This window comes from Oculina patagonica, chromosome 1 (genome assembly GCF_052425735.1).
Source record: "Oculina patagonica isolate OP01 chromosome 1, crgOcupat, whole genome shotgun sequence".
NCBI classification, from domain to species: Eukaryota; Metazoa; Cnidaria; class Anthozoa; order Scleractinia; family Oculinidae; genus Oculina; species Oculina patagonica.
In genome coordinates, this window is record NC_135758.1 from 34,371,114 (window position 1) to 34,443,202 (window position 72,089).

Genomic DNA, 72,089 nt, shown 5'->3' on the forward strand with positions numbered 1-72,089 from the left:
GTGCAAGCTACGCATAAATGACGTACACCAACTGAATGAGCCAGAAAATACGTAAATCAAATCGCTAAGTTCAACTGTTTCCCTACACGAGAAATAATCTGACCCGTTTCTCATTCCTTATTCCTTAATGAAGTTGTACTTGCACGTTCTGTCAGTGATCCCATTCGCTTGGTGCCAATAGTTTTACTGCAAAAAAACTTCTGCTACGCGAAAAATTACGTTCGCGCTGGCGGTTTGTCGCACTATCAGTTTCTTAGTTAAAAAAAATAAAAACAAATATGAAGCAAATTCCTGAAGTCTCATTTGGTTTTATGTTGTGGAAAGCATGTTCTCCCGTTCAACTTCCGACAACTCACGCACATACACGCATTGCTCTCTCTCTCTCTCTCAGAAAACGATGACTGTGCTGTTAGCCGCTTTGTTATCAATGATAACTTGCCGTAAAAGCACTTAACTAGTCCCCTTGAGCTGCAATTGTCAACAGGCTTGATGCACAAGAGAAAAAATTGAAAACGATTTTTTTTTAGTTAACATTACGTTAACAACATACGGCGTTTTATAGGGATATAAAAGGAGATGAGACTTTTATCTACACGATATTCTGATACAAAAATGTTTCAATCTTGATTTGTGATGATTCTTGGAGACATTTAGAGTTAATTATTTTTAGGATTGCATTATTCCAAAAGTTTATTTCTGTTGAACCTTTTTAAGCACATGTGCGGCCGCAAGACATCTTAGCGTCTGTTTTAATTCTGTTAGCTCAAGGGGAACACCTTAAAACTTGATTTAGATTCTCCACGTTTGCATACTGAAATTGTCCAATATAATTTTCTATTTTTATACTGGTGTTCGAGAAAAGACTTGAAAATAAAAAAGCATATCACCTTCAAGTTCAACGAGATCTTCTTTGATGGCAAAACTGCTTCCATGATGTGAACCACTAACGTTAGATGACTTGTAACACTAATAGATGGCTCGGAAGTCAAAATAATTTCTCTTCCCATCACCCTTCAGCATGGTAGTACAGGCAAACGTACACCAAAAGAATAAAGCACTGAAACTAGCTGGGGGAACAAGTGCCAGTTGATGGCGACATCACTTCTCCAAGAAGTGACTGAGCACGCAGTTTTCGTCCCAGAAGTTGCTACGCAACATGACGTGTTTGCACGCGCAATTGCTTTCGGAGTACTCGTGAGGGCTCGCGCAAGTTTTTGATTGAATGGAATAATTCGGAAATTTTAGTGCTTCGACGAAGATTTGCCAAAACTGGCACTTATTCCCCCGACTAAAAACGATGACAACGGACAGAAAGCGTTACCGGTGTCTACCCCGAGGAGGTCAGCACAATAGACACCAAAAACGAAAGAATGATGATGAACACTCCTTCACGGAAAAAGGAGCATACAAAATACGTGACCTTGCGTTCCCGCAATGTTCCGATACAGTAAAAACCCGCGTATAAGAACAAGTGGATTAAGAACACCCAGGCCTGATTTTAGGAAATAAAGTACCATTTATATAAGAACACATTCAACCTGAAAAATGAAAGTTGTTCTTATATGGAAAAATATCAAAGATCAACACTACTTTTCAACACATAAAGTTCCACCCCAATACAGTACAGTATTTCTTATTTTCAATTTTATTAAATTAAAATACATTTGTGATATATATTGATTTCATCTATTGGTAGCCTAGTATGTTCCTTTTTTAAAACTTTTTAAGAACACTTAAGAACCTACAGGCTGATTTTGAGATTATAACCCTTTATATAAGAACTAAATCAGCCTGAACCGCCAAAATAGGTGTTCTTATACGCGGGTTTTTACTGTATCCCAAATCCCTACTTCGAAGAATGGTAACGCTTTGTTTTTCCGATATTGAACGAGGAGATTTTCCAGATAGCGCCGAATTGTGAACAATTAGACCTGTTGAGAAAACTCTCCACGCTGAGGACATGCATTCACAACATAAAACCAACCCGAGACTCCTGACCAGCTGCCATCTTTTCTGTCAAATTAAATTAATTTTACTTTCCACTAAGCCGCATTATCACGTTTACTAACGTAAACATTAAAAAGCTGGATTGATCAACTTAGATTGCTTCCTCTCTGACAAGGAGAGATAATTGCTCTTCTTAACTTGTACACATATGAGGGATTTTACAAGTTTTCAGATTTTAGATTTTGGTGATTTTTTCTTCATTTTTTAGTGACCCAAATTAGTGCCGATTTGGACACTAGAATGAGTTTTGACACTTAAATTAAGGTTCTTACTTATTTACTAAATTGCTATGTACAACTAACATTGCTCGTTTTTAAGAAAAACATTGTATGGTGTCTATCACATAGCAATAACAATTTACAAATAACACTATACACACACACACAAAAAAAAACTCTTTACACTTAAATCAGCGGCATATGAATTTACAATAGCTCTGGACATGGTTATTTATTTAGCAATAAGCTATCTTTTTATCTCGTTTACGTCTGCTAAACTACACAGAAAAGAAGAATTTAAAGGAGAATGTCTACAGACATCATTTAAAGGCTTATTAGACAATTTGTCGAAACTGCCTCTTTCTTATCTCAAAACTAAACATAGTCTTACTTCACAGATCAGATGTATCCACAATTATCTTCAGGAACATCGTGTCGTCTCGCACATAAGCGTGATTGTTCAGTTCGGTTAATGAGCAAAACATCGGGCAACCACTGGCGATGTTGGTTTCTCTTCTTGGTCTCTGGAAGGAGGAGCTGCTCGGATCAGGCCTGAAGGCATCGATCACGTGTTCGACGTTATCTTGATCCAGCAGCATAAAGGTGACCTTCTGTCTGAATGGCCAGCGGAGTAACGCGTCATACTGACCGCGCATGATCACAAAGAAGATCGAGATGTGTGTGCCTCGACCCATGCCATCGCCGTTCAAATAGAGGCGTGCACACATCTTGTATCCATAGCGACTGGTGTAGAAACACGGGCTGTAGAAGGACACTTGTTGCCCGGTAACCGCATCGTTTCTCCTGCGTGCATAATCAGAAATCTTCCACAGCAGCTGACCGTCGTAGCTTGAGAATTCCTGTTGTCTGACGTACTCCTCCAAATCAGCCAGCGTTACATTTCTAAGCGCCAGTGTGTGCTCAATGGACTCAATCCTTCGTTCCTGCCTCCTGACGCTCTCCTGGTTGGTATCAAGTTGTCTTTTTACGTTGCCCATATCACGCCTCGCGTCCTCTACTGTGCGATTATTCTCCACCAATAGAACCTCGTGGTCAGCGGTCCTGTTTTCAAGGTTGGTAACCCTTCGTGTAAGCTCTGGGTTTTGTGCTCCACCACTAGAATCCCCAGAAACTTGGGAACGAGCACCTGACAAATTCCCTGAAGCAGCTTTTCTCTCCAGAGCTGTGATTCTTTCGCTGTGCTCTCGGCATTTTTCTCGTAGATCCCTGGTTTCACCTGCATGGGTTTGAACTTGAGCGAGCAGATCTGCTATCACACCGTCGTAGTTTGTAAAGATCTGCGGGTTTCTGGACACGATTCTAGGATCGCGCATCAACAGTGCTTCCACTTCTTTGCTCACTCGCAGAGCGTGGTGTAGAATTAGAGTGGTGTGGTAAGTGTTTTCTTGCTCCAGATGCTCTTTCTTTTGGCTGTGGCTGAGGACCTGTCACAGAAAAGCGTACAATGAAACGAACTCCAAAGATTCCTGTCATGGCATTAAAATTAAGGCATTCTCCAAAACAAACAGACGATTGCAACAATGCAAGAGCAATGACAGACGGTTCTGAAAAAGGCCTATTTAACGATTATTGTGATTGTGGGCATGTACTTAGCTCTATCAAAAAGAGCAATCGTGAGGTCAAATCAATACCAGGCATACATGCAGGAAATGCAGCTTACAAGGCAGGTAAAACAGGCGGCTCAAGAAAAGGAGCTAATCGACGGTCTCACATGTAAAAACAAATTCTCAAGCTGAATGATAAAAGGTGTATGAAAAACAGTGAGGAGAATTTTGTTGTTGACCAAGGGATTGCTTACCATGTGACTACGATAAGCTTACAGATACTATAGAACTGATTATATCTGGAGCTTGTTTGACCTGTACTTATGGTACTGGGAAAACGCTGGTCTTGAGTGGAGTATTATTTATTATTATTTTAACGGAGCCTGCGTGGCACGCTCTCTTTCTCTTCCCAACTCCCCTTCCCTCCCCTTTCGACACCTGCTACACAGTCCATGAGAGTATTAAATTTATTTATGACTGGCTTATCAAACCAGTCCATAAAGCAGTATTCACAATGCAGGTTGGTTAATGAGAAGTTTCACCTGTATTGTGTGTGGCATTTGGTTTTGCGTTTACTTGGCTTTCACGTGTTTTCACACACTTAACATCTGTTATAGACATGCTTTGTTACCTGTACATTTACATGCTTTGGGTTGTTTGCGCTTGTTATTTATCATAATGACTACTGTACATGTATTAGTTACAGTTCACATTTATTGAAAAAAGCCTATACCTCAGTTTTAGAGCAGCCAATCTGTGAGAATGGGCATGGTCCCTGTACACCATCACAGTCTCCCATGATTGGATCTTGATGCTGCAACAGCTGAAACATAAAATGAAAATCAGCACAGTTATGAAGAATGAATAATTTAGTTTGGCTGTAAACTGTCAGAACTAACTTTACCAGAAATGTCTTGCAATTTTATCACTAAGAAGAATCGCTATTTTGATACTGGAACCTAGATTGGGTGACAACGGTTTGATAATCAATACTGAAAAATCAACCTTCTTCACTATCAAATCTGCACAAAGATAACATTGTGCACTTTCATACTCATACATGTAGCCATACCTGTCTATAAAAAGGCAATTTCAATTTAGAGTTTTATCCTGATAACTCAAACCCCAATAACTTGATCCGCCCACTTAAACCTTTTTCGATTCCCCTCCAGGTCATTTTCTTACTAATTTTGCCTTCGATAACTCAAACCCCCAAAACTGGAACCTTTTTTGATTTCCCTTGAAGGTTTGAGTTATCAAGATTCAACTGTATCTCAATTTTAACTTGGTTCTAAAGGTTAAGGGTCAGAATAATTGTACTGTACAGCGTAAACAAAAGAAACAATAAATTTATTCATCCCTCAACCTCGGTTCTTTGTTTTATTCTCCTATGCCTTGGGTCATGCATAATTTTTACCTTTGCCCTAGGAATGCTATCTTTGCTGCATTTTTCACACACAACTGGGTATGCTGGGCATTCCTTCTCATGGTGCAGCTGAAAACAAACAACATGTAGAAAGATAATTTGTTTTTTTAACATTAGTTAACAGAAATTGTGTTAATAGTTGCAGTAAACCTCTCACCAACGAAATTAAGGTTATTCACAGCAACAATCTTCAACAAAATAAGGGGTAAGCTTTATGCACAAAAGCTTAAGGGCACACTTTTCTTGCCCTACACAAACTTTAACATGATTGCAATTTGCAACAATGTTGCCTTTTCAATTTTTTTTTAACAGTTGCCTACTTGCCACACACAAACTTTAACATGATTGCAATGTGCAACAATGTTGTTTTTCTTTTTCTTTTTTTCACCGTTGCTTAAATCCTTCCCAAACCCTAGGAGCTTAATTCTGTAAGACTTTATCCTGTGGCTCTTTGATGTTGTTACAGCTTTCCTGTGCTATGACAAAATTGCTGAATCCAAAAAGCATGGGCATTGCATGTTTAAAATAAGGAATACGTCTGACAAAAATAAAATGGCCTTAGAAAATGATACATGTATGAATCTGAGAAATTCAAGAACACTGAATAAAAGCTGTTGTTTGTTTTCTTTTCATCCTACATGTACCTTCATCCTGTTTAAATTGATTTGTCGTTTGCAGAATCCACAGCTTTCCAGCCTGCACTTGCATTCCTTTTCCAAGTGTTCAGTGAGATCTGCTTTCTTCACTTGCATGCCACACTCAGGATGTACACATGGAATTTTCAGGAACTCACAGCTGTTCATGTGGTTCTATAATGAGACAATAAATCAATTAAAATTCATTAAGTAGCACAATATTAGCTGTTGCTGCTGACTTTTTGTTTATTGATAAGTCAGCTGTAGCAATTGATACAACAGCAGTGGTACTGACCAAAATGCTACATGCATATACTGGACAAAGTTCCCCTTGTATTCCTTGCTCAGATGAATGTTTCCTATTACAACCCTCCAAGTTTATTTTTTTCCTTAGTGGCCATTTGGCCACCAACTGCTCAAGTTTGGTCGCCAGTGAAACATTTTAGTTGCTTAATTAAGCTCACGCTTTTAATTCTTCTCGATTTTAGTCGCCAGGCTGGCGAGGGTTCCCCGGTTTCAATGTACATGTAGTCGCCAGCTCCAAAATTTGGGTTGAATTATAACATAATTATTTGTTTGAAACAATACAATATGGCTGAACCTGATTTAATAACAAACCTCTCTTGTAGAAAATAACAGACTGAGAGTGTACTGTAGTCTGTATCTTGAAAATGTGACTTGATGTACAGTAAAATCACAACTTAGTTAATGTAACTTGTTTAGCCATTTACCTCCAAGTGTCTCACTTCTCCTTTCCATTTGCACCCATCATCCACAAATGTACAGTGAACAACAAGGGCTTGAACTTCACGCCGCATGAAGTTATCAGGAAAAACCTAAACATTGACAAACAAGAAATGTTTGAACATGACAGAACTTAACAGCCAGGTCTACCAACTCTCCAGGAGTCTCCTAGATGCAGAACAGATCTCTCAGTCTCCTATATCAATTGGTTGATAAATCTCCCAGATATGGAGAAAAACATTTCAAGTACATCATGTACATGCATATTCCACACCTATTTCGGTGGATTTTCAAACCCGAACCACCAACAGGAGGGACAGGAGGACAGCAATTTTTGAGGAGAAGGCAACTGTTAATGACGAGTTGTTCTTGTAAGAATGATAAACTTAAACAGTCTAGTAGTTGTTCCCATTGTCACGGTTTGTCCAGCGTGACATCACGTACGGACATGCGCGCCCAGTAATCATGTAACCTCTCGTTGTGCTGAGCACATGTTCTTAGGAAATAAAATACTGAACTTCAAGCAAACCTATTCGTATTTACGCTACATTTTACCGCATGGTGTCAGAAGTGGCGGCCGGAGAAGATACTGGATCCTCCAGGTGAAGCATTTCAAGCATTCGAGCACAAATTCATTCAAGCACAAGTCGTAAAGCACATCAATTACTTCGATCACTTCGAGCATTCAAAACAACATGGCCGATCGCTTCAAACCACCAGAAATGGACTGGACCACTCCAGGAGACGTTCACAAGCGCTTCAAACTATTCCAACAGAAATGCAAACTCATCTTCGAGGGGCCGCTTGACAAAGTCGAAGAACCGAAAAAGGTGAGACTGCTGCTTTTATGGATTGGCGACAAAGGTCTCGAAATTTACAACACGACCACATGGGCCAGCGAAGGCGACGAACTCAAGTTAAAACCAGTTATGGCGGCGCTGGAAACTTACACAAAGCCCCAAAGCAATGAAATCCTCGCTAGATACCAACTTCGATGCCTAAAGCAGGGTGATAGACCACTCGAGGAATTCGTAACCGAAGCGTGACTATTAATAGAAGATGGTGGATACGCTCCCGCCGTTAGAGAAAACACTCTCAGAGATACGCTAGTATTTGGCGTGGCGTCCGATAAGGTACGCAAAGATGCGATAGCACTTGGTAACGGGCTAACTTTCAAGCAAGTCTACGACCTGGCGAAAGTAGAGGAAAGCACTAAAGCTCAAATGAAGATAATTTCCAAAGGTGACGAGAAATCTGACCTTCACACAGTTCAACGAGAATCTGCATATTCGACCAAAAAACATCCACTAAGACAAAGCTACACACACCAAGCTTCCTTTGGCGACCAAAGCCAAAGAGACCACACCGGAAGAAAACCTCGCCGTCTCCAATTCAAGTCAAAGGGCTGCTTCAGATGCGGAAACACCCATGATAGATCAGCGAATTGCCCTGCCAAGAATGCAAAATGCAAGCACTGTGGCAAGACTGGCCATTACGCGAGAGTGTGCATGCAAAATCGCCTTCAAAAAGTTCACCAGATTGTGAGTAGCCCAGAGTACCAGGGTCAGGACATCCACCTAGAGGATGAATATCCCTTTGAGGATGATTATGGCTATGAGTACACCCTTGAAGAAGAATCAGAAGAAGAAACAAGCGACACAGAACCCATTAATGTATTTCTCGGAACTCTCACTTCAACAAAGCGCAAGCAAACCCAAGAAATTTCACTAAACACCCTCGACAGCCACCCAGACAAAATCTTTGCCAAGGTCAAGATTAATGAAGTTCATGACATGAACCTGAAGGTAGATACGGGAGCAGACGCCTGCGTCATCACCTCCACAGACCTACAGCACTTTCCATTCCCGATTACTATTCTCCCATGCAGAAACGTTCTCAGAGGATATGGAGGCTCTGAAATAGAAAACCTTGGTGTCGCCACCTTAAAGGTCTCCTTTAAGGACAAGTCAGCTAATGTCAAATTCAATGTCGTGGAAGCCCCAGGAAGCCCATCCATGTTAGGGTGTCGACAATGCCAGGACCTGGGCATAATATCATCAAATGTAAACGAAGTTACCACCATACCCCTAACAAAGACAGAAGCAGAGGCAGAACATGGGAAGCTGTCCAAGCCCACTGTTATGGAAGAATATCAAGATTGTTTCGACAAGTTAGGCTGTTTTCTGGGAGAGAAGTACCACATTCAGCTAATTGACCATCCCGTCCCAGTCATCCACCCGCCACGCACCATTCCAGTACACATACTTCCCTTGTACAAGGAGGAACTTGATAAAATGATCGCAGACGATGTCATCACAGCCGTGATCGAGCCAACCGACTGGGTAAACTCAATTGTATGCAACATCAGAGAAACTCCCGATGGCAAAAAGAAGATCAGACTCTGCCTTGACCCTAAGGACCTCAACAAGAGCATACGTCGGGAGCACTATTACACCCGTACCATTGATGAGCTCTTACCACAGCTACATGGAAAAAAATTCTTCTCTGTTGTCGACACTAAGAAAGGTTATTGGCATGTAGCCTTGGACCACGAGTCAAGCCTGCTGTGCACCTTTAATACCCCCTTTGGACGGTACCGTTTTAAGAGACTACCCTTCGGGATTAAACTATCCCAAGACATCTTTCAACGCAAACTCGATGAGGTCTACAGGGGCATCCCCAATGTAATGGGGATTGCTGACGACATCGTAGTATGCGGCTCAACCCAATCAGAGCACGACCAAGCCTTCTGTGAAATGCTCAAGGCCACTCGCAAGCACAATGTCAGTCTAAACTCTGAAAAGCTGCAATTCAAGCAGGCACAAGTCGACTTCTATGGGCACGTCCTGACAGAGAACGGAATGCAACCAGCGACTGAGAAACTGGAAGCAATTCAAAACATACAGAGCCCATCAAACGTGGGGGAACTCCAGACTATCCTGGGCATGGTAACATACCTGAACCGCTTCTCAACCAAGCTAGCGGACCTAACATCGCCGCTAAGAGAGCTTACCAAAAAGCACGTCCACTTCAGCTGGGAGCCTCACCACCAGCAGACACTTGACAAGATCAAGCAAGAACTCAGCATGTGCAAGCTCATTTCCTATTACGACCCGGATCCAAGTACACCCACAATCCTTCAGTGCGACGCAAGCAAAACAGGCATTGGGGCCTGGCTAAGACAGTCAGACTCTCAAGGAAATGAGCACATCGTCGCCATGGCGTCGCGGTCACTCACCGAAACAGAGTCCAGATACTCCAATATTGAACGCGAGTGTCTAGCAGTCACCTATGGCTTGGAGAAGTTCGAGTACTACCTGCTTGGTCGAAACGTGACAGTTGAAACTGATCACTCCCCCTTGGAACAAATTTTCAAGAAAAACATCAATGAGGCCCCCGGCCGGCTACAGAGGCTACTTCTTAGATGTCTGCGATTTGAGGTAAATGTCCGGTACAAGCCAGGGAGATCCATCCCAGTTGCCGACGCCCTGTCACGAGTGTGTCACACAGGAGCAACACATGGTACCAGGACTACAACTAAGGACAAGTCATCACAGCATAACATCCACTTCATATCCACCCCCATTGACCTAACAACAGTAAAGTCCTCTACAGCGCAAGATCCTACCATGAATCTACTGAGGAATACCATCTACAATGGCTGGCCTCCCTACAGAAAACAATGCCCTCAGGAGCTATGGGAGTTTTGGAACTTCCGCTGCGACCTCACATTAGAGGATGGTCTAGTACTAAAGGGCAGCAGGATCGTTGTGCCAACTTCCATGAGAAACCAAGTACTACAAGCAATCCACCTGGGTCATCAAGGGGAAAACAAATGTATCCTACGAGCAAGAGAATCCGTATTCTGGCCCGGCATCTCCGCCGACATCAGGCAGATGGTGAAGGACTGCGACCCGTGTAACAAACACAAGTCAGCCCAGCCCAGACTACCCATTTTGCAGCCAGACCTTCCAACCCGACCGTGGGAGAAGCTCGGTGCGGACATCTTTGAATTTAACAAGGAGAAGTACCTCATGGTCGTCGATTACTACTCAAGATTCCCCGTGATACGACTCCTAAACAACATGACCAGCCACACCGTGTGCAACCACTTCACAAGCATCCTCGCAGAATATGGCCTACCAGCCACTATTGTTGCAGACTTCGGATCCCAGTTCATCAGCGAAAGATTCAAAACCAAATGCGAACAAAGTGGCATCTCACTGAACTGTAGTTCCCCATACCACCATCAAGCCAACAGCCTGGCAGAGAGGGCAATTGGAACCTGTAAATCACTGTTGACAAAAGCACTAGAGGAGAAGGAATGCCCTTACACTGCCTTATGGATGTATCGCACAACTCCCCTCAGGGACCAAATGCCATCACCCCATGAGTTGCTGTTTGGACGTAAACCCCAGACAACACTCCCAAGCAGCCGAAGTGCACTGAAGTCCAAACACCCGGATGATGACCTCCACCAAGAAGCGAACAAGGCACGCCAAGAGAGGCAAGCAGTATTCTATGACAGGAAGGCTGGTAGTGACAAGAAGGCCCTAAACACCCGAGAACCAGTGTTTGTCTGGAACAGTTTGAAGAATACCTGGCAGCCAGGAACTGTGCTAAACAGGCCACAGCCAATAGAGCACCCCAGAACCTACACGGTTGACATTCAAGGAAAGATCTACCAGAGAACTAGGGAACACCTGAGACCAAGGTGCCAGAGTGAAAAACCCTCCTCAACCGGCAGTAACACTCCATCTATCGGTACAGTGACCCCAGTGGACAACTCCAAAGACGCAAACGTATCCAATGACAAGACGACCGGACCTCCCCAGCTGCCAAACAGTACACCGACTGCTGACCACTCACTGTGTTTCAAGCCACCATGCAAAGAGAAGCAGATCGACCCCCAACCAACAGGTGTTGTTTCAACCAGTGCACCCTGTTACCAACCAAAGAGTCAGGTTACGAGAACCGGACGTGTCACACAAGTCCCAACTAGATTTAAAGACTAAACAAGGACAAAGAAAACTCTTTTTATTAACATTTTATTGACATTGGGTACTTATTTCCCCATGAAACTGTTCCTGTTGCCGTTCGATAAACACTTGATTAATTTGTTATGGATTAGCATTGACTTAACATGTCTGATCAGCATTGCTTACAGAAAGAGGGGGATGTCACGGTTTGTCCAGCGTGACATCACGTACGGACATGCGCGCCCAGTAATCATGTAACCTCTCGTTGTGCTGAGCACATGTTCTTAGGAAATAAAATACTGAACTTCAAGCAAACCTATTCGTATTTACGCTACATTTTACCGCACCCATGAAGGACAACCAAATTTTAGGAAAAAGAAAAGAACTACTTCAGTTCAAAGACAGACATCACAAAACACACTACTAGGTAACCTATATTACTTAACGTTTATAATCCGTCAAATATTTTCCATGCGTGCGACTGGTCTTCTGAGATGTACTGATATTTGTCCTTGGACGTTATCTGTTCCTCAAAGATCACAGTTTTCCTCGAGCTTCGCTCTTGGAAAACTGTTTGCTTCTTGGAACAGATAACGTCCATGGACAAATACCAGTGCATATTTTCATGCCAAATGGAGGTTATTGTTTATATGTTCATTTTCATCTACATGTATAGATTTTTAAGTGAAGGTTGTCAATGTACAGGAATAAAAAATATATTGTATACTAAATGCAGCAGAACCCCGGTAACTCAAACTGGGATAACTCAAACAACCCCGCTAACTCAAACAAACTTCTATTTCCATTGGACCCACTTTTCAGTCAGTTTTACTCGGTTAACTCGAAAACCCCGCTAACTCAAACTGTTTTTTGTTTCCCTTCAGAGTTTGAGTTACCGGGGTTCAACTGTATTGTAGTGGCAGGGATATTTTAGTGACTTTTTAGTGACTGGAATATTGTGTAGCTGGTTCATGTTTAAGTTGTGATCCATTTCATAAGAACAGAAGCAATGTAATGTGAGACAGTCAATGAATATTTAAACAACATCTGCTTTTTAAAAGAAAAGTATGCATATACCACATCTCTGTAACTGTACCAGAATAGTTTTTTACTGCAAATCTTCCCATTTGTTTGTTTGTTTGTTGTTGTTTTTTTAAATGCCCCCCAAAAAATCCCTGGTAAAACAACCCACCCCAAAAAATACTAACCAAAATTTTCTTACCAAAAAAATAAACCTGAAAGAGGGGGTGAATTGGTTCACGGATTGACGGATTGGTCCTTAAAAGACGCACGGATTGCGGATTTTTGCGATTCATCGAGCAGATTCATGGTTTTCGAAAATACAATGGATCGTGGATTATCAGAGAATTTTTGCCCAGATTCTGGTTTTCATGTCATGGATCATGAATACTAAATGAATTTCGCATCACTTTGGTCGATCTTCGTCTGTATGCTGGTGGAATTGTTGCAGAAACAAGCAATGAAAGGAAACTTCTTAAACAATTTTTATAAAAAAACAACATCTACAAAGTTTTCAAGTAATGCAGATGTGGATTTGAACGAAAATAGTGGTAGATTGACCGTTTTGGCCAAAAAAAGGACGGATCAGCAGATTTACGTACCCCTATTCACCGCCCTCCTGAAATGGTGAATATCAAACACAAAAAATCCCTTTGTGTTTCCCATGACCATAAACAGAGTACACCTCTGAAGTTACAATATCATTCAATAGTTTTTTCAATACATATCCAAGCCAAAACAAATTGGTCTCACCTCATTTGGAAGAAATTCGGTTTTGTCCTGTAGACAGGTCATTTTAGGAGATCCATTTCTGACAAAAAAAAAAAACAGTTTTGTCAATACATTCGACTCCAGAGTTGCAGAATCAAAAAGTAATTCTCATTTTTGAGATTTATAGGTAAGTCTTTTACAATCATTAGGGCAGACTAAATTCAACATTGGGCAAAAACAAAAGTAGAGTCTAACTACATGTACACGATCTTACACACTTACAGAAATAGATTTCCGAGACACGAATTACAATAAAAATGTCCACATCCAGTCTGCATAGCATCTCTTAAAAGTAGCCTACAGGAGTTGCACATATACTTTGGACCAATTCTTTCCAGCTCTGAACTGGCCAACAGATAACCAGGCATGATCAAGTCCAAAAGTTTTTTTCCACAACGAATCTGGTGTAATGGTGGCAAAGATGGCGGCTGCAAAATGTGTTGGCCCTAGAGGCACTGAAAAAATAGAAGAAATTTAGTCAAACGTTTAAAAACACACATAATGCACAAGTTAGAATTGCCGTAATGAGCTAAGAAGCAGAAGTTCGAAATAAAGGTAGAAAAAACTCTTACAAAGTAGTCAGCTGAACGTCAGCACAACCCGCTAATATAACTCATGGTAATGCTTACGTTTGCACAAAGTTATCTCATGTATAGGTACTTCATGTATGGAGACACATATTGTCCCATGTTCATGAGTGATAATACATGTGTGAACCCGGGACACCATCTGTCACCATACATGATGTAACTATTGTAAAAATTGGTTCGAGTTGCCGCTGGCCAATAGCAACGAAGTCTCTTGAAGTCATGTCAATGCATCACAGAAGAGACGAAGGCTCGAGGTACGAGAATGAAGTCAATGTTGACAATGTTGAGCCCAGACTAGCACCCAGATTCCTGCAGTGGGCCAATTTAGGTCACGTGTCATTACACGTTACGCTGAATGTCGCTGGGGGAGAGGGGACAAGAAGCAATTAAATAATCAATGCCGAATCTTCCAATGGACCAAAAATATACAATGACATGTGCACGCACACACCTATGTAGGTCGCCCTCCCATACCCCCAGCTACCAGAAATGAGGGAAAATGTACCAGGGCAGAAGCTCTGTTTAGTTTACTACAGCCCAGCAAACAGAATTTTAATAGAGCGTCACAACTATTCAAAGGTCCTAACTATTGCATCAGTGTTAAAAGAGGGTGGTTGGCCTGTGATAAAGAGCAAAGGCAGTCTCCAAGACAATCCCTAGGATATCTAAAGCAACTAAGGTTTGTTTCCGATCAGAAGAATATTGGGGTGTAGGCCATCCTGGAGGACTGTATACCATCTTGTCAAGCAGGAGGCTCCTAGAATGATATTCAGTAATGTATAAAATATTGCTGATGTCTATAATCAACTATAAACTGCGAGTTACATCATCATTATCCACGCTGTAACAGTTGAGATTCGGTAGAACAATTCAGAAATATTTTCAAGACAAAACAAGACAATAAGTTACAATTATGAAAAGAGAAAAATAAAACCTGAAAAAATAATGCCGATACATCTTGACTCCCTATTGCGGGAAAAGCGAGCCCTTTCGTTGCAGGGCAACTACTATTCACTAGAAATATTGAAATATTGAAATATTGGGCCAAAATAAACTTTATAACATCAGTCCCTAACTGTTTTAAAGTTTGTTTATTAAGTCCACTGCTGATCCTGATCTACACCAAGATCCGGCTATAATTTGCTCCTGTTTGTCAGCGTGGTCCTTGCATAGTTACAGAAGTCACTGGTATTACCGCTAAGTCGACCCTATTGTCTCTGTAAGTCTCAGGAACCGATAGTAATGGGCTCCTGCTCCAAGTCAATCCCATGTTTTGCTTTGTAGCCGTACTTATCTGAACTTTAATATCATTATGATACCAGCCGTTGTGTAATATCTGTGACACGTCGAGAAAGGAGCCGTCACATTTGACGTCTTCAACTTTACGTGTCTGCACGTTTATGTTTCTTGCCTGAACAGCGATAAGCCCAATGATCCAATCAAAGTTATGCACGCCTCATTCTTAAAAAAGAACTAATCGTGGACAATAAAAAAGTTAGCTATGTCGCTTATTTATAGTCTTTGAAATGAAATAACAAGAAAACACAACTAAACTTACTATCGTTCCGGTACGGATTGTGGTTCAAAAAGAACAACGAAAAATTAAGCATAGAATCCAGACCAACGTAACACGTAGAGTAGAACTGTAATATCAGACGAACTGAACCCCGGGGTTTAAGTTCGTCTGCAACGCAGGCTACTAATCTGGTAACTAGCGCAGAATAGAGTACTTTATATAGCCCCTCAAGCATTAAGCAGAAAGCTGAAGAAGAATTGTCGGCGACCTAGGCTCCGCTTCGAAGTAGGCAGGCATAAGTAAGTGTAGAATTTAGAAAAGATTTTTCTCGATAAACGCCATGCTCTCGTTGCTAGCTAATTATATGTTAAAGTCAGTTCTAAGCCAATAGATTGGAGGAGCCAAGTGACACGACAGTGCGGTAAGCTCGGTTTATGTAGCCTGAATTGACAAAATCCAACGCCACTTCCGGTTTTCGCCGCCTCGAGCTTGTAAGAGTTTGAAGAGAAAACGTGCAAGACGTTTTAATAAAAAGAGAAGTGGTAAACAAAATACGAGCTGGTAAACTACGAGGATGACAATTAATAAATTCTATCGTCATGTGTTACGTACAAGCTTCAGTGATTGTATTAACTTTTGGCTGGCATAGTAATAAACGCGTTTCTAAGTGACAGTTTTGGCGTGAAAGGCCGGCGTGCAGTGCGTTAGACTGGTTTGACCGCTGTGTGGAAGACGCGTCAAAAGCGCTGTTTTCTTTATATGGTTAGTAACTTGGGACCTGGATCGAGATCGATCGAGAAATTCGAGTTCACGTCCAGGCCAGGATTGTTGTGTTGTTATACTAACAATGCCTCTCTTCACACAGGGATCAGTTAAGGAAACCGGACAAAATACTGGGGCCGGAGTTGCAGTCGATGGACTTATAGCATCAGCTGTAGCATTCCGTTCAGGGGAAGTAGCAATACTCCTCGTCGCTAAGCACACTGTGAAACTCACCCGTTTATAGAAGATCTCCTTTGATCGTTCGCCTTAATTAAATACAACATGCACATTGCGCCGTACGGGATAACTCACTCGTGGCGCTTTTGACGTCGCCAACGACGTTTACCACAAATTCTACTCCTTCGTGACTGAAAAAATACCGCCATTTTTACAGACGGAAGTGTCCCACTGAAACTGAAGGAAAGTAGGTGGCGCTAAAAAACTAAGGAAAACGTAAAGGTTTTATCACTTGCAATTGGTCCTTGAATTAAAAGGAAAACGAACGTCAATGGAAATATAATGCGTGGGTTTTCTTTTCGAGCGCCGGAAGAGCATATGTCAAAAAAAAGGAAGCACTTGTGCTCAGTGCTGCACGTATACGTACGAAATAGGTCAAGAGGTTCGTTTGATTCCAGTTACACATTCGTGTCAAACAATCTTCTTTACTTGCTATTTAAAACCGACTCGACATAACTCATACAAAAAACACTGCATTTTAGAAACGTGTTCGCGGCTACAACATCCGCTTGAGTCACACAAACGCCCACTCGACAACCAAGCCAATAGCCTGTCAAGGATCTAGGCCTCCGCTTAACCACGAAGCGTTCAACTTCTTGTTCCTTTTAACTTCCTGTTCCTGTCCTTTCAAATCTAGCCATTCCAGTTGGGGCAGAATATCTCTTTACACCGCCAACCCATCTTCGAAAGGTAGGTCTGGAGCGAGAATCAAAACATAGAGTGTAGACTAGTCAAACTGGGAATAAGATAATCCCAAGGAGTGCTTTCTATTTGTGTGGAAGACCGAAGACCGATGAGAATCTTTCGGCGAATAAAACATTGAAATTTTCAACAAAGGCAATGGTACGGAACGAGTGGATACCATTTGTAATCTTTCCAGTGGAAAGGAGTCATTGAATTTCACTTCGCACCGGACCTGCAGCGCATGTCGTCTAGGAGCCTGGTAATCTGAGTGCATGCGAAAAAGCAAAATGGAACAGTGATATTCGGAGCATCCTTTTACATGTCTTTACAAAGGACTGCTGTAGGCTATCTCAGCTATCTCTGAGCGAAATGTGAAAATGATTTTTTATGCATCATGTGCCACGTATTCTCGGTACGGCTCGGTCTTAGTGGGTATTCCGTATTGACTTTTCAGTAACTTTCGATTGGTCAAATTGGATGTAATTCAAACAAATCATATCCAGGTGTCAAAAATTAAGCTGTCGTTATAGTAATGATAACGATAATAATAATAATAATAATAATAATAATATTTTTAAAAATAATAACAATAACTTTATTTCACATAATCAATAAAAAAACAAGCATTGATAAAAAGATTAAAGAATCAAAAAGCAGCTGGCATCCTGATATAAAAAGTCAATAAAATGTCTTTGTATTGATAATAATTTTCGTTTACATTATTATTATTATTATTATTATTATTATTATTATTATTATTATTATTATTATTATTATTATTATTATTTTAAAATCAAAATTTAAATAGTGAATCTTAAAAGAAAAGAAAAGCTATATAAAAAATCCATACGTATTGTTCTCGCGTTATATATAATTTGAGAGTCTTTTGAAACTATTGGATTCGTGCTCGACCTTTCTCTATTTCTAATAATAGTAATAATAATAATTATAATAATAGTAATAATATTAGGCATCATCATCATAGTAGAATCAGAAAGGCTATCAGAAAGCTTTGATGCGATATGTTCCAATCCTACGAACAAAACTGTTAGCCTGATCAACAACCTACGATAGGATCACTGTTTATGCGTGGTTGCACACATAAAGAAAATATAAGAGCGAGGAAAATATTGCCTGTTCCTAGGCTACTAGCCTGGATCACCGTTCCCTGATAGCATCTCTTTTTTTACCTAGCTAGTTTAAGATAATAACCTTGGCTATCTTGTGCTGCCGGAATCCTATTGCAATGATGCCAGTACTGCCCGGGCAGTACTGCTGCACGCGACAAACAGGAAATGATCTGAGGTCGACACAAAATGCGACCATCTATCAGCATAGTTATTATCCGGTATATAGCAGATTTATCGTCCGGCGTGCCTTTGTCTATCAGACTACTTCATTCATTAGTGATTACGGAGGTATTCAAATTTGCTTAGGATCACTGTAGGATAGGTCGGCCAAGGCAACAGTATGCGTGTATCTTTATACATACAGTAGTAAACAAGAAACATAACCGACACAAAAAAAATTATTAGACCTAACTTACAACAGTCCATCCAGCGATGTTGATAACTTGGCACGACGCAGATCTTGACATTAGTTCTAAAATGACTCAGCTGATAAATTTTAGATCTGTACTGATTCGAGAAAAGCGACTTATTATGTTAACGATTTATCATAGCAATGTTAACGGTACTGAACAGTCGTTATACCAACTGACATGTTAGCATCTTTTTTAAAAACTGTTGTTTCCTTGGTTACGTCACGCAACGACTCCACAGTTGCAAAGCTTACTAAAAACCCTAAGGTTCGACTATTTTTTGCAAATCTCGAGCTTAACTTTTTAATATAAGACCCATATAACTCTTAATCCGAGAGATAGGTCGGTTGCCTTCAATCATGTCATTTAATTAATATCTGCTGCGACAACACCGGCTGTCAAGGTCCGTGGTTTCACACGATTCGTCGCGAAAGTATATGATGCGATAGAACTTAGTATGGTATAGAAAGCATTAAACGACTTAAACCGGCTTCAATTCTGGTAAAATCGTTTAATATTGGGAAATATGCCACTTTTAAATAAAAGTTTTTTTCAAATTTCCCATTAATTGCTCTGTCTTAGCAACAAGGACCAATTCAACGAGCAATACAACATGTAAAAGATTCGAGAAGATCAGAGGTCGTATGTTTACGTTAGCCCATGCAAATTAATTCTGATTGACTGAAATGTAAAAATATCTCATTTGACTAATACAAGACAGTAAGTTTATAAACTGATTCAAAATCAAAAATCACTCGTCGGAGAGATCGTTATCGACATTTCCGTTAACGTGAAGTTGATATCTGATCATGAAGTGTTACTCAAATTTTTTGGAATGGCATAATTTATTTTTCCATCATGAATATCTGCAATCTTGTAGGGCAGAGAAACAAGAAATTGTATTATTATGATTCGAAAGACACAGAGGAACTATTTTATTACAATCAACGAAGGAAATAATATTCTAAAAGAATGTGAATGAAAAAGGTCTTTTCTAAGAGGCCTGCAATCTAACTTAGACACTTAGTTGAGATTATATAAAGACATGAAGTGAAAGTTAACAAGTTTCAATTTGCAAAATAAGGAGCTGTAAAATAATAGTTGATCAACACCCATTGATAATTTAAAAACATTTTACGGAACGAGGATGGTTATATTTGAGACGACTAAAGCAAGCGCATATGGAACACGGAAGTAAGTAAGCTGACTACTGTAGAAACTTTCGTGAGGTTCATTACGACCTAGTAAAGATCTATTGCTTCCCATTTTAAACTAGGAGTCAAATATATATGTTATAAACATTTGATCATTTGATCATTTTATGTTAACCTCTAGAGATTACAACAAATGGCTTACAGCTAAGAGGGCTTTCTTTAACGTAAAATGGTGAATGCATTTAAAGTGCTTGCAGCGTGAAAGCGGAAGTGATGCTTACTAAGTACAATTTCAGAATTTGGAACCGTTCTCAAAAAGAGAGATTGATACTGATCGAGAATTTAGCCTAAAAGGAGGAATGTTTAACTATTATAAACCAAAATACTGCAGTTACCTCAACCTTCCTATATTCAATTGTCTTTGGCCAGTATGCTCATGGTATTAATAGTCAAAAAAAAAAACGCATGCGCTGAGGAGACTAGTATAGTTAAATTTCATTCTTCCGTACGTCTATATATACACGATGCATAATGCAAGACTACTTAAAGCACGATTTTCCTTTTATACTGAAAACTTATAACTGTAGCATTATTACAGTGTGCTAGCTTTGTAGGCATTTTGAATAATTTTCCCCATTTCATTCTTGCAACAAATGCAGTAGTCGTTTTGAAGCGGGATGGTAAATACACTGAAATTTGCTGCCCTTTCTCCGTTTTATCTTTTAGTTGAAGTTTATTTTATAGTATTCCTCTGTTGTCATATCACTGTATCTTATGCTGAATTCAGTTGAAAATTGTGTGTCTTTTACTCACGTAAAGCATCATAGCTTTTCTGTTATGCAATTTACAACTTACGATTCATACTGTAACTGATTTCATGAAATGATTAATTTTTTATCAGGCCTCGGCTAAATTTGCCTGAAAGCAATGATGATAAATTTCAACAACCAACTACTGAAGCAAAAGTTTCTGATAACTTCAATAACTTAGTGTAAGTGAATGAATTCCGAAAGCACAAGGTTCACGCATTGACCACGCATTAAGCGATATGCCTAACAAGTCACGCATGTCCTATTTCGGTAAACTCAGTTATAGTTTTATTATTTTGATCGAGGGAAAACCTAATTTAATTTCTTTTTTCAGTAAACTACCACGAAAAATATCAATTTGCCAGTCAGTCCGAAGTTAAATCACTCTCAAATAAAAAAGGGAGCAAAATTCCATCGTTCGAGTCTATCAAACAACACATGCGGAAATTGTGCAATTTAGTAAGGTTTTGATCGTCAATGAGCACACTAGTAACGTTGTTCAAGCAAAGAGCCAGTAATAAATTGTCTTTTTCTTACCTTTTGCTTCCCTGATCCGTTTCTTCATGTTTAGAAAAGAACAATTCCCTTTATCTTGGGCTGCTTGACGAGCAATGACCAGTTTTCACGAGTTGCAGACGCGAATAAACTTATTTGATGTTTCAAGTTCAGATTCGAGTTACGGCATCATCCTGATATATTTAACCAAATTTGTCAAGGCGCTCTCTCTTGTGGTCCTTCCATTGAGCGAAAGAGCCATCAGATGATAAAATATCCAACAGGGGCGACAGAGTTTAGAAGTCGTCCTAACTTTACCCGAGGCCCTGAAGGCTCCTTGTGACGCTTCTTAGCCATATCTGTGGTCTGCCCTCGCATGTATATACATATTAGGCTTGCATATAGACATAATAGGCTAACAAATTTGCGCTTTTCTGTCTTAATTCTCCTTAATCATATCTGAAGTCGAAGGAAAAAGCTTATCCTTGCTATATTGCCAGAATCATTTGTAATGTGAAAGTCATAACATTAGAAAATTTCCATATGATTCAGTGATTTACGTCACAGTACAGTGAGTGATGTCCACACGACCCAGAAATCTCACGGCTGATTGGCTTGCTATTTTTAAAAATCGCCAATGGCCTTGTGGCATCTAAGTGGATGGCTGACACTGATGATTGACAAAGCGCCAGCGTGACGTCCGATGTTGTTTAGCTTTGTTTTCCCGGAAAAGACTAATCCGATCCGGGGGAAGCTGTACGGTCCCTAGTAGGTCTTTATGCTGCAGACGCCAGGAAAAAGCTCCCGCTGTATCTGTGTATAGCTTTAGTAGTAATATTAATTTTGAAAGCTTTCAAAACTCTTGGCAAAGAATAATTTATACTAGCTAAAAATTCAGTGCGTTTTATTTTAAGTCCTCCAAGTCAGTACCGTTATTTTAGCTGAGAGATGGCACAGCAAACCTGCAACGAAACAGGTCATAAAAAACGTACTAGATCTGAACTCGAGAAGAATTCTTGTGCAAGGGAAGGTAGAAAATTGCTCGCAATACAACAGCTAAAAGAAGTCGGTTGTGACATTCAAGGCGCATCGCAGTGATATGCTTTTTTTCTCGTAATGGCTCATGGCTAATAATATCTTCTTCGATAAACCACTATTGTGACGTCTTTAACTGTAATTACGTTCATCGGAACCAGGAGTCAGAAAGGAAGTGTTACTAGCTTGGATGGCGGCTAATGGCAAGCAGATCAAACGAGTTATTCTTAAAGGGCAGTCATCTTTGAGTTTTCTTCCGCGCGTTTCCTTCCTTCCTGTTCATTCTTGCTGACAGTAAGCAGTCCATGAGATAATTTATGATTATTTGACCAGAGCCTTTGTTGTTCGCAGAAACGATGTCATGCAAGTCTAGTGTGGAGTTGCAATGTATTGCAGTAACGGTAGGAAGGTATATGTGCATATTACAACGTACATCTTTACTCTTAATTAGATACGACTTTAGAGACATTGTTGACGTTTTTGTTTTGAATTTATGTATGCTTCGCTCTAAAGCGGATCTCAAGGGAACTCTGTCGTGACCTGTCTTCAGTCTGCAGTATATATTTTCAAGAAAGCATCGGCCACAATGATTTGATTACCGAAGGACTTTTAAAATTGCAAACTGAAAAAAAAATCCAAATAAAGTTCCGCTTAGTGAACGCAAAGTCGAGTATACTGTACGGTTTTTGGTATACTGTAAGCTTTCTTAAATTTTAATTACCTCGGAAGCCTTCGTGCACAGATTGACGTGTGCAAATGCACGCTAGTTATGCCATAACTCGCCAGTACCATTATTTCCAAATTTGGCAAATGTCTGTAGAGTGCAACTCCAATACCTTAGGTCGGTAGTTGTCGGATGTGCCAGCAACGTTAGCCGGGCTGTACTCTGCGCGCATAAATGCTGGAGTTAAACTGTAAACATAATTATACGAATACGTAATTTATGCAGTTTATTTCGGTAATTTTTTTCAAATGTCGCTGGTTGGCTGGCTGACTGACCTATCAGCTCTTTTCTCTTTTTAAAGAGTACGAGAATAAGGGATAAATGCACGTTTAAAAAGCTCTCTAATTTGAGCACAAAACAAAACAAAAAAAGTTCTACAGTAGTTTGATAAACAATCAACTTGATTGTCCCTAAAGCCCCACATACTAGTATAGATGTTATCCAAACTACAGATCTCCAGAACACAGCTATAATTCCAATGGACTGCTTACTTTGTAGTCTTTTGTTCCACAGACAGCAAAAGATTAGAATTCAGACTGTTTGGCATTGCTGTGTCTCCAGGCATAATGCCAATAAACAGAACGCAAAAAATGACAACAGTGTAATATATCCGTGGCGTTATCCATGATCTGGTAAAACTATAGAGGAGGCTCGAGTGTAGCCTGTTCTAGGCGTTCGGTTAGTGGGAAACGGAGCAAAAAGTAAGCGGTGAACGAAAAAAAATAGGAAGGGGGCTGGGGTCAGGGGTCCCCTCCTTATTTTTTCGCTTGCCGTTTTCATGTTTCACTCGCTATTCTTCTCGCCGTTCCCCACTAACCGAACGCCTGGAACAGGCCAGCTCGAGGACGGATCTGTTATCAAATGCAAGCAAAACTGATTCGCTGGTGTTGATTCTGATCACCTTTAGACAAAGGAAATGTATGAAAAATGTTGATGTCATATTTGATGCGTTTGTTTGCCTGCCGTCACAGTTTTGGAACGGTACTGAAAAGGTCTCTGCCGACCACATCCCGACAGGTGGATGGTGAACCGCGTACTTTGTGGTTACACTGGTACACAGTCATTATGCAGTTAGGTCAACCACCCACTACGCCGGAAAAAGCGTAACTTCACAGACACTGCACGGCATTGTCGGCAATGCTCAGACAGTTCCATTTCCGCAATTTGTCACGAAAAAAATGACAATCCGCTAAATTAATGGCAATTTTTTTCCTGATTTATGCTTCGAGGAGGTATACATCAAAATCATGTTTTTCAGCAAAGCCTAAATTCAAAATTGAAAGGGTAGCAATATTCTACCAGCGCCAATATATATAGTGCGAGTTAAAGGTAAAATATTACCATTCGATTACCATTGACAAGTGAATTCGCATGGAACCGAGACGGAGGTAAATCACAATCGTTTTGATATTCCCATAATTTGTCGTGTAGATGAATTCATTCAACTTCACAATTTCATTTCGTTTCGAAACTGCTTATATTAACTATTAACAGTGGTCATGCATAACAAGACTCCCTGGGTGTTAGTTGGCGAGCATGTAAAGGTCTCTATATTGCCCCCCTAAAACGTCGATCATTTCGGTGAACACAGTTGAAGTCTTGTATGGCCAGTTACTTTTAAGCTGCATGTCAGTTCTAGGTTGAAATATACAGGAAAGGAACACTATGATCAGATTGGTTAAATAATTCAATTGAACTAACCTGTAAGCTTCTTTTGAGGTAGAAATTGTCTCTAGTAATTTTAAAAGCACTAAGTAACGGCCAGCATCTGCATTGTATATCATAAAATCAACTAATTAGAGGTATTTAGCCTCTATTTAGTATGCTGCCTTGCGGGGGGGGGGGGGGCTTGCAGTCTTGAGCCCCTGTCCCCCACCTCCTCCCCACTTCATCTTTCACCGCGCCCTTCATTTTCTATGACTCTTGTACTCGAAGTATGTATTCGAATTTGATCTAGTGAAATGAGTCAGCTACGTTTATCATCTTTATAAGGTATACAGTATAAATCATTTTGCGCCACCACATCCGGGAAGGCGCCGTCTATGATCTAGTCGGTACGGTAACTTAAGAATCTCGTGTGATATAAGATACTCACAGTATACGGTGTATACTGAGAAAAGCTCTTACATTGATGACTTGCCTTGGCTCTCGTACGGCCTTCGTAATAGAATGATTACTGCAAGAAACTAGGCTCTAGCAACACCATTTACAGCGAAACACACTTTACAGTTTGCACTTATGAACAGTGACGAGAAAATAATATCCGGTCTACGACATGTGTAGCCACATAAAGTCATTCGAACCTCCCAAGGTGCCACCTTCTTCCCCCATACCCCACCCTGTAACACGACGACTGGATCTGTCACAGCAAACACAGTAACAGTTACAGACTTCCCCAGAAGCAAGTGAATTCCTTTGTATCAGATTCAAGCAATTCTTATGAGTTCAAAAAGAGTACCGATTGCTATATATGTATATTAGTGTTATGTTAGTATGTGTGTTAGTCCACCGCTATCGACAGCTAAATTACTGTTAAGGTGACTCGATCGAAATAAATGACGTGCTGTATGCCTGTCAAAAATGTCTAATAACTTCACCATTTCTGACTCGATTTCCTTCAAACGTTCGCATTTTACTCGAAATTTATCGAAGAATAAATAATGCGCACGTCAAAATGTCGATGTAGTTATCGTGAGTTTTGCGCGATGTTAACTTTATTGAACACCCCTATTTGGATAAAACTGCTATTTACAGAAAACTGAGCGCTAGGATTTCGTTTAAACTACTGCAGTTAGCTCATTATAACATCTTATTATGACTCTCTAAGTTTCCGAACAATCGTCGGAACAGAAACCTCGATACAATTTGATCATCAAAATATTAATCTCGGACAAACTTCGAGGCTGGGAACGCTCCAGCGCATCCACATTTCGCCCAAAAATACCATAACCGAAGACAAAGAAAGTTCAATTCATCCGTTTTGTAAGCTCCAAATCACATTCGGCAATTTACAACGATGAAAGAGTTGAGCAAATATTATAAACTCACCAGTTGCGTCAAAATGTAGGAAGGTCGCCAAATTTACGTTTTTCTAAATTACATGAAAACTAACCGTACGAATTCCTTAAAACAACCGGACCATTAAATTGAACATCTTACACAAACTTTGCGCTGCTTTACGTTTCTGGAGCTGCCTTGATTTGGATGAAATAATGTTTTAAAGTGAAGCACTACTCTAACCCTATTATGAACACGACCATGTTGTTGTTTGGATTCTGCAGCTAACGCTATGCAAATTTCCTTGAAATTTACGGGAATTTGAAAAATTTGCACATGGATAAGGGGGGTGCATTGACAGTGTTCATTTGCTTCATGTTCTGATGTCAGAGGTGTCCTTAATTTATGCCACATGAAATTTGAAAAGGGTTGGTACTAAAGTTGAAATTAACACATCGTAGTCTGTTTATTGTTATTCAAATAACCGCTGTCTTATGGGGTAAAATGCACCCCCCTTATCCATGTGTGAATTCTTCAAATTCTCATCAAATTCAAGGAAATTTGCATAGCGTCAGCTGTATAATTCAAACGACAACATGGCCGTGTTCAAAAGAGAGTTGGAGCAGTGCTTCACTTTAAAAAAATAATTCATCTATATCAAGGCAGCTCCAGAAACGTAGAGCAGCACAAAGTTTGTGTAAGATGTTCAATTTAATGTTCCGGTTGTTTTAAGGAATTCGTACGGTTAGTTTTTATGTAATTTAGAAAAACGTTAATTTGGCGACCTTCCTACATTTTGACGCAAATGGTGAGTTTATAGTATTTGCTCAAACTCTTTCATCGTTGCAAATAGCCGAATGTGATTTGGAGCTAACAAAACTGGTGCATTGAACTTTCTTTGTCTTCGGTTATGGTACTTTTGCGCAAAATGTGGAAGCGCTGAAGCGTTCCCAGCCTCGAAGTTTGTCCGAGATTAACTTTTTGATGATCAAATTGTATCGAGGTTTCTGTTCCGACGATTTCTCGGAAATTTAGAGAGTCATAATAAGATGTTATAATGAGTTAATTGCAGTAGTTTAAAGAAAATCCTAGCGCTCAGTTTTCTGTAAATAGCAGTTTTATCCAAATAGGTGTGTTCAATAAAAGTAGCATCGCGCAAAACTCGCAATCATTAGATCGACATATTGGCGTGTGTATTAATCTTCGATAAATTTTGAGTAAAATGCGAAAGTTTAAGGGAAATCGAGTTAGAAATGGTGAAGTTATTAGACATTTTTGACAGACATACAACACGTGATTAATTTCGATCGAGTCACCTTAATCCGGCTCCCTGACATTTTTAGCTCTTTAGTTATTCCAGGGAGCTTGTACCCTTTAATTAATTAATTTATCTTTATCACTTATACATTTCCTTTTAAAAATTGTTATATGTACAATAGTGCTGTTGTTGCTGTTGTTATGTTGGACATGACATAAAAAAAGTTATTTAATATATCAACGTATACATCAGTCAAAGAAGCCTATTCACCATGGGTACCGCGTTTATCACATTCTCAACCTCACAAGTGTTCTCTTGTGCACGTGACTGAGGGGAAAAGAGCTCTGGGGAAGCCTATGACAGATGCAAAAATCCAACGCCACTTTTGGTTTTCGTTTGCCTCGAGGTTTATAGTGAGAGTTTTAAGCGATAATGTGACTAGCAAGGTGTTTGTAACAATATGAAAAGAGCAGTGAAAAAACAAATTATGAGTAAACTAAATGGACAACAATGATTACTTCTTAATGTATATGGAACGAACAACTTTAACTTTAAATTTCAAACATTTGAGACGTTTATAAGCGGGAGTTTGGCAGGAACTGCGTGTACGCACAACGTTTGACCGCTGTGGAGTTCTAACTGGTTTTCAGTTGAAACAATAAAACGTTTCTAATTGGTCAATTTTTTGGGGGTGCAATTGTACCTTGACAGCTGGAGGTTAATTGAGGCGAAAAGTTAAAGAGCTCTGGAGTCTAGAATGTAAATCGATATAAAGGCGTCTGCAAAACTGCTGTGGATTTTCGATGAAGTTGTACAGGTGTATGAATGCCTTTCTTTTCACAGACGGTCCTGTGGTCTCGACAATAAAGTAAAAACAAGCGACTTTCCAAAACCCGTATTCAAACAAACTATAGCTTTAATACTTTTTGCACAAATTTTGACCAAACGTCGCAGCCCTTACCAGGTTTAGAAAAGTCTATGGCTTTTATCAAGCGCTGCCATTTTTGTTGTTGAGTGTAGAGCATGCGCTGTGAAGCCAACGCAGTCAGATTTTGGTTAAGCTTGCCCAGAACCTCGCACAGCCTTCCTATCTTGCGCAGTCAAGAAACCGAAGGCTCTGGTGCCGAGAATGTGCGGATTACATAAAAAAAATCCACATTACATGGCATTCCGCATGCCAGCGTACCAGAAACATCGATAAAAAGAAACATAGGTATGCGATAAATAAAATTTCCACTATTTCGTCATTCGACCACACAATGTCAGGAGATGTTACACTCTAGTATTCCGACGCATGTTACACTGTAGTGTCTTATTTCATACAGTGGAATAATATATCTCTTATTCAATGGTTTTTCAAATAATAGCGGCGGAAATGTTAACCTTTTTTTATTTTTCGTCGCTCTTGCGGGGCTCGGAAAAAATAGTCAAGCCATCAAATAAGGTATGTGTGACGCTGATTTATAACACTGAATATATTAGTAGGCCGAATTCGTAACGTAATTTTGTTTACAGTTTGATTCTTATTAAGTGATTGAGCACTTTTCTTGCTTACTTATGAAATATTTCTTACTAGTTTTTGCTAATTCAGCATGAAATCAAGATGTGTAATGCTACTTACGGTATGAGTTCTGTTTGTAAATCAAGTCAGGACGACATCCTCAGGAACACCTCGAAGGGTCTCAAAGGTCAGAGACGGCCTGGATAGGCCTTAAAACGAAGAGAATAAAAAAACAGACTTTGTTATTGGTATATTTTTACCCCACGAAAACAATATTTGTAGAGATACAACATACACAAAACAAGCTTTTCTTGCAAAACTAATAAAGCCCACGTTAATTAATTAATGAAAATAAGATTAGTGCAACAAAAACAAACGTAATCATTGTTACCATAACCTAGTCGCTGACTATTGGCAAACTCGTTATCAGTTGGACTGCGCAGGTGTTGTCTGTTGACTGCGCAAGCCAACTTAATCTAAACAATCATCAATGCAACAATTTTAGTCATATTTTATATTAATTTAATATATCAGCCACTGGGTTATGCTAAATCACTTACACTGCTTCCCTTGGGGGACTCCCATATATACGACGTGTAATTGATCCTCATTGAAAAAATATTGTCCAAACGAGACTCAATACATATTTCCTGGCAAAACGCTTGAACCCTATGGCCTTAATAACTTTCTTGAAGAAATACACTAGATTAGTTTCCTTTTGCTATTTTTTTAATCTTATTTGATTTTTACACTGTCAATCATTGTGTTTGTTTTATGTGTTTCCATTATTGGGAAAAATCTGTGCCTATAAAATGTATGCCAATGCACACAGAAAAGGTGGCTAGCTGCAATATTCATTTCTATTGTTAAAAACCTATACTAAACGGTCAGTTGTAATGAGATTTTTATCATCCAACACGCCTGATACGGGAAAAAATCTGACGAGGCTTTAAAATTGGCTGGCAAATTACTGGAATATTCCTGTCATAATGTGATTCCCAGTCCGACTAACCCATTTTCCATTTCCCTAGTGAAAAAATAGGCAAATCCCATTTTACCCCTTCGGACCCCCTCTAACGAAGAAGAGACCTCTGGTTGGCCATCAGCAAACTCAGATTAGCATGATATATAATAGCCTAAATTTCAGACGTTTTCCTCTGGTCGTTTTACACCCGAGAAGAGTCTTCTCGGGAGTAAAGCGACCAGAGGAAGACGTCTCATATTTACGCTAGGTATATGACACATAACATAATTAAAAATTTTATTTTCAGTTTACAAACAAGATGCAGTAGTAAATTATCGTAGGAGGCGACCACCCGAAAGATAGGTGACTTTTGTATCCTTCTATTAATAATCCCAACAAAACACGAGGCTGCGTCCTGAGTTCTGTTATAGGAAATGTTCCTTTGTTTTCTTTTTAGTTAGTATATACCTTACAAGTGAATAGTGCTTTTCGCGCGCGCTGATTGGTTAACTCGGAGGTGATGTGCAAAGTACTATTCACCTCCGAGCAGCTAAAGAGAAACAAACTGCCTTCGCGCGTCGCTTTGTTTACCGAAAGTGTGGTTTTGGTCCACTAGTTATTCAACTTGTGGTATATACTAAAACAATTATTCGCTTGCTCAGTGTCGGCGAATGTGGTGGGTATATACCCACTACTATTCACCTCCACTTTGGCTAATTATTGTATAACTTTCAGTGTTTTTTCTACCTTTGTAACCTATTTACATTTTTTAAATTTAAAAGTTAGCTAGAAAAATTATCATTTGCCGAGACACAGCTCTATCAAAATGGTATAGGAGGCAAAGGTAACTGTTTTAGAATTCTGCCAGTTTCCGTTGGCTCAAAGTTGACAGCAAAGTTGACAGCTTGCAAGAATTCAGTTCGAAGGAAGCCATTTTAAGCGAAATATAAGCGAATGAACTTTCGCAGGAACGTTACGGTATTAAAGTGCTGTAAATGGAGTTTTCGTTTACTAACACTCTCTGTCCTCTCCGCGGTGTACGCATATTTGACATGTGAAAAATCACACTGTATTCTGGATAGGAAATTCGAAAATTAAAGATCTCTTTTTTATACTTAAAATATTTCAGTAGCTAGATGCCAATAATATTTTATTCCGATCGTGAACCGGGTGCAATAGTTTAAACCATTTATAATGCGATCTCGGCTAGCCGGGCTGAATATTTTCCATGTAATCGCGTTCACCGGGCAAGCCCGGCTAAGCGGGCCAGCTAGGCTTTTATAGATTGTGCTAGCATAATTTTTGGCATAATTGGAGCTAAAAAGCATAATTTGTGAAACGAGCACTGCCACGGCATAATTAGCAATTTTTAGCACTTTTTGGAGCATAAATTCATAAAATTTAGTAAATATGGTGTACTTTCTACAGAAATAAATGAAATTTAGGTAGTTTGTTCTTGCAATGCGTGTTTTAGCTATACAATTGTGATTGTTAAGTCGTTGGAGGCATTTTACAAACGGTTTAGAGATGCGAGCAGCTAATTTGGACAGCTGACGGCCGTAATAAACTGCCATAAACACAAATAAATTTACAACAACAGTTTATTTAAAAAACATCATAATTTGGTGTCGTTATTGTGCACCTCTATGTATAGAATCTACGTCATTTTGTGAGCATAATTTCGGAAATCAGAAGCATAATTTGGGAATTCTGGCATAATTTTTGCATAATTTGGCAAAATATTGAGCACTGCTAGTAGCATAATATGCCACTTTTAGGAGCACAATCTATAAAAGCCTAGGGCCAGCATTAAATTTCTCTTCCGAGCACAATATCCGACGAAAAAATCAATGCTTCTCCTTCTAAATAGGATGCAGAGGTATTAAAACGTAACCCATCCAGATGCATAAGTGCAAAGCATTAACCACCAAATTGCCGGAAAAAGGTGATCAAGCTCATTCGTGCTCTGATCATTCGTGCTAAAACCGGGCCCGGCTCATGTAATATCATGGTGCGTTCACCAATCTGATACAAATCTAAGAAGATACAGAGGTATAAAACTTACCTCAAGTCGTTTTTGAATTCAGCTCATCTATGTGGGCTTTAAAGGGACCAATTTTAAGATTTAATTAATTCTCTGAGTTCTGAGAACCCTTTCAACGATTCCTAGAAATGTAATTTCATAGCCGGGGGGGGTTGGAAAGCCGGTAGGGGTGGGGAGATGGGACACAACTTTCAAAAGAACGTTTGCTTGCAACTAAGAAGACTACTCTTCACTACGAAGTTTCGCGACAACTTAATTTTTGCGAATTTGGAGAATTTGTTTATCATTTCTTTCATTGTCAATAGTACAAACAGATAAATAAAATAAAGAATAAAATATGCAATATCAAATGATAATGCTAACCCCTTGCAGCTACCTAAACACTATATCCTGAACCCAGTAAAAACACTGGCTTTACGTAAACGGTGAGCGTTATATCTCTCGAGCAATAATGTCAATGATCCATAACACGGGAGTGTAATTAAAAAATTTTTGCGCGAGATTAGATATGTCCGGGCTGCATTTTCCTTTATTTGAAACCTTTTCTTTTTTGATCAAGATGAAATGTTCATTAGTCATTATGCGTGGGACAAAGACGGGAATCGAACCCATGGCCTCCCAGATACCGGTTGGGCGCTCTAACCAACTGAGCTACGAGAGACTCGTTGTGAGCTGGGCCATTTACTAAGGTTGATATGTGACAGGCGTCCTGCATACTGCTAGGATCAGCAATGTCGAAATCATCAAGTTTGTAGTAAATAATAAAGATGGTAAATTTTAAGCTAGGTGATAAAGATGAAATGTTCAATATGTCACGAGCGTATTTTTTTAGGCTCGAAACTAAAAATAAAATTTAATATCTATATTTTGTCTTATGACAGCTGACACATATAAGTGAGTAACAGTAAAAACACTTTTATCCAGAAAATCTCGAAAAAGCTAGCTGTAGTCAGCTGATCCGGATGTTGGGGAATTCCCTATCAATTTGCGTTTTCGATGGCCGCGTTTTCCTTGGTTTTGACCTTTTACAAGTAAAAACGTCTGAAAATTTCGTCTGAACGTCTTAAAATTCGTTTCCTTTCTTGGGCATAATTCTGTTTGCTTAGCGTCCATCTAGATCAGTCAAGTTACAGTCCAAACGAGAAAAAAACGAGAAGTACTTGATTGGATGGAAAACCGAATACAATTTTGAAATTTCGCATTTCCAATAGATTATTATTAGCTTACTGCGGTCTCGCATCAAAGTAAGACGATGAGACCATGAAAGCAATAGCAGAAAGCATATTAGTTTGATCAGTTTGAAAGAAATGGAGAAATGAGAATTTTTAAGTACTTCGGTTAAAAAGGATATTGACCAAAACTGAGGCAGAGAATGTGGGAACGTACCTGAATCATGACCGATCTTGGCTTGACTTTTTGAATAGCCGGGTCAGACAGCGCAGCTACAGTTACAGTACTTGAATTACTAGAATGTATACTTTATCTCTTTCCTTGATGGAATCACGCAAAAAATGTAAATATTTTTGGTTTAGAAGCAAATGCCACGAAAAACTACTCTGATAATCACATCGTAACGGAGCGATCAGATAAAAGAAAAGAACTGTTCTGTGAAATTTGAATTTAATGCTTTCAATTCCAACGAAAATAAATGGTCGTTTTCCGGCAGGTTTTTCCCCTAAACTTTCAGGAATTGGCCTTAAGGTACAAAAGCAGCATAAGCTTACATAAAAACGCAAAGACTGACTCTTCCCAGTCGTCTGTTATGAGAAAATTGTAAAGCGTGAGAAATGATGGTAGTTTCTTTCTATTATTCCCTGCGTCCTACTTTTATTTTTATAAGATTGGGGAGGAAAAAGGTGCAAAAGCATAAAAACGTTGAACGGGATAGTATGCTGCCTCGTCACTGAACGGGATAATATGCAACCTCGCTTCAATACCCTGAGAACGAGGTGGGCGGGGGAGGACAAATCAAGGATTTGTGACCGTTTCTTCGGAGCATTCTGTTAAGCCCCTTTCAGACGGTTTCACAGTTTCCCAAACATTTGTACATTCAAAGTTTTTTGGCCGGTATCAACAGACTTTGAAACATTTCCCGAATTAAAGTCTCCCAAATGAACCACAAAAGATCGCCCAACACCAGAAATACCACAAAAGACGCCATAACAACAGCGAAAGTACGTACTTTAAGCGGTATCCTTCGGGTGATCTGGAAAACATCCGGACATTTTTTATGTTTCCTTACAGATGCTTTTGGACCAAGTCTATTTTTCTGCGAGAAAACAACTTACCAGGAAGATTAAATGTTACACCGGACGGGAAGGAAACTCACCAGGGATTTTTTTCTACAATCCGCCATGTCCGTGGAGGCTAAATTTCACCAGCGACAGCAAAACAATTCACCAGGTTTGCATTTTACCAGATCTGTTTTAGAGCAGTGTTTTGAATACAGTACCCGCGTAAGCCTAAGCCCGTGAATGATTAGCACTGAGCCCAGAGTGCTCCAGACTGAGCCGGTCCTAACTTGATTATCTTCCCTACTGACCTCACTCACCCCATGCCTCCAGACCCGGTAGGGGGCCACGGCATGTGTCTATAGGGATTTTACTGTATTTCGTTATCACTCTCATAGAAATTATTTGACACTATGCAATGTTTACTGCTGCGCCATGTTTACACACTTTTCAAATGACGAGAAAATCTACCTTCAGGTCTGTTTTAGTTTATTTCAGATAATTGTATTCAGTCCGACTCACGGGAGGAAACCATCTGCAATTCTCCTTGTTTTGCTTCCAGCGTTAATATTATTTTTAACCAAGCTGAGTTCCTATGCCAGCGGGACAGGGGATGCCGCCAGAGCACAGACCACATATGCGGGATGGAACAAAGAGAGAGGGGGACAGCGTCCCTCCCTGCATCAAAAGGAACCATCCAGTGTTTACCACATTGTGACTATGCGAGGGCCAGGAGGCGTTGTATTCGTACCCAGTCCCCTGCTCGTTTTGAACATGGCTAATTGTGGAAAACCAACTACGTCACGTGTTTAGTTTTCCCGCCAGCTGGGGAGTAACAATACCCTACTCCCAGAATTTACCTTTCCTCTTTCTCCAAAAAGAAAGCGACATTGAGCTAAAATTATTTTTGTTTATTACCGTGATGTTACACTACAAACTTATTCGAGTGCCAGATCTATGGAGTGGGGCAACACCAACACCCGGGCTAGCTAGCGAGAGCAACTAGTTTTTCCTCGCGGGCCTCCCCAGAGCTGTTTCTTCCCTTTTTAATTGCTAATAATTGATTTGCTACCGCATTCCTACTTTACTGGAGTAAAAAAGAGCCCACCTACACCCCTTTTCCGAGTAGGAAACCGCCCTCCACCCCCAGGGGGGTTTTTTGGGTTTTTTTTAATTTTTTTTTTTTTTTTTTTTTTTTTTTTTTTTTTTTTTTTTTTTTTTTTTTTTTTTTTTTTTTTTTTTTTACCCCCCCCCCCCCCCCCCCCCCCCCTCCACCCCCGCTCCACCCCCCGCCCCCAACTCATCTCCTCCCCTTTCTCCTACTCCCCCACCTTATTTGACCATCTCTGGACAGGCTACTGGCAGTAATTTTACTCCATAGTGGCTCAAGTGTGCCGGAACAGCGCACTTAAACTTCTAACATCTTGGCCGAAAACTCCGGTTATTTGAGAGCACTTAAAAATGCAGACATTATCTCCCACGATTTTGTTTGAATAAAATTGCTATTTTTCTCCGTTTTCATGGATGTCTTTCATGTTATTTCAATAATAATACAAAAAAATATTCGCGAAATCTTCTTCCGCAGACGTAATACTATTTGGTTAAATCACAAATTACCTTAAAGTAAACATGGCGACAAGCAAGTTATTTTAAACTGAAAACTGAACACTGTACTTTATATTGTATCGACTAGCGGCCCGGTTAGTGTAGAGAACCTATAAAAGGTATTCTTTGGATCTTAAGGTTTTTTTTCAGTCAAAGAAGTAGGTTTCCGCTGACGGAAGTTCTTAATTGTGGCAGGATGTTAGCCAAAAAAGGGTTGTCTGGTATTCTCTATTGATTACAGCTTTCGTTGATATTTTTGAACAAAGCTCATCAATAAAGAACGTCAATATAATAGCATTAGGGTTATAGTTTATCCGACTAATCATCATCTTAATGCTAGGAGCGGCCACAATTCAAAATTCCTTTGCATGAAAATAAAGGGCATTGCTCCTTTGTAGACTTTAGGTTTCGTTACACTAAACGATTTTTAGCGACTATTTAAATTGTTGCGTTAAAAATCAATGAAATGTAAAAAAAGTTATCTCGTGTAACATGGATTATAAAAATGGCCGTCTTAAAAATCGTCGTTCAAAATCGTCTCGTATAACATCACCTTTACCCTACATGTACTGAATTTATGAAAACTTCAATCTGCTCAAAACTGGCTCTTTTTTCCAAGACAAAAGTGGTCAAAATAAGACTGAATTTTGACTGCGGTATGAAGATAAAGTAACTGGAAAAACGCTGAAAAGACGCTGAGTTATTTTCGTAAGTTTTTAAACAGAAATGATGTGTAAGTTCTTTGAACTATTTATACATAACTCTATTAAAGTGCGTAAGACTTACTGAAGACTTTTCCTAACAACTTCCTCTAACAAAAGAAATAACAAGAATTTTTTTTTACGTTCCTTTTTGAGTTTCTGTGCTCTTCTTAACGGTTTTATCAACGGTGGCATCGGTCTTGGCTGAGCAGCTAAGCAAAATGGTTCCACCTTTTATGAGGTCGGAAGAAGTCAGTGATGAAACGCGCGCTACAGACAGATGGAAATTGCGTGGGACTAGACAACCCTCTTCTGTGTCGCTTTGAGCGGTCTCGTAGGACGCTACCATATCCTCCTTACGATAGTCCGGTAGAAAAAATTGTTAAATGTCCATTATGTGCTGTATTATTCTTAGAAGTACTGTCAAGTAAAAATAGCCGATATTTCCGCGATCATACTGTAAATATAAATACACCAACTTTGCTATATAATTCAGGATGTAGCAGCTCTCGTCAGGTCTTGCAGTATTGGCCGACAAAGTAATAAAACAAACAATAAAAACAATACATCAGCTGCTACACATAGAGCAGTTTTCAATCGAGTACCGCGTAAAACCAAAACCTAACTAGCTAAGTAATTACTCTGGACAATCATAAAGGACACAGATTATCCAGTGAAGGAATACATTTTCCCGCGCGAAGCGCGAAAACGTGTGTGAGCGAGTCACGATTGGTTTTAGTTTTACTCCTGATTGGAAAAAAATCGCGAGATTTTTAAACCAATCAATAAGCATAGTAATGCAGAGCCAAAGCAAATGCGAATTACTTTCGACACTCAAGTGGAGACCGCTCTATAACGCCAAAATGAAATTAAAAGCTTACGGCAGTTGCTACACAGTGAAATAAATTAGTTTGGAGTCAACAGAACCATAATAAGACTTCTGAAAGGACATAACTGACTCATTGAAGTCAAAGAACACTTTTCTGAAACCCTCATTTACCTCCAAGGCCAATCAAACGATTGGCTTAATTTTCCAGCTAACTATTAGAAGTCTCTTTGTAGTCTACTAGTTTTGTTCCGTTGCAAGAGCTCCATGTACCCCAAGAGGTCAACAAACTTTCACAAATTGTTCAATAATTAGTGCTAGGTGGAAAATTAAGAGCTGAACTATTTAATAACAAGTTGTAACGTGGATTACTTCTTCCTTGTAATCCGACGTGATTAATTTATCAAGGTCTAATCACTATGCCGTACTACACTCGATTTAATAGTTTATAGTAAGCCATTATTACAAGCTTTATATTTCAGGTTTGATATAAACTGGAGATTATTACTATGCTACCTAGGTAATATAGCTCATTGCTATTTCAGTGCTTTCTTTACTTTACATTGTTATTTATAACTAATTTCAAAGTACAGCACATGTATCAATAATACCTGTCAGTAACACCTGTACATACATTTACTATACTAAGTTACCATACATATTCCGCACCTAAACCAGTTTGTATATCTATTGCAGTTTTATACCACAAATATATATTTGCCAGTTCTTATTTTACATACCAACATTGGTTAATATTTCCTAACTAATTATAATAAATTGCTTAATTTCCCATTTGGATATTGTTTTAAGTTATCTAATTTACTTTAAAATATCTACCTTCCAAAAGGTTTGTTTTGGGCGCTTGGTTAGTTTGGCAGTAACGCAAAGAACGATTGGTAGAACAAAAAAGACAGCCTTTTTATCTACTCGCCGTTCTTCGCGCTGCACTCAGATAAGTCAAACGCCTAAAACAAGCTACCCCCGCAACCATATTTTAACCCTTTTTTTCTGTATATCGTTTATCGCTGTATAATTGTCTAAACGACACGTACACGTTCACTTTCATCTGTCCTAGTCTACTTTTTTCAATCTTACACATCACGGCTCCTGGCATTAGGTTGACATCCTATGAATATTCTACGTGCAAAAGAACTTAACCTTAAGGAGCTACGTCACAAGTGTTCGTTGTCTGTTTTCCGTGTCAGTTTTCCCCAGTCTTAATCGTCCTTGTTTATTTTGGTTCGTATCGTTACCCCTTTGATGTTGTGATATAGCACCTTTAAATGTATCGATAGGATACAACTAAGGCACTGTTTACACGGACACGGTTTCATTTGTAACCGCATCGCTTTACGCCTATCGTTTACACGGCGCCGTCGAGACCACTATTGAAACCGGGTCGTTTTGAAAACGCAGTCAAAAGGGGGGGGTTTTTAAAAAGATGGTTTTTGGGGGGGAAAAAGAAAAAAAAAAAAAAAACCCCCTTTTAAAAAAGGCATTTTTTCAAATGGGGGGCCCCAAAAAAAAAAAATGAAAAACACATAGGGGGCGGCCCCTCATAAAAAAAAAAAAAAAAAAAAAGAAAAAAAATTAATTCTAAAACTAAATTTTTTTGAAAACTTTTTTTTAACCCCGCCCGGAAAAGGGCTAAATACCTCTTTTAATTTCAAAGGAATAATAAATGTTACAGAATTGTATTCAAAAAGAAGACCAGTGCCTCAAAAGGGGGGGGGGGGGTTCCTGAATAAAAGTAACCAATGGTGGACCCAGGTGTGCTCAAAAGGGGGAGAAGCAAAGGGGGAGGGCGAAAAGGGGTCTCCTTTAGATCCACCACTGGTGACGAGGAAGGTTTGAAACTGACACTGACTAAGACAATGCATAATGCACTGTCTTCTACAATTGCTATAGCACTTATTTTTTTAACACATTTCCCCCTTACCGTCAAAGTGTAATTACTTTTTCAAAGTTTGCAATTTTTCTCCTAGAGAAAATTTAAAGGCGCAGATCTAAGATCGCCGGAAAATCCTTAACTACTGTAAGTTGGCGCTTACGCAGAAAGCAGATTGTTTCATTATCCTCGTTTTCCTTATGCAGTAGACTTTATAAAAGTTCAACAGTATTTTTTTCCACTTCGTCTCTCGTAGGTTGCCATGCCCTTGCGACTTCGTCGCTAAAAATCTCTCGCACCTCGATTGTGCGCCTAAGTTTGACTTGTCGTTTTCTGGAAGTCTTCGCAACAAAGCTCCAGAAATCAATTTTTCTTGGTAAAGCTAACAATATTATAACCCTCTTTAACTGATTATTTAAAATATATATTTAATAATAATTATTAGAAAAATATATTTATACTTGATTGATGATTCCAAAACTAAGATGGTACCAAAGCTACCGTACTGTTCATAAGTCTTGGGACGCTTCACCTTTTCGCTGACTAAGGGGTTTTGTCCTCGCCTACCCTCCCAAAAGAATCTGCCACTAAGTGGATTGTGTTGAGTGTCCCGCTGACTTTTGACCAGGAGTGTAGAAGTGTAAGCATGCATAAGAGAAGTATACATAGTCCTCAGATTTCTAAACATTTTTTTTCCTAATACCTAGGTTACTCTGGCTTCTATGCATAAAATTGTTTCGTCCACGAAACTGGAAAAAAAAAAAAATATTAAAAAACCCTATAAAAAAAAAAAAATATTTATAAAAAAATTTTAACTTATTTAAATGTAGTTGTAATTGTAGATGTAACTTAAATTGGCTACCCTGGCTTCTATACATAAAATTGTTACGTCCACGCAACTTAAAAAAAAACTAGACTAGTAAGATCAACCCTTTATAAACTAAAATAATCCTAATTTTGTTACTGCTGCTATTTTGTTTTGTTTTCGTTTACCAAAATTCTACTTTATTTTCGTCTATCTTCAATACTTCATTTAAGCTCTACGTACACCCTCTATGTAGCCAGTATACATTGTCGTGTTCTTGGGTTTATATTCTCACTTCGTAAATTTTCTCCCCTTTTTTGGGGAAAGTGAATAAAATTAAAATAAAAATTGGGACATTTCTTTTAATATGGATTAGAAAAGAATGACTGTAGTTGCTTTTGATAAAAAATGAAATACCGTTCGACTTGAAAACAGATAAATTGATAAAACAGGTTCTACCATTGTTAGGAAAAGCGATACCACCAGTCGACTGCTTTTGGGTGATTTCCCTTTCGTAAACGACGATAACAATTTTAATGGTCGATGCGGCAGTTGGTATCTAAACAAGCTTTTAGAAATGGATGATACCATAATTATTTGCCCAAGTTTAGGCCTGAACCAGAACGAAAATGTGCGTTAATTATTATATGAATCAGATTATTAGAAAAGGCTATTATTCGACCTAAGTTAGAGTCTTTTGGATTAGGGATACAGATGGGTCAGCTATTAGATGTGACAGTTAAAAACCGCAACTTATGAAAATAAGTTTTTTGGGGGATTTAGTAACAGGGTGGTGGTGCAATGTGAGAGAGGGTGGTGACATGGATTTTATTAGAGGAAAAAATGCCATAACATTTAATGTGAGAAAAATGTCTAAAATTCGCTAAAATGGCATCGACCGTTTACAAAAGGGACACAAGATATATGCCAGTTGGAGAAGAACCACTTAAAGACAAAATCCCTATGAGCAAACGGTTTTTGTTTCTGACGTTGCTAAGCAACAAGACGAAGCCTCGTTTATTGGAGTCATGACTGCATAACTGGCTGGGGTACTCGTGAGACCTGTTGCTATTTTTGAGTGCTTCAACGAAGATTTGCACAAAAACGGCGCTTGTTCCCGGACTGGTGGATCGATCGCTATAACCTACAATCCGACTACTTTTTTTTTTGTTTTTTCTGCATTTCTGGACATAGGTGATTCCAGAGACAGTCGCTCAGAAGTAATGCCTTTGCCAGTTGGTAATATTTAGCTTATTATTGACACCTAATCAAGCGTTTCTGTCAGGTTAACTGAAACCCATTTATACTCTTGGGAGGAGAGTGGCAACAGGGAGTTAAGCATTTTGCCCAAGAACACAACACATTGCCAGATAACAGTGCTCAGCCTTAGGGCCTTTGCACTGGTCACTTGGCTACTGCGTCTCCACAAGTAACGATGAGCCCTGAACTGCGCCATCATTTGCCAATATTTGACCCTCCGCGTTTGGAGTCCGGAACTTTTGCTTTTGAAGATGATCCTACCAAATGGACCGTAAAACCTGTATCGTGTATGATTTGTTTTCAGCGAAGTGGCTTCAAAGAATAAAGAATAAAGAGAGAAGAAAATGTACCCATCTCTCTTTGAAGCCACCAATTGCTACAAATCAGAGGTATCAACTATTATTTTTAAGAACATCGTGTCATCTCGCATATAAGCGTGATTGTTCAGTTCAGTTAACGAGCAAAACATCGGGCAACCACTGGCGATGTTGGTTTCTCTTCTTGGTCTCTGGAAGGAGGAGCTGCTCGGATCAGGCCTGAAGGCATCGATCACGTGTTCCACGTTGTCCTGATCCAACAACATAAAGGTGACCTTCTGTCTGAATGGCCAGCGGAGTAATGCATCATACTGACCGCGCATAATCACAAAAAACACTGAGATGTGTGTGCCTCGGCCCATGCCGTCTCCGTTTAGATAGAGGCGTGCACACATCTTGTATCCATAGCGACTGGTGAAGAAACACGGGCTGTAGAAAGACACCTGTTGCCCAGTAACCGCGTCGTTTCTTCTGCGAGCATAATCAGAAATCTTCCACAGCAGCTGACCGTCGTAGCTTGAGAATTCCTGTTGTCTCACATACTCCTCTAAATCAGCCAGCGTTACATTTCTAAGGGCCAGTGTGTGTTCAATGGACTCGATCCTTCTTTCCTGCCTTCTGACGCTCTCCTGGTTGGTATCAAGTTGTCTTTTTACGTTGCCCATGTCACGCCTCGCTTCTTCTATTGTGCGATTATTTTCCACCAGCAGGACTTCGTGATCAGCGGTCCTGTTTTCAAGGTTGGTAAGTCTTCTTGCATTCTCGGTACCCGGCAAACCACCTTCATCAGAAACACGTTGGCCATGTGGCCCTGTCCCAGAGACATCTACTGAAGCCAACTTCCTCTCTAACTCGGTTATACGTCCACTGTTTTCATGCAGTTTTCCTTGCAGGCTTCTGGTTTCCTCTACTCTACTATGCATTTGGTTAAGGAGATCTTGAATCAAACCGTCGTAGTTCGTCAAGAGTTGAGGACTTCTGGACATGATCCTCGGATCACGTGTCAACATCGCTTCAAATTCTTTGCCCAATCCTAGGGCAAAGTGTAGAAGTAGAACTGTGTGGTGGGCACTGGCTTGTTCCAAATGCTCTTTCTTTTCCCTTTGGCTGAGGACCTGTCGGATCATGGTATTTTGTATTTTGAACTGATAATAAATTTTAAATAAGTGCTAGTTGAGATGGCAGAATATTCTGTGAACTTTATTCATAGACAGGCCACTATTGGCTTTGTTCGACTGATGGGTGCAATGGCTGAAGACCCCATGGCTATCAGTTACGTTGTGTTGTTTGTTAATTTCCAAGGTCTTCCGACTAATGCCAAATAAAGACTTCCAAGATTTGCAAAGAATTCCCGAGGCATTTTGAAATTGCTGAAGGCAGCCAAAATTATCTAGAGCAACACGGTCTTCCAACGAATGTAGAGGCTCAATTGAGTTTATAATAAGCTGAGAGCTAACACCTTTATAAAATTAACAACTATATAAAATTCTGGCTGATGTAGACCTGGAAATGACTGAAATTTTAACCGATACCTGAGCATCCAAGAAGAGTGCAGCACTCACCTCTTTTTTGGAACAGCCAATCTGTGAGAACGGACATGGCCCCTGTACGCCTTCACAGTCTCCCAAAATAGGGTTTTGGTGATCTGCCAACTATAAACAGATAAGCTTGGTTTTACTAAAATACATTAAAAATACATTACATTCAAAAACAATTTTGTATGGCACACCTTTCTGTTACTAGTGTTAATTGTTTTTGCTGGTACAACTGTTACTCAGTACCGCTAACCACAGCGTTGATAGGCAGATGACTGCATTCGCACGCCAATCTTACCATGCGTTCGCTTAACAGATACAGAAACGTAAGCTGGCCGTGACAGTGGGCCTCACTCATTACTTGTCAAGAAAAATGGTTGCTGTGCTTGCTACAACCATCTCGGGAGATTTCCTGAAAGATTTTCTTTTTCAGGGTACTAACGTGGTGAAAGGCAATTTAAGAAGACCTGTTTTCTTACCTTTCCCCGAGGAATGCCATCTTTGTTGCATTTATCACACACGACTGGATATGCCGGGCATTCTGTCTCCTGATGTTGCTGCAGGAAAAAAAAAAAAATAATCAAGATGGTCAACATGCAGTTAAAGCAAAAAGGAATTACAGAAAACTGACATTCATGGCCCAAGATTAAATCCAAGAAAACAACCCTAGCTCGACCACGGAATAGCGGCACAAAGATTGATTTAGAGTACATCATAGCAATGAATTAAGATGATTAATTAATTCAGTTGAGGCACAAACAAGCCCAGCTAGGCTCTCTAGGCGGCATTGGAGGCCTGGTTGTAATCTACGTATGGGGTAGGTAACAAGTGACATTGGCTCATAATGCCCTGTAAACCACAGACAACTACCTACTTGTTATTTTTTGATGTTCTTTTAGAACTAACCATTTCAACCTAAGTCAACGGTTTAGGTTGACTGGTTAAAAGTGCCCCAACAAAACACTTTTCCAATCAGTCGTGTTCAACGGGTTGATGAGAGTTTAGTCGTGTTCTGTTAGGAAGGACCCAGGAGAGTCAACTCAAAATTATTTTATACAGGGGGCTCTCCCCTCGACGCCCAAACCCTTACCTTACCCTATAAAAATATACTATTCTTGACAGGATAGGTAGCCCTTTCATATACCTTCGATAGAAAATAATAACTCTTTTACATACCAACAGTCCCCTTTTCAATACCTTCCCGACAACTTTTATTTCCCTACCCTTTTCTATACTCCAACACGTGAAATCCCTACCCTTTTTTATACCATGCCATAAAAAATACAACCAATCAGAATACAGGAAAGCCGTTTTATATTCGACGGTATTCAACCCAACCTTCCCCTCGGGCCCTGCTTTTTTTTTTTTTAATTTTTTGTGGTTTTTTTTTTTTGGTTGTTTTAAATTTTTATAACATTTTTTTTTTTTTTTTTTTTTTTTATTTTCCTTTTTTTTTTTTTTTTTTTTTTCTTTTCCCCCTCTCCTCTCTTCTCTTTTTATAAAAAAAAAAAATTTCTCTTCCTTCTTCTTTCTTCTCCCTTCCTCTCAATATAAAATATATACCTCCAGCTTGAGAAAGGTATCCCTTTCAGGCGGAGCCTAACCGTATAGTCTACTATAAGGAGTACCTCCCCCCGTGGAGGAAGGACCAACTAGGTTGGATGGTGCTTTCGTGTAAGGTTGATTAAGTCAACTGTACGTTGTAACCAAAAACGGATGCGAAAATTGTTTGTTGGGACACTTCAACCAAATTAACTAAGTTGATGCGTTTGAGAAAAACCAACATAATTGAACCAACCGGCTATAAGAAGCTGTCGATCAACTTTCAAGAAAAAAACCAAAATGAACCCCTCATCAAAAAAGCATTTAGCTAAATGCTTAGCTGTAGCCACGTAGCTAAGTAACTAATATATTGTGTTACAAAACGAACAACGTCGTAATGCATATGTGGCGTACCGTCATTCTGGACAAAACTATTTGTCTTTGGCATAGTCCACACTTCTCTAGTCGGTACATGCATTCGTTTTCCAAGTGTCGAGTAAGATCAGCTTTTTTCACCAGAATGCCACACTCAGGATGTACACAAGGTATTTTGAGAAACTCGCAACTGTTAGTGTGATTCTGCAAAATTATTAGGTAAATCAGTTAAATTTCAATATTATCACTAAATAATCAAGGGGGAATGGCTTAAGTTGTTGTTGTTGTTCCTGAATCAACGTGTTGATTCATTTAAGATGGCTGGTGATGGTTAACATCATATACGCTTTTAAATCGTCACACTCTATATCAGTTGATGCTGGTACACGTTATAGATTAAGGGTGTATTTGACAGGTTATATTGTTACTATGGTAACCTTTTATGTAAAGAAAACGATTATAACATGATCAAGAATGATTTGGTGTTCGCCTGATTATTATTTTGTGGGTGTGTACGGTAGTATCTATCCATCAAAGCACAAGTGTTATAAATCCCGGCCAGCCCCTTAAGAGGCATGGAAAGACAACTCACCGATAACTATGAAGAAAACATGTATGTATGGTGTATTATCTATATTTTGGTGGATTTTGGCCGCTAGAATAGTTATTCCAGTTGAAATTTACCAGTTACAGTCGACGTGAAATTTTGTATTAGACTTCGGTTAAAGGGACTGTGTCACAGCTAAGTTTAGTCTATTTTATTAAGTTCTTTTTTCAGATACCCAAATACTTAACAGTTTGAAAATGATTTTAAAACTTTCGTATTGTAAGTATGGCTTTTACGTGTTTTGTAACATACTCACCTTCTGACTGTGAGCTCAAAGATGGTATTGTCAGTCAATTCAAAAACATTCGCAAGGAAACGTTTTATTTCTTTATTCTTTAGTTTCAGCAGAAAGTAAACGAGTGCTTCACCCATAAATGCAATAGCAACTCACCGCAAATGTGACTCATTTAAAGACAAATATGTGTAAAATAAACTGGATACAAGCATCAGGGGAAACGATTTTACACCATTAGGTACAAACCACAGTAAACACATACACATGGAATTTTGCAAAATTTGTAGATTTGTAGAATTCTATCGCATTTATGGTTATTAAATGTACATTAAGACAAACCTTGTAAAAATTAGTTTTTAGTTCTCACGAATGATGTTTCAAACAATACAACCGAACTGTTTATTTATTGATCCACAAGTCTATCCAGAGGTTTGTAGTGTTGCCAAGGAGACGTGTTATGTCAACACCATGACAGCTTCAAATGATTTATCAAAGGATACTCTAGATACGTCATACCTCTAAATGTCTCACTTCTCCTTTCCAAATACACCCATCCTCCATAAATGTGCAGTGAACGACAATGGCAAGTATTTCACGCCGCATAAATTTGTCCGCAAATACCTGAAAATATTTTTTATTATCATAATATGTTCTTGAGTAGTTTAGTCTCTTAGGAAGAACCTTTTTACAAGCACGGCTCGGAGGGCAGTTTGACAAAATAACAAAAAGCTTGTGAGATCGGACATCAGTTTGTAAAGGTACCTCTTGCTACAAATATCAATCCATTTTGGATCTAAAATCACCACCCAGAAAATAATATCAGATCACCCGCAACACAGGGAGCTCCGAGCCCTACTCTTATCGAACGGTGCCGTGTGTTCTTTACTACCCTCTTGGAGTTGATATGTGAAGATACAGGAGACAAGGCCAACAACTAAACGTCCCTGTGCAAGGAGGTGCTAATCTGAGCTGATGAAAAGTTTTAACCAACAGAAAAGGCAGTTAAGGCGCATTTCAAATATAGGCACAAATAATCATACCTCGTTTGGACGAAGATTCTTCTGGTCCATTAAGCAGACCATTATGACAGACACTGGATCCCTAGAGATAGGAGTAGACATGATGTCATTGCTAGAGTTAGCTGTCATACATGATACCTTTAGTTTGGAGAAAGAATGGTTTCAAGACAAGGAAGAAGTAGCGGGAATGTAATTATTTAATAAACCAGCGCGTGACCCTGGTACGTTAATCAAAGCCACGTGTTAATCACGTGCCAATCATAAAAGAGCTGCGTACCAGTATTGCGTACCATATTTTAAGAACACTGGTGTTTTAATGCAACACATTACGGTTAAGGTGTGGTTAAGGTTGAAGTAAAAAAAATAATACCAACTTTGATAGACAAGTCACGTGACAAAGCGCTGCTAAACGTCTTTTAGCCACTTAAATAATGATCAAATCTGACCAACCAAAAAATATTCGAACATCAACGAAATAAACCAATTAGTAAAAACACGGAGCACATGATTGCTTACGTTTTGTTTCTGATTGTTAATAAAATAGAAGAGAAGCCTGTTGAAGATACAGGTTTTTACCGCAAAAGGAACGTTCTAATTTTAATTCCAACTTTTGTTGCTCCGCATCATTTGTTTTAAAGTCGCTTAGTCGATCAAGTTTTTTATTGTTTTTGTTCCCCTGTTTATGGCGTCAATTTAGGTCAAGTGCTGCCAGAGATCTTGTGTTCTCCTTTTGAGTAAGACACTTTTCTCTCATAATATCTCTCACCTGTCCAGTCGGTCGGCCAGCAGTTATTGGGCAACCTGGCAAAATTATACATGAGTAATCCATCCAAGAGGGGTGTAGCAGCGCTTTCAATTAGCTTTATATGGTAATTGAACATTGACATTGATCGCGTGTCAGATTCACATTGACTTTATTTCAGACTTACTGAATGAGATTTCCCAAGCAAGACTGGCAGTAGAAATGTCCACAGCTTGTCTGCATGGCTTCTCTTAGCAACAACTCACAGTAGTTGCAAAAGTACTTTTTTTCTATGGTCTTCTTGTCCGAACTTGCTATTCGGTATCCTGGCATTTTGAAGTCGCTTTTTCTTCCTTCTTGTCTGCTCCTGCGGATGGGTGGAACTAGCACCCTTGTCAAAAGGTCATAAAACTTTGTCCAATTGATTCTGCAACTGCACAAGTCTGCTTCCTCTGACTTTGTGTCGTCTGGAATCACTCTTGACCAAGGTAACTAGGATGTGAGAAAACATATTTCTTTTTATTATGTGCTAAAAATTAGAGATTTACAGCATACGTTAGTATGACGTCACAACCTACAAACATCCTACTTATGCAAAAAAATTAAAGCACTATACATGTACGACAATTCAGTACAAATAGCCGCGGTAGAAGGAAAACCTACCCTTCTAAAGAATGACAAAACACTGCACGTGAGGTTCTAATAAGACAATTTAGTCAACTTAGTATTGTGTAATGTTCGATCCGCCTTATGAGCTCCAAAGCATACATTATTCTCGTCATGTATTTTATCGCAGTTTTGGCAATGGAGAACAAAAAATGTATAAAATTTTAGATCATATAACGTGAGCTCTGATTGGCTGTGTGGTCGTTTTTACGGGAGGCTATTGCATTTTTTGGAAAATGGCCCCTTCTTAGAACTCTAATTTGTTACAAAGCGTCATGCTAACAATCGGGTAAGTTTGGAAGAATTCGAAAGTGCTTATGTAAAACTTTGCTTTTTGCTTGGGCTGACATGGACTTTTAAATTCTCTCAAACCGTAGCGCGCCATTTTCGGTTTCGTAAATTGTTGCAAGTGGTTCGATTGTAAGTGAATCGGTCGTCCACAGACTAAACAAATAGCAGGGATGTCGGCAATAACAGGTGCAAGTAGATTTAATCTGAGATGATCGTAGAATTCACAGCTTACATGATTCTTCTCGTAGACTCGCGGCACCGAACTCTCCTAGGTTAACGGCCAACACAGAAAAATTCTGATACTTGTAATAAACACGGCCTATCCGTATACTTGAACTCGATCTCTGCTTGTGAAAACTAGTAAACTTCTTTTTTAACTGAACTGTTGATATAGCGGTTGTACAGTATACTAGAATGTTCTAAAGACGTTCTATTCCTAGTGACATGACATTTATTCTACTTCAAGCAGCTTACACGAGTACCTTAAAATAAATATTTCCATTTAGAAAACACGAGACAATTGCTAAATTATCCCTCTGGCTGAATATAGAACATTCTGGAAATTTCTATAGCCGTGTCACGCAATCTCTAAAGTAATAACATTTTTCAATTTTTTTAACATAAATGCAAACAAGCAAGTAAACAAACAAACAAATAAATATATATACATATATAATAGCATTCCGTTATCTTGAAAGGACCCATCAGGAAAATGAGATTTTCGATTCAGTGGTTACCATTATGACATAATCTGCATTAAATATTTAAAATATTTAGAAAATGGCTTTGCTATTCTTTTAGCATAATTTTGACATAAAAACCGTCTTGGTTTGGTGGCTTTAAACATAATTTGCTTACACAGTTAACAAGTTTTAAAGATAGCGAGTAACTATCCCCAACAAGCCATGATAATGAAAACAATATTTTTCATAAATACGGTCCACTCACAAAAATTACAAACATGGTATACGCAGAGGTTAAGTTATACATTTGTTCGACATTATCTACTTGAATTGATTCAATAATCTAAAAACTTTTCACCGGTGATTTATGGAAAAAAGGTTGATTAGAAAAAGGTTGATGCGAAGTCCTATTCATAGTTACTCTTTCCTGAACTAATCAAGTGGCAAAGGTGGCTTCAAAAGAGCCAACTGCTTCTCGAGGTTTGCTATCGGTATATTTGACAAGAGGAGACCACAAGGTCATCGGCAAAAAAAAAACAATAATACTATATATTTAAGGGTGAATGTTAGGAATTTTGAGTTATTGTGTTTTGCTGATATCAGCATTTAATACGAACATGAAGAAAGATAAAGGTAATTAAATATTAGCAAACTGGTCGCAACTAGTCAATATGGAAAAGAATGTGCAGTAGTGCATAGTAGTTTCATTAAATGTTTAAAACACTACTTGATTCCATGACTACTTGAAAGCCCGTGTTTGCGCTTTAAGTAATATTTTTTTATTACTAAGCACTTTCAAAAAGCATAATTCGTAATAACCTGCGACGAAAATGTTAACAAGTCCTTTAACACCTCAGATGATTGACCTGATAAAGCATTGCGTTCAGAAACTGCGAAAAGCTTATAGTATATCTGCGAAAAAAGCTAAAGAAAGTTTGAAAGATTAGGACAAAATTAAAACATACCCATAGTTGACCACAACACTTCTTGTAAATTTTTATACAGATATTTTTTATACGATAAATTCCTAAATAATAACGTAATGCGTTACTGTGTAGTGTTATTGTTACTATTATTGTTAGTCAGTTGTTGGCAACAAGGAGACTGGCTTGTAAATATATTATGATATTCCTCTATTCATTAACACCCCGCTATATTGGCTGCGGTCACATCTACGACGTAACTATAGTTTAACTATAGTTAGTCTCAAGTTACATGACGTCATACCTAACTATTGTTAGTGCTTTCGGTCGTCTAAGCGGTCACCCCAATGCAGTTAACGATAGTTAGTTCTGATTAGCTTTTGAATAATTTTGAATTTAAATTAGTTCATGGCAGCCCTTGTTGTTGATCTGTGTCTAGTTGTTCCTCTATTTTTATCTATTTTTGCGCGGCATCTCGGCGTTGAAGAAAATAAAATGAAGTAAGGATGCTAGACGCCGAAGAATTCAAGCTTTATTTTTGCTAACATTGGTGATATGTAATTTCTTGGAATGTTGTTTTTCTTTTTTTCCTTCCCTTCACGCTTTGTTTTGCATATTTATGTTCATCTCGCACGTGCGAAAAGAATTGCATTGTCGCATTTTGATTGGTTTTTCGTTTGTAAACTTAAGACTAACCCATGAACCTTGCTTGGGTATAACTATAGTTAGTCGGTATTGTTTTGGATCAGCGAGGTGTAAATTTTCTAACTATAGTTAGGGCGAACAGAGAAGCGGTCACATTACCGAAATAGCTAACTATAGTTAACGCCGTCTTAACTATAGTTAGTAGTCTAGATGTGACCGCAGTCATTATGTTGCTATTTGTGTTTTTTTGTTGTGTTGTTGTCGAGACAACAAATTAGCGATTACGCAGGAGGCTACTCTTTAAATGATTATGATGATGTTTTATCAACAAAAATTTTTGAAATTCATTGTGAAATTAAAGATGTAAATTGGCGTCTGCTAAAATTACAGCAAATAGGATTTCAACAGTTTATCATTGTTGTTTTCTACGATTGATGAAAGAAAACAGCAAAGGACGGAAATTAGTTTTCAAAGGCCGTGCAATGGGGCGCGAAATGCGTTCCACCTACGCACCAATCTCTTGCGTGTTTTAGACTAGTTTTTTGTGGGGTGGCTGAAGTTGTTGTAGAGTATCCAAGAAAGAGAGATTTTTCATCTACAATATCTAATCTATAAATTTACACTATAAATCTAACGAAATAAAAAATAAGATAAAATAAAATACAATAAAATAAAATAAAATAAAATAAAATATAAAAATATACAGGGAGCTTATAAAAAATATTTGCTGCCGAGAGCTGAAATGTTTCTGATTCTCTCGGAATAGAAATGACAGGCGCAATCGAAGATCTTAAGCTCAGCCAAGGACCTATGCTTCAGTCAAAAGACCACAAACAAACAACAAAGTTTCTAGCCAGCCCCCGCCCCCCTCCCCCGTCCCTTCCCCCCCCCCCCTGTTTCTAGCCAGTGAGTTTGTTCCCTGGAGTTGCCGCTTACACAGAGAAAATTGCCACACAAGCTAATATCGGTTCTGACTGTAAATGGTGATTATCATTTACGTTGTCAGTCAAAAAGACCTCACTGTTGTCCCAAAGAGGACTAGGACCAAAAGAAACATTTGAGCTAGAATTTCACGGAGTTTCCGGGAAATTGAGAGAACTTTTGATGGTACTCCACAACTTCTGAAAACAATTTCCAGAAAGTTTTAAAACCATTTCGGACTTCCTTCTGAATTTCCCATTTATTTTGCAAAATAGTTAACACCAAACGCTTAACACAGTTAAATTATTATCAAGGAAATTTAGCGAACTGCCAAGTCATTGGCTGGTTTTACGTGACAAGGAACGTGATGTTATTTTCCGCTATTTCCATTATCACGTGATAGCCATGCGCTGTTTGGTTTCTTCATTTCAGTGCTAATAAGCTATTCCTCGTGCTTGGTGAGCCACGCGGCGGAGCATGAGTATATAAGCGGAAGAAAGCAAAGGTGATCGTTTGCCTGGTCAGTTAAAGACAAGGCATGGCATATACTAGGCATTGCGCGAGGAATGGCGTCGTCATATGGTTTAAGGCGGGTTGACGCCATTCAAGCCCTTGTTTGCCTCGAGTTTGTGAAAGAGGAAGCTGGTACAAGCTAGCAAGAGCTGTTCGTCTGACGAGATATCTCCTTGCAATTCAATCAATTTTATTACGTGGAGAGAGAGTTATTCAACGATTCTTCGTCAAATCTTAACATTTTCATCTTAACCCGCTGTTATCGGTTATATTGTAACGCTCATATTCTGTTATTATTCATTACACCGCCCAGATGAGTTCGGGACGCCACGAATACAGACAAATCCGGCCGGTAAGTGGGTTGTCTTGTTTATAGAAAAAACACCCCAATGTACATACTTTCTCATTAAAATAAATCTGCCAAAAATAAGTTTAATTCTAAAGAGTGGAGATCTCTCAATTTTCTTTTATGTTTTTGTTTTAGACGCATAGTGCCAGTGTCAACGAGTATAAACTTGCCTAATCAGAGCTTTTACAAAATAAACTTTTGTTTTTCTGAATTTTATGACAACACTTCAAAGGCAAAACGGGTCTCGTAGTTATATCATTTTCGCTTTATAGCTGAGAATATCGGTAAACTGTTCAATAATGTTAGCGAGCTAGAAGTAGAAGCATGATATATTTCGATTTCTTTCGTATGGTATTTTTAAGTCCATTAAAATATTTGACTGAAAGTCACGTCCTACTCGGCAAAAATTCATAATTAATTATGTATGTAAACTGGGATTTTTTCTGACCAATCAGCATACAAGGGAGCCTTAAAATTTATTCAAAAGATGGGTAATGTCAAAACAACATGAAAAACAATACTTCTACAAACGTCGCTTTTAAATTAAATTTTATAACTTAAAATAAACACAAAAACAGTCATTTATTCGACCATAGCTATGATTCGACATTTCAAACTTGGAATTCATTTCCACGCAAGTCTCAGATTGAACTGGGAAAGTCTGCTTTTAAGGAGATGATTTGTATTCCCCAAATTAAAAGACCTATAATGTAAAACAGACTCGGGCATTTAAAATTATCCATATCTAAACCTCATCCTCGATGACTTTAAATAATTTAGGCTTTTTTTGAAGCAAAATAATTTCTAAGATTTAAAATGTAACTGAAATCCTAAAACTGTACATATTATTTTTACAATTCGAAGTGGTCAGTCGAATTCCCAGTTCCGTTGCCCTAGCAAAGTGAAATATTTAGTCCGATATTTATATCAGACGTAATGTTTAATATTGTCATTCCCCTTCTGCAAGTCACGATTTCAGTAAAATAAAAATTGGTTAATTATTTTCGCTTTATATTTAAATTTACCATGCCAAATTTTAAAACATATTCCTAAGCACGAAATATTTCGATTTGGTAAAACAAATAGCTGGATGAAGCAAATTTGCTTACGAAAGCACTTTTTATTATTACCTTTTAGTTTCGTTTCTCGGTTCACATCTGTCGAGTTGCTCGACGTTGGAGGTCACCAAGAAATAGTATTATATCTTGGACAAGACCTTAAAACAAGCGAAACAGGTTTGCTATAGTACAGCATAGTACATGCGCTGTTTCTCGGAAAAATTTAAATAGCATAAGCTGTTATGCGTATAGTGGCAATACGAAGGTGTGTGCGCCGATTTGCATACTGGTTGAAGCAGAACGCAGCAAGAAGAAACTTACATTGCTATTGTAGGATTTCCCCGATGCATACCACCTTTTTCACCTTAACACTGATGCATTTTACCGTAAAACGTCAACCAAGCATAGCGAATTTGTTGTTTACATCGATAGCGCATGCGCTATGCCGTCAAATGAAACGAATAAAAACATCAAGGTTTAACCCTTGAGTAGAAAGTGTAAAACTGTTGCCCAGGTAAATACAGATCAGGAGTGGCTGTACAGTGGTTTAAACAAACGTTTGGTTCTGCTTACATATAGCTGTCATTTTATTCGCAATGCTTTCGTAGGTAGTGCTGTCAATTCTATCCAAGACCTCCGAAGATATCCTCGCAGCATATTTTTAGCACTGTACTGGAGCCACATGATAGCAACGGATATGCCTGCGAAGTTGTTCTCACCTCACCTTCGCAAGCACATGCCGGCTGTACAAATCCTGGTGCTCACTTGCAAAGCAAGCGTGAGCGCAAGCTCAAGAGTCCTAACAAACGCTGAGGAACTTAAGTAGTTCGATCAAAACATGTGACAAACGTTCTCAGTAAAGCAATCGGAAAGACTTCATAAGTTATATTAAAGATCGACTAGTTCTTTGGCCATCTATTCTTCGAATTATATTATAATTTAATAAACTAATATATATTTAATTCTAAATGAACTCAGTCCTATCTTGGTGAATTGCAACATGCAAAAACATAAAGCCACATGATCACAAAACGATATCTTAGGTAGCGATTTTAAACAAGTATGTGTTACTAAATGAAAAAATAATAAATTGTACACTTACGTGGTATTTAAAACTCAAATGCTTCTGTTGAAATCTTGTATCTTGTCAGATCTTTGAAGTATTTGGAATTATAGTATGATGCATTACATAACCAAACTCAAGGCTGTTCTGAAACAAAAAAATTACGGATTATCGAAAAAGATTTATTTTTCACTTTCTAACTGGGTACAAGACCGGGGGGCAATCCCATATGAAAGGGACGGGGATGACAATCCTCGCTATGAAAATTAAATTTTGCAAAGAAATTACTTTTATGGATCTAATGAAATGACAAAATCATAGCTCCATGGTGTGTCTCCTTGGCGTTATAAATTAAAGTTACAAGCAAACAAGACTTACATTGAAAACTGTTCAGCCAAACAATATTTCAAAAACCCAAATCGCAATCCGTTTCGATCTTCGTCACTTTTGGCCATCCGTACCTTCTTTTGTATTTGCAGTGTTTTTCAAATGTTCCTTCACTGTTTTTAAGGGTTATTTTTATATTTCACCGAATTTGATGGTCATTTCTGATGCCTAAATTTGGCTAAAATCCGTGATAAAGAGCCCTTTAAAGGTTTTCATTCAAATTTTCCGACGAGCATCCCCATCCCTTTCAGATGGGAGTCCCCCGTCCTGCTACAAGTATCGAACCCAAAGGCTGAAACGCTGAAATAATAATGACACATTGAACGCCTGCCTCTTCTAATTGCCATGCGGGAATAACGCATCGTTCGATCAGCGAGTTGCTGACAATAGCTGCTATGCTTTTCTTCACTGAGATAGCGGAGGTTTTCGCTAGCAATCGCCGGCGATTATACGGAATCAAGAATGAACTGAAAACATTGCAGATTTAGAGCACATTGTTAATCAAACAAATTGCGTATTTCTGTATCCAGCTGCTAGAATGTTAATGTGCCAGTTTTATCAATTTAAAATATTATGTTTTTTGTTGCGAACCGGTTTTTGTTACTCATGTTGAGCCTAGGTTTCGGCTTGATCTAAAAGATTTCAGACCACAGATGACGTCGCAATGGCTAAGGAACTTGTTACACGCATGCTGAAAATTACTCAGGTTTCTTCTGCTGACAGTAATCTCACCCAGCCTCGCCTGGGTGGGGGGGGGGGTCTGTATGAAAAGAAGAGCAAAATTACAACCACCAAAGTCCAATAAATTTTGGTTGAATACCGTAACTACAAAAACAAATGACTTTTATCTGATGGCTAAAGACATAAAGTTACAAAAATTGGTTACTTAAAAAACGCCTCCGATTTCAAACATACAAAAGATAACGTCTGAACGATACAAATGTCTCGAGAGTCGCACACACTGCTAGCTGACTCAGACAAACAAACCGAAATGGCGGACGATTTTCTTAAAGCACTTTCTAAAGCAGCCGGTATTCCTAAAACACTGGTATTCCTTCTATTTCTCTCAGAACACGCTGATGTTTTCTGACCCTTGTGGCGGTTATATTCATTTGCATTCTATTTTTAGACCTCGCGCGCTTCGCTATTAAATATAAGAACGCCTAACGATTTTGATGTAAAAAGACCTAATATGAACAGGAAGGCTCGGTTTTTCTTTTATTACTGAATTACCACAGAATCGGAAATATTTGGGATCAGCACAGATATGGCAAACTGTAAAACATTTGTTGACTAGCAGGTAGAAAAGTAAACCACATGTGGACATAAAGCTAAAAAATCAACATGGGGCTAAATCGTAAGTTAAAAGGTAACATAGCAACATAATTAAGTGACTGGTCATTATTGTCATTATTTATCAGCTGGGATCGGAGTCAATACGCACATTATAATACATAAGACAATACAACTAACCAAATTGTGTTCTGTTCGAGATCAACATAATAACATAGTTAAAAAACAATTATATAGCATTAGCTATAGGAACTGGATCTTTTATACATACGTCATGATGACTAAACTTGGGCCATAGGTTTTCATTCTTTTCAGAAAAAACTTGTCATTATGAAAAAGAAAACGAAATTCTTCAACTTTCACAACATTTTTTAAGATGGCTCGGGTGTCGGCTCTTGGATGCAACAGGTATCAACAGGTGATGAGTTGTAGCGTGGTATTACGAAACTCAGGCCAATACGATCATCCGATTAACTTTCTGTTCCTACTTCTTTTATAAACATTGGTGCTCTGCACACCTTATTTCCGTAGACCTTATTTCTCCTGCCCTTAAAATTTTTGCCAAGAAAAGCTAAGAAGAATATTTTTAGCAGAAACATAACTTAAAGCAATTAAACTCCATTGCGTTTATCTCCCCGCGGGATGGGAGCGGTATTCCCTTAGTTGTAAAAACTGTACAGGTATGGGTCTTGGTCTGATAGTGGGTCGTAGATTTTGCCATTGTGGTCTAAAAATGGCTATCTATGTTTTTGTTTTGTTTTTTTATCGGGCTTTTCATCTTCAAATGAAGAAGAGCGCACATGAACTAACGAAATCTATTATTTGGCGCAATTTACTACAGTCGAAGCTCTCTTAACGGACACTCTCGTAAGCGGACAGCTCTACTTACGGCCGCCTTGTTTGAAATCCCGTTTTAACTCCCATACAAACTCTGTATTTTTACATTCTCGTAAGCGGACATTCCCGTAAGCGGCCGCGGACACTTTCAGAGATTACGACTTAGACTTTTTTTTTGTTTTTAAGCTCCCGTAAGCGGACATCCCAAAAAATTCCTATTAAAAACCTATGTATCTTGTTTTTATCAGTCAAATTCACATCGCTGTTCGTCACAATGGTTTTACAGTAATTACAGTACCATATTTTAGTGTTTGTTTTGTCGTCATCCACGTCCGGTTACATTTCGAAACACCACTTACATGCATATTAGCATTACGTTAGCTGGGCAAGCTCCCGTAAGCGGCCATCTGTCCCCTAAACCTCTAGTGGCCGCATACGAGAACCATTCTCGTAAGCGGTCAGCTCCAGTTGCGGACACTTTTTTTGCGCCCCGAGGGTGTCCGCTTACGAGAGCTTCGACTGTACTTCCATACACAAACGGCCAGGTTTACAAACGAGTCAGGATTTGAAGAACTGGGCAGCACACCCTTGCCAGGTATTTCAAAAAGTATCCCCTGGGGTTAACCTTGCGAGCAAAGTTTCCTTCGATCGAAGAAAGTACCGGAAAATTATCCTTGCTCAAGAATAGCTGTACATTTCTGCGGTGTTCACATTTAAGGGTATTTGGTGGAATAGATCTTATTCCCCTGCTTGATCGTGACCTGAATTTTTCAAAACAAACCGTTACACTACTCCGTGTATTTGTTCCGGCAATTCAATCTCACTTTAGAAATGATCGTTTTATCTAATTTTACGTGATCTACTTCAGTTGTCACTGGGTATTACGCGAAAAGACTGCCCGTGGCACGCCGCAAGTTGGCAGGCGTATATTTCATTATTCAAATGAAAATGTCAAGATGCCCATATATGGTCTGAAATGTTAACTGTCATCCGTACGTTAAACAAGATACTGCGGTTGGTATCATGACGTAGTTTGCCATATTTGGAAAAGCGATGAAGAGACTTGCCCGCCATCTTGCAAAGCGCTTCTGAGTTATGCTTTATGAGAGAATAGTTTGTGACTTGAATGTTTTATGATAAATAGAAAGGACTTGTATTGACCGATTGTGATGGGTTTAAAGCAAGAACTTCTCGAGAAAGTTAAGAAATGAGAAACCAACGCAGTTGTTCGCTACGAAAGACGTAGTACCCACCACTTATCACGGAGGACTCACCTACAATACATGAAAGAAAGTAAGAGTATGTTTTTATTCGTTGACTTGCTGATTTTACTGAAGTACCACGTTTTTGCACATCGACGAGTAGCTTCATAACTAGCAAGTAAAGTTGATTAGATATGTATGTTTCTCTGGACAGAGTGAGCTGTAGAATTGCAATCACCACTCAACATTAACCTCTATTTGAGCGCAGTCCCTTGCATGGGAATAATATCCTTCTCAAACTATTTAGCAAATGTAAATGAGACGCTTGCTATTTAGTGTCATGCAGAAATATATATTTTTGTTGATGCATCTTTAACGAGTATTTTTTATTAGGAAGATGTTAAGCATAATTTATGATATAGAAAGGAGGTGTAAAATTGCCTCTCGATAATGGTTTGAGTCCAGCATGTGTTGAAAGCCCTCTGGCGATGAAAAGAGAATTGGGCTATGGGCGTGGGAGATAATCTTTCTGTTTGAGAACAAAGTACTAAAAAGTAAAGTCAGCTTTTGCTACATTGTACTCCTTTCGTATTGGTACATGATTTGAAACTGATTTCCTGAGTAACTGAGTTTCATCGTTCGAGACGGTATTATTTCCCGCACAAAAGGATAAAAAGATATATCAAAACAATTGAACGCTTTCGTTCGCAATCGACAACCGAGATGAACAATTTAGCCCCTTCTGGTAATTTTCTAAGCATGGACTGAGGCATTTTTAAACAAAAGTAAATATAGTCAGGCCTTATCAATCGACGGCGACATAGTGTATTTCTGCGGCGGTCTGTGTTCAACTTTTAGAAATAAATGTTTTGACTCCATCGTGCGAATTTTATTCAAGACTTGAATTCGTGGGGTGTAAAATTTTGCTTCCGCATACACAATTTGTAACAGCTCACGCTGGAAATAGCCTTTGGCAAGCAAAGGAAACTTTACCCAAACTTTTTAGAGCACGCAAACGCATTCACTACCTACCGTAGGCGACGGTCTGTGGCTGAGCTTCAAGGACGCATTGCGTACCTATGTCCGGTCATGCTTCACAAGCTTATTCTTTATCAAGACTAAATTAGCTCCTTTATACCAACTTTAGTTTTTAATGGAATAGAAAAATCCTTTGTTACGATCCGTTAAATTAGTCATTTTGCGTTTGAGGTTTCCTTGCATTTGGATAACAACCCAAAATCGCCACCTTGACGACACTTGAACGTTTAGTCCGAACACAGGGTGTAACAAACATCTGGTCACTGATCAATGATGTATTTGTTATTTGTACAATTCTATGCAGATCGCGTAGCTTTTTAAGCTTTCCTGAATATGTCCGGATATTTTGACGAGCCCTAGGTGGTCCTGGGTTTCCATCTAATTATTCAAATCGACATATACCGTTGTGTTACAAGAAAGAGGTCATATATGCAGCTTAACGTGAATCTAATATAAACATTCTTTCCTTTCACGTGAACAAAATACTGCTTTGGTGCGCCCTATTGAACTTTCATCGAAACGCCAGAAAAATGTGATGGAATCTCTCTCTCCCGAGTATCGCATAGTGTATTTTAATACTTAAGTTTATAAAGAAGCTTTGAGGTGGCCATAAATCATTAAAATCATAAAGACTTCTCTGAAGACAAGAGAAACATGAATAGATATAGCCCAGAAATGTCTTTGTTTACAGTTTAAAAAATGTGCCTCAATAAGCACATTCCGGTCATCAAGTAGTGTTGAACGCAGTAAAGGATTAAGGACTACAGGCTCCTGCTCATATGATTTGAAACTACGTGCCAACGCAAGCAGTTTGATAGAACTCTGAAATCAACCAAATAAGATTGAAAGTAAGGTGGAGAAACGCTTACAAATTAGTGCATCGAAACTATATAAACGAAATCTCTCTTATGAACAATCAGATATATTAGCATCTTCAGTGTGACAGAACAACAAAGGATCTATTATTGTCCCCTTATTAAGTCTAAATGAAAGCTAAATGCTCCCAGCAACATGTTTTGCTGGTTTTGCAAGCTTGCAATCAGGCGAGCGGACAGTTTTGCGACTCAAATGATTTGAGAATTCCAAGATGGCATAGCTGAGCTGTATTTTAATATATTAGAACACCAGAAGGTCAACCCACTACAAACCTTACGTTCTTTGTTTTAACGTCGAAGAATGTTGCACACGGAACCTTAGCTGACTGTCCACATCGAGTGGGTGTCCGCCTGTCACGTCAACGCTATTGTGTGAGATTGACAATGTCATTTACATCTCAATGGTTCTGCATTCTGCATGGTAATAACGCGAACATGGACAGTCCAGTGGAAGGATCACACGTATGTCCAAACTTGTTTTGGAATCTTAATTGTCAATCAATATTCAGTTACGCTGTCACTGATTAACAAAAGTAACGCTTCAAAGCCGATGTCCGCGGTTTATTGTCTTGCCGGCCATTTCAGTTTTCTTCGCTTTCTTTTGTACAACATTTCCATTTTTCTGCAGTCATTGTTAATATGTTAATGGATTTAAAAAAAGACAGCATGTGCCATATAAAAAACTCGATATGCTGCGTTGCATTAACATTTGCTCGGAATCACGCTTGAATGTGTTTATTGATTCATGTCAATCTATTTTCTGTTAGTTGTGTAAGTAAAATTATTGTGTGCAAGATACAACTCTTAGTCGAATCTATTCTTACCGACACCTTTATATTACAGACCGTTCACTCTTGTGGTCTCAGAAAAACCAGGATATTTCATAAAATCTCGACTACCTCTACGGACACTCGTTTAGACACTTAACTCTACTCTTTTAGTGTCCATAGTCCAATCGACTGTATTTTGTTTTAAATCAAGTCGGACTTCTTTACAGCCTACGTATATTAAATGATTAATGATGCTTTAAGCTTTATAGGAAGAATAAATCGCAGCTGAAACCGTCTACTTCTAGACCAACAAGAAAAGCTAATTCCTTAAAGACCTGAAATTGCGAAATATAGTCAGTGTGATAAGGGTCCCTGACAATACAGTGATCTAATTCTAACTTCTCTCTTCTGTGTCATAACAATTACAAGCAGGAAAGTTGTAAGAATAAAGTACCTTAATCATGTCAGGAAAAAGAGTCATGGCTGGAAAAGAAATTCTTCTAAAACGAGGTCAGCTTTTCGACTTTTTGCTCCTTTAAGGTCCACTGATTCCCAGAAATACAGTTTGCATAGTTGAAACTGTTAAGGCGGCACGAGTGGACCCTTTTTACCATATTGTTATTATATCTCTAAACTTACTTAAGAAAACAAAATTTAAAACAAGTGTGGTGGGGCAAGTATGGGGTGATAGCAACTGTTCAATAGTGCTAAATAATAATAATAATAATAATAATAACTTTATTATCGTGTCAAACTGTAGTAGCTGAGGGGAAAAGTCCCCTCTACTAATTGTGGAAACCTAACCTGCCTAACTAAAAAAAACGTAATTAATATATTATATAGAGAGGTCATCGTGGCTTAAGCTACCACTCATGGTGGAAACATCCAATATAATGGATGTCCGTCTTCTGAGTCGTTGTCGCACGTGGTCGCCAACACCGAAGTACCTGATAAGAACATACACACTCCAGCATTCTCGCCGATAAAAGTATTTCGTGCATACGTTTGCATAGTGGATGGAAATGAAATCTTCGCAATCGGCTGTCACTGTTACACATCAATAAATTGATTTCACATAATTTTAGTTTCTATTAAACTTAACCCAACAAAGCTACAGAGCCTTTGTTTGGAATTGGTACCCGTATATTTCCGCAAACGATACAAATATGATAATAATCAATAAAACGTGTAAGGGGATTCCCCGATATATAAAGAGAAACTGGACTTACCTAATTATTAAATGTTACATGTAAACGCTCCGTGCCAAAGACCCAAGTTTGCAATTGTATGCTCGGTAGTCTAAAGGCCCCTATCGACGAGAAGAAAGGTTGCAAATGATTCTCCAAAAACTGTGTATGCTGTTTAGCAATGCTTACAATATTTGTTGTATAAAATTATGATCTTAAATTTTTAAGAGCGCACTTATAAGAATACCTGAAGGGAGCTGATGTATAGTCAATGCACACGGGCTTTGGTTTTTAAAAAAGAGCCATTCTCGGAATCAACAAAGCGCGGCGCTATCATTTCCATGATCCTGGGTAAATACAATGTAATAACTCTGTTTATTCACGATGAGGTTAATAAAACGGTGCCCTTATACTCTGTTGTCAAACGGAAACGCTTTATTTCACACACAAAAAGGAACAGGCGAAGTCTAACATCATATATTTGTTTTGATACTACCAAAATAGGTACCCAGAAATCACCGATTTTGGGGTGCTAAACAACCTTCTAAGTAACGTCAACTTCCAGACAAGATAAAAAATTTTAAATCAGTTTACAGTGCTGAAACATTGCAATAAGCTTCAAGCGTGTTCACCAGTTGTTATGATCTATTATCGTGCAATCTTCTTCATGTTGTGAAGTGTGACAGGAGCAGGTGGTCCTGACAATAACAACACGTGGTAGCGTGCGTCTGTCAACTTTTTAACGGAATTGTCTAAATAACACGTTTCATTATAGCCACTTAAGCCGTCTTTAAGAACACGTGTAGAATAAAACACAGTTAATTTGTTATTGCATTAGCCTAAGGTGGCAGAGGAGTTTTCTTTTGCGTCAGTTGTGGGAAATTCAATGTGTTCGACGCAGAGAAATCGAGAAAGTTGCATCTCATCAAATCAAAATGTTTGTTTATCCAGTGAGCATTATAGCACACAAGGTGCTAGTCAGGCTGAATTAGTGCAATATGTGCACATCGTGGACGCGCAAAATTTTACTAAAAAGGGTCGTGAATACAACTTTAGAATGAATTAAGGGTAAGAACGCCGGCCTTACAGCCTCTTTGCATGACATCTTTCGCTAAATGGCTTTTGGCCATACCATGATGATAGATGAGAGCTTGTAACAATTTGTCTAGACGCAAAGATCAGACTGCTAGCGGGTCACGCTACTTCGAATTCGGTGTTTTGAATAACGCATGTAAATACTAAGCAATTATTGGATGAGGTTAAGCATGATATCGTGAATTATCAAAACCGAGGGCTGTGTTATATAGTCAGTGTGTCAAAGCGGTTTCATCTTGTGGTTCCTCCAGGTTCTTCTCCCTCAAATAATCATTCAGAATTTTAACACTTTTTTTGTTGTTGTTCTCTTTGTGTTGTAAGTATCTTTATTTTCGATCAAAACTTTCAATTCCTCTTCGGAAACGGAGGCGAATCGCTCAGCCATAATTTCAAAGGTTGACAGCACTACACGGACGAGGGGCTTGGAAACTAGGCGGACTTTGAACTCGACATGATAACCCAATATCTGCTGCAGATATTGGGTTATCATGTCAAGTTCACATGCTACTGTATATTGACTGAATGCTCTCGACCAATCACATGTTTCCAAGTAATTCTAATGTATAATAATGTTCATTGACTGTTTATATATCTTGTCTTAATAACTGATGATGTTATTTAATAATTACAGTTTATAAAATACAAAATACATAGAAATTTAATTTATGTCACGTTTTTAAAAACAAATTAATATTTACAAATCATTCAAATTTTTGCACATAGCCTGACGGAAGCACTCCAGTTATAAGAGTTAAAATATAACGCGCAATGCACAGTTTAGTTATTGTAAACTATAATGAAAATACAGAATAACACATCGAAAACTGATTTTTCCATGGCCAATGCTGCAAACTAGAACAGAAATAATGCTGTGACATGTCTAAACCGTGAGAAACGTAACTAACAGCGAGACAGCCTCTCTTTGGACGCTTAGTGTTCGTGGGCATTTCTTTGCTGGGTTCTTTACCACCGATCAAAATGATTTGCGAAGAACTAATCGCCAGCCAGTATGCATAGGCTACAAAAACCCGTCTTTGCAGGACAGGAGGTCAAATAAATACTTCTGAATGTGAACTGCGGTGTCTTTTTTTTTCACCCAGTAAAGCTCAAATTCTTTAAATAGTTATAAACTTCTTAGCATCGCTTCCTTCTTTTCTAATGACGTTTTCTCAATTTTTCAAATCAAGGCCGATGAAGAACCGCTTCAGAACAAAGAACAGAGCTGTTTCAAAAGAAGAATGATAGAGTTTTGTCTTTGGACGAAGCATTTGTTTTATTTGGTTACAGCTCAGGGCTTTATGGAAAAGTTTTTCAAAAATGTTAATTTGTCTGTGTGGTGTGTTTTGCTAATCATTTCTCACCTTCAGTACCCTTTAGTACTAAAGCACACTGGATATCCCAGCTTTCGTGTCACACCAGCTTGATTTACGTCAGTTGATCTGCAGTTGGTCGGTTTGTTATCGTGTCTGAGTCTCCGTGAGCTCTTATAGTGATAAACGTTAATTTCTTCTCAAAATTTCAATACGATGTCAAACACAGGACCCTTTAAGGTACGTGACAGTTAGAACATATTTCAAGAGGTATAGTACACCATAATTGACCCCTGCACGTAACAGTACGTGACAGTTAGAACATATTTCAAGAGGTATAGTACACCATAATTGACCCCTGCAAATTGATACATGCATACATGCACGTGACATAAAGGAAACATCATGCGAACAAATAACTTAGCTCCTTTTACTTTTTACGTCATGTTGCCATGCTACGCAAAATTGTCAAAACCACAGCAAAGATATACAAATTAAAAAGCGCTCTATTTTGATTGCTTGCTGGAAAATAAATAAACGTTGACTCCATTGTAAGTTCATGACAAGTGTTCTCCTGAAATCTCTCCAACCCGGTGTCCGATTGTAAGCTCGACCCTTGTAGCTTGATGCGAGCGCGTGATTGAGACATGTCGCGTGACTTTGGTTGATTTCAAAGTTAAAAATAGCATTTCTAAAAACGCTTCTCTTATCAATTTCATCTTATCTGGTAATTTTGTAACCATTTTTGTTGTCACTTTTAAGTCCGTTTAGACTTTCAATATAATAGTGAGTGAAAAAGCTCTAACTATGCAATACAAATTTTATTATTTACATTGCTCCATAAAACCTATCAACCAACTCGCCCGGTGCACAGAATTACAAGCTGAAAATGGCTATATTACAGCACTGTCTGCTAGGATTTTAAACTTCCTCTGAATAGAAATTTGCAAGACTATAAACTGAAATTTTTCATAATACGGATTTATATTCACTCGTTTCAAAACTTTGGAAAACGAACGAGTGAGCGTAGCGAACGAGTGAGTTTTCCAAAGTTTTGCAACGAGTGAATATAAATCTGTACAAAGCACTTTCTATATATATCGCACCGCTTGACTATCGTACCCTGGATCACTGATCACTGTACCACTGGACTATGATACCACTGGACTATGGACTATGGTACCCAAAAATAATAATTTCTTTAAGTTGTTTGAAAAAAAGAAATGTATGTATTTTATGAATTATTATTAATGATTTTTTTTTTCTTTTTCACGTATACCGGTTATTTTAATAATTACTGAGAAACACGACCAATGCCAATCTCCTGAATTAAGGATGTCAGTTTCCATTACATCATACATCGTATGCGCTGATCGTGTATTGAACGTTCAAAACATTGGCATTATGAACAAGAGTAACTAACTAATCTGTGGCCGATACAATGGCGTGCTGTGGTCCTTTATAGATCAAAAAATGTTAAAATGTACACTAAAGGCCGCAATGGTTCTACCAGGTTTGCCAGGCGGTGAGTTGTAGGGGTGCCAAACTTGTCAGTTCGATCACCTATAAATTACTTCAGCTTGACTACATCCCAAGAACTTGAAGTCAATAGAAGGAACAGTAGTCTTCTTAGAAAAAATAAAAAAATAATTAATTAACAAAAGAATACTTTTTGAGGTTTTTGGGCGTTTGTAATCAGTTTGTACCGCAAAATGTCAAAAATGTCGTTAACATTTTGGGAATCACGCAAACGGGCAAACATCTTCAGACACTAACATAAGTTAATTAAGAATTGTCATCTCTGTTTCATATATAGGTTTCCTGTCTTTTTCCAGACAGTGTTGTAGAATACGTTTTAGAAAAGAACCGGGACAATCGACGAAACTTTACACGCTGCCATTTGCAGTTGTTGAAAGAATACTTTTCTGATTTCGTCATTTTGCGGCCAATGGTGTATTGACCTTTTAACGCCCTTCCCTTCCCTCCCCTCCCTCTCTTCATTTCTAGACAAGCGTGATCAAGCCCGAAGGACAAACTTCGAAACTTTGACGATTTTACATAAAAAAACGATTGATCCGCAGTGACAACACTTCTGTAGACTATTTCAGTGGAGAAGAGTTACTTGATCGATGTTGGTCCAGTCTTACGCAATCTTTCATTTTAAAGCGGAAACTTCATTATTAAATATTTAAACACGTGCGCTACATGTTAAGTGAAAACCTTTCGTTCGCTTAGTGCTTAGATATGCATCGGACAGTTACTTGTTATGGAAAATTAAACGTGATAATTATTTAAAATATTCAACGTTAATTGCAATGTTATTAGAGATGAAACAGAAGAAAGTTAAATCCAGTGAGTTACGAAACTTATTTTTACACGCTGGTGACTTTATTGAACACATCGAGTTGTAAGTATGAATTTGCAATCCGTTTCAATCTGCAGTAATCTTAACCATCCGCGTTTATGCATGACTTATTTTTATTGCTCAGTTTCGACACAATTCGTATTCTGATCAAGTAATGGCATGAAAAGATCTTTCTTTTTAGTTTGGTCCAAAATAAAAAGGCTGGATTACTGTAATGTTAGCTATCATGATAATGCCGCCGTGACGGTTGACTGAAATTTCCACAATATCTCACTCGGCGTATGTGGCAATAACCTGTGATGTAGTCCTCGGTACGTACCCTTACCTCTGAATTTGGATCACTATCACGATGCACACTCTCCGGACAGAAGAAATTAAAAAGCTAGCAAGGGTTTATTTGAAAGCGGAACTGTAATCAGAGCACGTGGGCTCCATGTGCCTTTATCAAGACCAATCAGACAATCTTTATTGAAAGAACTGACGTAATCGGATCAGTCAATTCCGGCTTCATGCTCTTTGGACCCGTGGCGCCTGCATTCGTTCGTTCAATCACGCAATCCGTTTCATGCCCGGTTTTATTGAGGGTCTAAGAATTGCTGTACCATAAATACCAAGGAACATTGATAACTGCACCACTTAACTGGCATTATTTCCTTGGACGGGAAACAATTCACAAAAGTTCCCAACATAAATTGAACAACTTTTCGTCTTACAGGAAAGGACCACTCTGACAAACAGGAGCAAATTGTAGCCGTATCTTGGTGCAGATCAGGACCAGCAGTAGAGTTAATAAACAAACTTTAAATGCAGGACTGATCAAACAGCTAGGGACTGACATTAAATTAATTTTGGCCCAATCTTTCGGTTGAACAGGTTCAAGTGTTTTTCCTTTGGAGATTAAGTACGCTTCTCTAGCTTACGGATGCTGTCTCTATGGACTCTATGTGAGTTTATGAGTTCTATGTGGGGATGACTTCAAGGTTGTCCATTGAGTGTCCGGCGAGGGCGAAGTGGTCTGAAACGGCGGTGGGTTGATCGAGTGACTGTTTCCCGGGGACTGTTTACGAATAACTTTTCTACTGCACGTTTGTGTTCTCCGAATCGGTTGTTGCTTGTCGGAGAAACAAAACGACAAGCAAATTGTAACCGTTTGTTTCCATACTCACTTCTGATGAAGGTTGGTTTTGTTCAACCGAACTATTGAGCCAAAATAAATTTAACATCAGTCCCTAGCTGTTTGATCAGCCCTGCATCTAAAGTTTGTTTAATAAATAAAAATGTCTCTTTTCTATAATGCATTTATCCCCCATTTCTCTTTCAGCGACTGATGCTATTAAATTTCACAAAAACTGTAACAAAATCAAGTTAAAACTTTTAAGCTGTAACACCCTCAGGCTCGGAAGACAAACACGAAGGAAAATAAACTGTAAATGTAAATGTTGGGTTTGAGGTAGTAATTTAAGCGCTGCAAATCTTTGTGAAATACTCTAAAGGCTGATTGGTCAATATAGACTTGAGGGTCAAAAATAGACATAAGAGTCGATATGCAAATACCTATATTATCTTTCTTGTACTTATAAATGGTTAAAAAATACTCAAATCCTTAACAGTCACTCAATATATGATACAGTTGACACTGCTGAAGTGCGTACTAAGTATATAGGTAATATATAAACAGATACAACCAGAATTACGAAGCTAAAGTCACCCATTCTAGCTCTTTGAAAGGCAGTCTAAGTAGAGTTTAGGTTACTTCACAAAGTCTTTTACTGATGATTTGCTGTATTAATTAATAGGAAGAGCAGAGCATGATACACTGCAAATTTACTCTTAATTTAAACGTTTCTTCGTCCTCTTACCTTATTGTTACTTATTTTCGCGGGACTTAATTTTCGCGATTTTCGCGATTTTCAAAAAATCGCGAAATTAAAGACCCGCGAAAATTAATTCTAAACGATTTCTATTGTATTTTTTATGCTAATTACGTATTTTTGGCCAAATCGCGAAAATTAAGTCTCGCGAAATATTCCTGTTCCATTTTCGCGAAATTAAGTACCCGCGAAAATAAGTAACAGTAAGGTAACTGTCACTATCCACGTAGGAGACTAAGTGGTACTAATCTGGGTGCAAGAGTATTAGGCTAGCTTGACGAACATTATTTAACATTAACTTATGCTTAAACTACTTTTATATAATATTCATTTTAAATTAATGAATTTAACAGTTCTTATAACTTTTGTGTAAGAACTAAATTATTAAGAATTTGAATAAAAGTTAAAAGTTATGGAAAATGTCATTTAGACATCATATATAGCGCACTGTATCAGTAAATATTTTTGTGACAAGTCTTAGATAATTTTTCATAGCTTTATAATTAAGAAAATGCTATTGAAATAAAAATAAAATGTTACAACTTAAACCGGCATTCGTGCTTTTTGTTGCAATCTTTAGGAAGGGGAATGGATAACGATAAAATTTGAGGGCTCTTGTTACAAAATGCTGCAATTTCGAACTTAAAATTAAGTTCTCTCGTTAATGGAAAAAAGGACGAACTCGATGGCCGTTCTTTTCGCCGTCTTCTTCAACAGAGATTGCCTTTAGACATGATGCTCGCGTTCATTTATCATTTGTCCCTCGGGTTGGTGAGCTGACTAGATCTGGTCTAGAAAACATACCAACTACACAATGTGAGATTCAAAATTAAAATTATCGTTTCTCTGTTTCCACAATATTTCTGATAATTGTGGCCTATACGACAAATTAGCTGAGATATAGCAAAGCATTTGGGGATATATGTATTACACCATGAAACTAATAAAAATATGCACGGCTTTAAAAGATAGGACCATGTGACATTTTGAAGACTCTTCTTTGTATTCCACCACTAATAGTTACTTCTCCCACCTTGTTATCACTGGGCTTGCTTGATTAGTTAGCATAAAAGGGAACTTCTTGCTCCATGCATTGCTTACATATTGTGATTATTTGTTCTCACAACTGTCTACGTGTCGTTGCGGGATGATGCCTACGTGTCCTCGTATCAAAATATATTATTAAATCAATATCTTCCGGCTCATCTGATCTTTTGCCATACTAGACAAAATTCTCATAAAGGATAAAAACAGTCTCTTATTAGCTGGACTCGGTGAATTGAATCTTTTGAAATCCGTGTCCGTGGATGCATCAATAACGCTCGTTTCGTCTGTCGTTACTCGTTTAGAACACTATCTGTTGCTGCCAGAAAATGAGAAGTAGAAATGAATATCAATATTCCATATATACACACACAAAGTGAATCGTGTAAGGTCTTCATCTTTTATCACTTGTAGTCTCCCTTTTAGCGGTCCAAAAGCGTTTCATTAAAACACAGTTATATTTATTGGTATCCCTTTCCACCTAAAGAACACAAACGAACTACCGTATTCTTGATAACCTTGTTATAACAGTTTTTCGCGTCCCTGTACGGCTGACTCGGAATCCTTCGAAAGATATATTTCACTTTTTCCCATCTGAAAGGGGGAACATGAAAATTAAACTTCGTGTTTTGAACAGGAGGGTCAGCAATCCGGCGTGCCTGGTGGACATATTCCCGATCCCATCACGCCATCGCAGACTCGTGCATTTATCTCCAATGAGAAACAAACTGCTTGCCAGTATTGCTATACATATATGTAGGTTTGTTGCTTTGGATATGCCAGCATAACTTTCCACGATGTTTTTCTTTAAATCCCGACCAGTGGATCGTGGCATAAAACTCATAACAAGCCATTTCTCGCAGTCTGTATCCGCGTTGAACAGGAAAGGTGATCCTTGGGACACTGAATTTGTTTTTTAACAAAAACCAATCGACCAAATCGCAAATTTTCGGTGATGCAGAACACAATTCGCTTCGCGTAAGGTGGTTATGCAAATTCTGAAGCATACAAACAAAGATTGTTTGTCTAGTTTATTCTGTCATTATGCAAATCTCACTCACTTTCCTCGCGTCTGATTGGAGAACGTTGACCTACAGGTCTACAAGCTCGACCACTTGGTTCTTCAGCTGAATACTTGGTTTTGATTGGTGAGCCATTTGTTAGGGGATTCCCCCAATTCCAAATCTTTCGTCACTTGTCATGTAAGTGGACACGAAACGACTCTCGATATCAATATCGATCAATGGTTTTGATATCATGATATCACGCAAGTTATCATTTCCTCATGATATCTCTACGATAAGATCTCGCTTTTGCAAATTAATCGCTAAACCATTTTGCAAATCGCTAAACCATTTTGTGCGTTATTTCTCTTGTGACCATAATCCACCTGGATAATCCACGCTCTTGAAGAAGCATGAGACCTTTTTTGGCCGTACTTTTTCTTCTCCTGGAATTTACTAACGTGTTCTGGTAAGTCTGTGATACTTTAAAATAATGTTCTGGGTCTTCGCCGAGGGGAGGCTAAGTGAGTCACGAAGCAGAGTTCAGGTCAGTTCAGAGTAAAAAGCCGCGGTCTTACTGAACTCGCCTTAAAAAAATACTTTTTTTTTCAAACAACGTGGGTTCCTTACAAGGTCAATCTTTTTTAAAATCTACGACTCGTTTCTCAAGTTTCCTGAAGTAGCCTTTCCAAGCGTACATTTTGCGCACGTGCTTCGTGGCTTGCGTTGCTGTTTTCATAACTACTTATTTTAAGCTTAATCACGGTGAAATTTTTCTTTGTAGCAAAAGCAGATGCAACGCTTAAGAGCATCTCGCCTTGGTTGTAGCAAATTTTCTTGAAACAATTTAGTATTGACATGGGATTTTATTCACCCTCATTCATCAGACCGCATGCTTCCCGTTGTGTGACTTCGATTATATCCCCGTTTTGCGTGACCCGCACACGTACATGTAACTCTGTAGCTTAGTAACTGCAGATCTAAACGACAACCAGTCATCGCTAAAATGCCTATACTTTTAAGTAAGTTTCATTACTGACTTAAGCATAGGTACTCTGAATAGGGAGTGAGGAGGGAAGGCTAAGGCGGTCTAAAAGTGAGAAACACGAATGTCGTATCTTTGTTCGCATCTTTGAGACTCGGCTTATGAGTATGTATGCATGTCAATCGATCGGGAGGGGAAGATGGGGCGGGGGTAGGTTGGGGGCGACAATAGTGGGGCATTTACTCGTGTCTTTATCACGGCGGTTGGACAATTTAATTTTATATCTGGCTGAATAGAGCATATTTGACTGAAACTAGCTCGTGCGGGAAACTATCATTAAAACAACTTCAT

General features: G+C 38.7%; 2 protein-coding genes and 1 long non-coding RNA gene across 10 annotated transcripts; all 3 read right to left on the bottom strand.

Moving 5' to 3' along the window:
- Positions 1 to 2,470: 2,470 nt before the first annotated feature.
- Positions 2,471 to 28,925, bottom strand: LOC144665517 (TNF receptor-associated factor 2-like). 4 transcript variants are annotated; one of them, XM_078526758.1, is made up of 8 exons: positions 28,788 to 28,925; positions 13,588 to 13,820; positions 13,348 to 13,405; positions 6,583 to 6,687; positions 5,861 to 6,025; positions 5,208 to 5,285; positions 4,524 to 4,613; positions 2,471 to 3,670 (listed from the first exon to the last, which is right to left on the bottom strand). In XM_078526758.1, exons 2-8 carry the CDS (start codon positions 13,731 to 13,733, stop codon positions 2,618 to 2,620), a joined length of 1,695 nt encoding a protein of 564 aa, XP_078382884.1. In that variant the 5' UTR covers positions 13,734 to 13,820; positions 28,788 to 28,925; the 3' UTR covers positions 2,471 to 2,617. The 4 variants fall into 4 exon arrangements, with proteins under 4 accessions (XP_078382884.1, XP_078382876.1, XP_078382892.1 ...); XM_078526750.1 differs by lacking the exon at positions 28,788 to 28,925 and adding an exon at positions 22,909 to 23,029; XM_078526766.1 differs by lacking the exon at positions 28,788 to 28,925 and adding an exon at positions 21,195 to 21,261.
- An 8,442-nt stretch (positions 28,926 to 37,367) lies between these two features.
- Positions 37,368 to 39,713, bottom strand: LOC144665979 (uncharacterized). The gene is made up of 2 exons (XR_013573101.1): positions 38,694 to 39,713; positions 37,368 to 38,348 (listed from the first exon to the last, which is right to left on the bottom strand). It is a non-coding gene; the product is annotated as an uncharacterized LOC144665979 (long non-coding RNA).
- Positions 39,714 to 40,463: 750 nt separating this feature from the next.
- On the bottom strand, positions 40,464 to 60,688 carry LOC144665994 (TNF receptor-associated factor 2-like). Of its 5 annotated transcripts, none has more exons than XM_078527340.1 (9): positions 60,381 to 60,688; positions 54,515 to 54,622; positions 47,551 to 47,855; positions 46,643 to 46,703; positions 46,119 to 46,223; positions 44,800 to 44,964; positions 43,323 to 43,400; positions 42,871 to 42,960; positions 40,464 to 42,423 (listed from the first exon to the last, which is right to left on the bottom strand). In XM_078527340.1, the coding sequence occupies exons 3-9, from the start codon at positions 47,694 to 47,696 to the stop codon at positions 41,368 to 41,370; spliced, it is 1,701 nt and encodes a 566-aa protein (XP_078383466.1). In that variant the 5' UTR covers positions 47,697 to 47,855; positions 54,515 to 54,622; positions 60,381 to 60,688; the 3' UTR covers positions 40,464 to 41,367. The 5 variants fall into 5 exon arrangements, with proteins under 5 accessions (XP_078383466.1, XP_078383458.1, XP_078383481.1 ...); XM_078527332.1 differs by having other exon boundaries at positions 54,515 to 54,617; positions 60,370 to 60,688; XM_078527355.1 differs by lacking the exons at positions 54,515 to 54,622; positions 60,381 to 60,688 and adding an exon at positions 53,734 to 53,828.
- Between the last annotated feature and the right edge of the window lie 11,401 nt (positions 60,689 to 72,089).

Bases quoted from the DNA above. Each gene is read 5' to 3' on its own strand.
- LOC144665994 (XM_078527340.1), bottom strand. From the start codon at position 47,696: ATGCCAGGATACCGAATAGCAAGTTCGGACAAGAAGACCATAGAAAAA. The intron at 42,961-43,322 runs GTAAGAAAACAG...ATCTGTTTATAG, and splicing joins ATGGCATTCCTCGGGGAAAG to TTGGCAGATCACCAAAACCC. The intron at 42,424-42,870 runs GTGAGTGCTGCA...ATGATCCGACAG, and splicing joins TTGGCTGTTCCAAAAAAGAG to GTCCTCAGCCAAAGGGAAAA.
- LOC144665517 (XM_078526758.1), bottom strand. From the start codon at position 13,733: ATGCCTGGTTATCTGTTGGCCAGTTCAGAGCTGGAAAGAATTGGTCCA. The intron at 13,406-13,587 runs GTAAGTGTGTAA...TTTTTTTGTCAG, and splicing joins TGTCTCGGAAATCTATTTCT to AAATGGATCTCCTAAAATGA. The intron at 3,671-4,523 runs GTATAGGCTTTT...TTTCTGTGACAG, and splicing joins TTGGCTGCTCTAAAACTGAG to GTCCTCAGCCACAGCCAAAA.